The sequence below is a fragment of the Sturnira hondurensis genome, unplaced genomic scaffold, assembly GCF_014824575.4.
Source record: "Sturnira hondurensis isolate 20B ecotype Veracruz unplaced genomic scaffold, ASM1482457v3 Scaffold0017436, whole genome shotgun sequence".
NCBI lineage: Eukaryota > Metazoa > Chordata > Mammalia > Chiroptera > Phyllostomidae > Sturnira > Sturnira hondurensis.
In genome coordinates, this window is record NW_028090067.1 from 14,741,707 (window position 1) to 14,811,623 (window position 69,917).

At 49.6% G+C, this 69,917-nt stretch overlaps 2 protein-coding genes across 9 annotated transcripts in view; both read left to right on the top strand.

Moving 5' to 3' along the window:
• The first annotated feature begins 4,875 nt into the window (after positions 1-4,875).
• HMGXB4 (HMG-box containing 4) lies at positions 4,876-37,016 on the top strand. 5 transcript variants are annotated; one of them, XM_037068476.1, is made up of 11 exons: positions 4,876-4,968; positions 9,684-9,782; positions 10,417-10,565; positions 10,817-10,895; positions 11,963-12,918; positions 27,910-27,991; positions 29,098-29,162; positions 30,165-30,270; positions 30,952-31,121; positions 35,144-35,266; positions 35,750-37,016. In XM_037068476.1, the coding sequence occupies exons 2-11, from the start codon at positions 9,752-9,754 to the stop codon at positions 35,792-35,794; spliced, it is 1,806 nt and encodes a 601-aa protein (XP_036924371.1). In that variant the 5' UTR covers positions 4,876-4,968; positions 9,684-9,751; the 3' UTR covers positions 35,795-37,016. The 5 variants fall into 5 exon arrangements, with proteins under 5 accessions (XP_036924371.1, XP_036924374.1, XP_036924376.1 ...); XM_037068479.1 differs by having other exon boundaries at positions 27,919-27,991; XM_037068477.1 differs by lacking the exon at positions 4,876-4,968 and adding an exon at positions 5,335-6,374.
• Positions 37,017-41,131: 4,115 nt separating this feature from the next.
• The window catches only part of TOM1 (target of myb1 membrane trafficking protein), a 39,496-nt gene continuing 10,710 nt past the window's right edge, over positions 41,132-69,917 (top strand). For 2 of the 4 annotated variants that reach the window (XM_037068482.1, XM_037068483.1), the window contains exons 1-9: positions 41,132-41,280; positions 58,194-58,278; positions 60,830-60,908; positions 61,806-61,955; positions 62,220-62,354; positions 62,475-62,621; positions 65,216-65,332; positions 67,629-67,762; positions 69,525-69,558. In XM_037068482.1, the coding sequence (XP_036924377.1) occupies positions 41,229-41,280; positions 58,194-58,278; positions 60,830-60,908; positions 61,806-61,955; positions 62,220-62,354; positions 62,475-62,621; positions 65,216-65,332; positions 67,629-67,762; positions 69,525-69,558 (933 nt within the window). In that variant the 5' untranslated portion in view covers positions 41,132-41,228. Of the gene's footprint in view, positions 41,281-48,246; positions 48,322-58,193; positions 58,279-60,829; positions 60,909-61,805; positions 61,956-62,219; positions 62,355-62,474; positions 62,622-65,215; positions 65,333-67,628; positions 67,763-69,524; positions 69,559-69,917 lie in introns of those variants that run through there. The other 2 variants (XM_037068484.1, XM_037068485.1) reach the window with 2 other exon arrangements.

Genomic DNA, 69,917 nt, shown 5'->3' on the forward strand with positions numbered 1-69,917 from the left:
TGCCTCCTCCCATCTGGTTTCTCCCACCAGGAATGCCCTCCCCACTTGTCCCACTACACCCCACCCCCGGGCAAGGACCGGTGCAAAGGCTTCCTCTTTCCTGAAGCCTGGGGACCAGGGAGCCCCTCTGGGTTCCAAACAACAGAGGAGCAGCTGGCCAGATGCCCCAGAAGGGGAGGGGGAGATGCTTGGCTCAGGTGATGAATCACAAAAGGGGCAGAGGACGGCTTGGTCCAGGCACTGAGCATCTTCAGGACCCTCTCAGTTTAAAAACAGCCCCAACAGCTAGAGTTCTGTGCCCACTCCTGAGTCTGGACAGTGGTGTCTGCCCAGAAGACGTGAGGTGGGCTGAGCAAACCAAACCCACACACAATGCACCCATGCAGTTTTAGTCTCTGCCTCCTGAGGTGGGAGGAAAATGACCATCTCCTGTCTTCATTCAACAGCATCTAATCAAAAGGAGTCATTGGATACCTACCATGTGCCTAGAGGACAAAGGCAACTCAGCATCTGTCCTTGAAGAACAGGAACACGAGGTATGTACAAGAATTGTTGCAGTGCCACATGGGAAGTCAGTATTTGAAGCATATTATCAAGTGTATGGCAACCCCAGAGGACGACTGGGAGAGAGGGCATTTGAGCCACATCTTGAAGAATAAATAGGAGCTTTCTGGGTGCAGAGATAGCAGCAGCACTGGCAGGTGGGGGACCACTACTGACAAGGAAATGCGTGCACAGTGGCATGGATGCCGGACGGGGCACTACAAGCCTCAGGGATGGTGAGAAGGTCCCTGTAACAAGGGACGTGAGGGGTCAAGGCTGGAGAGGAATTTGAGGCAGAGTAAGAGAGTTCTTGGCTTTCCACAGGAAAAGGTTTGCTCCTTTATGGTATAGTCGACACGGAGCTGTTAAAACCTCGTTAGCTGGGACATGACCTCGTCTTAGCTGTGCTTTACTCTGATAGCTGTAGGGAGATGGCCTTGGAAGTAGAGCAGGGGCCTTGGAGAACAAGAATCAGCTAGAAAGCTATTGTACTAACCCAGTGAGAGATGAGGTCATCTATTGTGGAACACCTTTCTTTTCGATTCGCATCACGGTTTTTATGGACTTGTTTTGCATTTCCCACAACACATACACACAAGAGAGCAGGCTCCGAGAGCAGGCTCCTCGGAATCAGGAACAGCGTGTCCCTGCCTCACTATGGGAGACGTATGTTTGTCTTTCCAGAGCAGAGTCCTCCATTCTTTTGTGGAACTACTACTGCTGCCTCATTCCAACTTTACAGTTCTGCCACAAACAGTGCAAAACAATACAGGCTGATCACATGACCCCAAGCCAGCCAATCAAAGTTCTTCCCTGGGATTTTTTTCCCCCTGAGGCTGGTATAGGAAAGCTTTTCCCCTCTCCGGCCAGGACACTCTGAGGATACAAGCCTGGGCTTCCTGGTCCATGATTCCAGGCCCGTGGGGACAGCCAGTCTGAGAGAACAGAGCTAAGAGGAAGGAATTTGAATACTTGGACCCAGTTGTCTAGAGAGCCAGCTCCTCTCTGGCTGTTAGTGCTTTTTCACATGAGCCATAGATTTGTTCTTGTCTCTTAAGGTCATTTTAATTAGGTCCCATCATTCCCAGTCAAAAGGGACTATTGTATTAACGTCCATCACTGCAATATCACTCACCAGGCCTAGCAGAAAGAAGCTGTTCAAAATACAGCTGACAAGGGCAAAACACGAGAAAATGGTCTGAAGAAGAAAATGTCCAAATTAAGCACAACTGGATGGGCCATCCCCTGCTAGTGCCATGCACTGGGCAATGTCACTTGGGTCAGGCCGGCCAGAGAACAACCCCAGCCCAGGGAGCAGCCAGGCCCCACAGATCTCAGACGTCATCCTCACTCACCGTGGGACAAGGCATCCTACTCACAAAACCCACTGTGACCATGTCCTTCTGCGTCTCAGGCTGCCACGAGAATCCTCCTTTCCCTCCTTCCGAGTTTCAGAAACAAAACAACCATGATAGGATATTCAACAGAGACTATTTTTCCACTGAGGCTCAGAGGAAGACTTTGCATCCATCCCAGAAGCTCTGACCTCTGGCTCCCTCCACCCACTCACTTCTGGCTGAGCTAGCTCCCAGCATAGTTCTCATCAGAGAAGCCTCCCCTGATCTTAAAGGACAACCCCTCCCACCTCCTGGCATTTCTCCCCACCTCTGAGCATCACCGAACATGGTATCTATTTTTTGCCCCCCAACCCAACTAGAATATAATAAGCTCCAGTGGGTCGAAGACTCTTGGGTTTTGTTCATAGTCCTATTCTCACCACCTAGGACAGTGCCTAATGCGTGCCGTGTGTTCAATAAATATTTCTTAAGTGAATGGAGGAGGAATGCACATGCAGTGATACAAGACCAAGAGCAAGTTATTAGAAAGAGCAGGATGAAGCGTGATCGCCCACCCTGGCTGGTGTGGCTCAGTGGATTGAGTGCCAGCTGGCAAACTGAAAGGTGGCCGGTTCGATTCCCAGTCAGAGCACAAGCCTGGGTTGCAGGCGGGTCCTCAATTGGGAGCGTGCGAGAGGCAACAGATTGATGCATCCCTCACTCCCTCACACAATGATGTTTCCCTTTCTCCCTTTTTGTCTCCCTTCCCCGCTCTCTAGTAGTAAATAAATCAATTCTTTTTAAAAAAGCAGTGCTCTTCCTTCAGGTCTGCAGGAGTTGAAGATGAGCAATAACTGGACAGATCCACCGAGGAGGACTGGGACAAACGGGACTCAGGAGGCTTTCGAGTTCAAGCCAGTGACACAGTTGGATGGACAGCCATTGTTTTGTGCTTTCCTGGCACCCATTCGCCCTTCTGACAATAATCCCTGATTTTTCTAGAGTCCACCCTACTTTGGGGGCTGAGCACGTGGCCTGATCTGGCCAATCACATATCCCACACTTTTGCTCATATTGACTGCTTTCTGTTTGTACACAGGATGAAATTCGGCAAGAGGAGTAACAAACACCATGACATCCACCAAAACAAACAGGGAAAAGACATTTTCTCTCCAGGGACACTGCTAGTAGTGAAGCCTGAAGCTGTTAGAGTCACCACCTGGAACTTGAGAATAAAGCCAACTCAGAAAGATGCCCTGAAGCACCCTGGAAAGATGTCAAGGGAACTGAGTGCCTCCCTGGGATCCAGCCAGGCCTGAAAGTCCTGGACATTTCAGTACTGTCAACCCATACAACTCCTGTTCTGGAAAACCACTTTGAATTAGGTTTCTGTCACTTAAAACTGAAAACATCCTGAGCAATACTGAAGAACAAGAGGGAAATACATTCTTTTTTTAGAAATTGTTTTATACTCTTTTGTTTTTAGAGAGAGGGGAAGGAAGAGAGAAAGAGAGGGAGAGAAACCCCAGTTGGTTGCTTCCCACATGTGCTCCCACCAGGGACTGAACCCCAAGCCCTGACCCGAGAATCACACCGGTGACCCTTTGCTTCGTGGGTTGACGTCCAACCGAGTCTTCCCAGTCGGGGCAGGAAATACATTCTTACCACTCTTAAAAACCTCACAGGAAGCCTAACATCAGGCTAGGTGTCCCAGAAGTGCAACCCCATACCTTCTGTTGAAACTCACTGCCTACCTTTTTAGTGAGAAGGATGGGAGCTGAGAAAAGGAGGCAATGATGCTAGTTTTATTTATTATTTGTATTTATATTTTGGGAATAAGTTCGACAACCTTGTCTCAGGTGTTTTAACATCTTAGCATCTCACAGTTGTAAGAGCAGTGGTTAAACAGACCTGATATTCTACTCAGTGCAGAGGGAGAGAGACCATGATATATGGTGAAGGGATCATTGAACCAAGAGTCCAATAATTTGGCTTGTTTCTAACCCTTATCTGATCACTAATTAGCAGTGTGGTCTGAGACCAATCATCTTGCTTCTCTTGGTCTCAATTTCTAAGTATGTAACATGAGCCATATGACTACATTGCCTTCAGGCACCTGGCCAATTCTGGAATGGCAAGCTCACTCGGGCAAGGGTTCCTAATTTTTTATGGGACCGGAACCCCAGAAAAATACCCATGTGCATAAACACATGATTTTACATAGTTTCATGGAATTCACAACTCTAGAAGCCAATCGATACCTCTAATCTCTCTGCTCTATTGTAACTAGGACATTCCTAGCTTGGATTCCTCTGGTGACAGGGAACTCACTACCTCACAGAGTAGCCAGATATAATTGAACTGCCCTATAAAAATAAATTTATCTTCATATTGAACCAAGAGCTGCACACTGTAATTTCTACCCATTGGTCCAAATTCTCCAGAGGAAGTCAGAGAAACCTCTCTCCTGTGTTTGACATCTCTTCATTTCTCTAAAGACTGTTTCTAACTTTTAAATGCAGGTAACCTAAGAGAGAAATGCAAATGATTTGCCATGCAAATTATTTTCCAGTGCGCTGTTAAAAAGACATGTTCTTCCACCCCATCCCAAATATGCCAAACACCCAAATGTAGATGCCCAATTCCAAATGGGCACCATTGCTATTAATGTGCATGGACCTAGGCTTTGCAAAGAGGGAAATTACTGTATTAAAATATCTTGAAGGAAAGAGAATCGGAAGGCTTGGAGTAGTATCCTGCCTCGCACTCCAGCTACCTGTGTATCATTAGGCAAATCACTCAACTTCTCGGAGCCTGTTCCTCGTCTGCAAACTGTAACAAAACCTAATCAACAGGATGTGGTGAGGATCAGCGCGAATTCTCGATAAATACTCGTCCTCAAGTTTAGTAAGCTCCGCAGTTCATTCGATGCGCTCGGCGCTCTTTCACCTGCGGGATTCCCCTTCGCTAGCCGGAGTCTGCGCTCTGGGCTCGACTGAGGCTCCCTGGCCACTCGCGCTTTTCTCTCCTTCTCCAAGATGGCGGCGGTCGGCTGCGCGGAGGCGGGATCCGGGCCATCCGAATGAAGGTAGCGGCGAGCGGAGCCCCTACGATGCCGGGCTGGGCCCCCACTCCAAGGCGGCAGCGGCCCCGCCCTGCCACCACCTCCCACCTGGGGCCCGCGACACCGTCCGGGGGGCGCGCTAGGCCCGTCGCGGCCTAGCCCAGGGGCCGAGCCGGGGACTGGAGTAGCGGCCGCAGTCCGCCCCCGGGAAGGGGCTGGAGCCGGCCGAAGGAGGAGGACTGGCGGGAGCTGTTCAAACGGGGAAGGCGGGAAAGCTGCGGGGCCGGGAGGGGGCGTGCGGCCGCCCCGGGGGCCTGCGGGCTGGGGCCGCCCCTCCCCCTGCCCGGGCCGTCTCCGCCCTCCGGGGCGCCGGGAGGCCGCCTGGGACGCGGGAACCAGGGTCGGGGCTGCGGTGCGGCTGGGGACCCGGGATGTGGGGTCCCCGGGGCTGTCAAGGCGAAAGGGCCCTGGAACCGGGACGACGGGAGTTCTGGGTCCTCGGCTGGCAGGAGTGGATGCAAGGAGCTTTCTTTTCTTCTTCACGGAGCTTTGTTGAACTAGCTGTTGCTGCAAAACTGTCGGGAGTATCCCATTGGTTTGCCGTGGGGACCACAAAAGTGGTGGTCCTGGGGGCTGTTTGTGTAAATAACTGATGTTGTGTGTATTCTCTGCGTGTGACGTGGTAGGAAGATGCCTTCGTGGGGGATCTTCTCCATAAGGGCCCATGTCCCCCCCAAAGGTATTACTTGTAGATTCACGTTATTTGATATCACGCAGAAGAGAAGAAATATCTAACTCCTTTCTGATGGTTAAGCTGGTGGCTGGTTTTGTTTCCTCATAGCAGAATAAATTTTTTTAAAAAAAAACTGAATCCAGAGTAAAGCCTGTTGATTGAAGGAGGCTTGATAAAATTTGTATTGCTGATGTTTTGGGAATGTGTGTTAGCCGATCTGTGCGGTGGTCGTGGTTCCGTTTAATTGCACTGTGATGAGATGATCCAATCCTCACCCTGGGCCGGGCCGCGGGCATCTCTGCAGTTTCCAGAGCTGGCAGGGGCTGTGAGTGCTGCATTAGGTAGGTCTCGGAGAAGGGAATGGCAATTCGGAGTCGCTCTGTTCTGAGATTGGAGGAAGTCTCTACCGAAAAGAGAGAGAGAAAAGACATCAGTTGCCCATACCCTAGAGGTAACAACAACAAAAATTCAGAAACTGGCAACAGCTGAATGTGCATCTTCCTTTTCCTGCACTGACTGGCAATTGAAGTTCCTGAAAGGAGTTCTGGAAGAGAGAAGTCTTCAACAAGGCTCTCAGCCCGGACTGGACCTGGATTGCAGGATTTCGCTGACTGCCTGGTTTCAGGGGCTTACCCTGTTCCCTGCTGTCAAGACTCATTTAAATTCTGGGATGAAGAGGCCGGGCGTGATTTCCGAGGTGGCTCAGATTACCTCCAAAAAAAATCACCTTCTGAAACTTTTTCCCCCCAGTATTTATAATTCGAACTTTCAAAATAACCAAGTACTACTGAGGATTTCGGTTTTTCTCTGATTACTCTGCTAATCCAGAAAGCTGTACCGGAACATGATGGAAATACTTACCTACAAGAAAAGAGCGGCTCTGCCTCCCTTTTTTATATCCTGAAGAAAAGGCCCTAAAGAGCCATTGGATGATTTGCACATCTTATACGTTTTTAATGATGATGGGTTTCTTACTTCTACAAACAATATTAAATAACAAAATTTTACCTATGTTGTCATTTCCTAGCACACTGAGAGGAACAGAATTGTAAAATCATGCCTGCCTCTTCAAGTTGACAACATTTAATTCTATAAACTTCAAAATTGTGGAATTCAGGAGAATGGGTTTTAACACCTGTTTTACATTTGCCAACACTTAATGTCATTGTAGCCTCTATTTTCTAATGTGAAAATCAAACCTAATATTTTTCATTTTCATTAATTCTCACAATCTGCTACCTAACCCTGAACTCTGAATTTATTATCATGGATAATATTCAAGACCCAGAAGGAATATCATGATCTTATATATGTTGCCCTAACTCTGCCTTTCTTCCATACTGTTTCTTAAGACTTCTTTATCTGGTTTCATCTTTCTTCTGTGAGTCAGCAACCAAAACTAACCCCTAGGCTTCAATAATATCCTAGTTTTAAGGAACCTAGAAATTCAGGATCCATCAGTTCCCTGGCTGTGTGACATATGGTAGTCCATTGTGTTTAACTGTAGCTTTTTAAGCTGTCCTAATTTTTTGGTGAATTGGATTTGCCTTCAGACCTCCTTCATTTTCCTTTACAGGTTATTTAATCCTGTAATTTATAAAATGCTCATCAGTGTTTTTTATGACAATTTAAATAGTAGCTGGCCTAATTCTAATAGATAATGCTAACAACACCAGCACATGCTTTCTCTGTTGGCCTGTGCCTTGGAGGATCAGCTCCTGATTTTCTGTTCCCTTTCACAACTTCTTAAATCCACTTGTTTTCCAAAGTGGTCAGTTATGAGACCATGAGCTCTTTTCATAGTCCAGCAAGTGGCCATTGTTATCTCATACTGTCTTCAGAGGTACCTACTCCTGTTTTGATAGTTGCTCAACTCTGTTTTATGTTAGTTTTTGGTGTTACCAGAGGGAAGGCCTGGTGGTAAGTCTCAGGACCCACCTCTGCTTCATATAGAAGTGCTTTTGTTGTTGACAGCAGATGGTGGCCATATTGATGATGTAGTATATTTAAAAATATCTTGTTTATTTTTAGAGAGAAGGGAAGGGAGGGAGAGAGGGAGAGAAACATCACCTATCAGCTGCCTCTTGCACACCCCCCCCCCACAGGGGTCCTGGCCTGCAACCACGAATGTACCCTGACTGGGAATCGAACTGGCAACCTTGTGGTTTGCAGGCTGGTTCTCAATCCACTGAGCCACACCAGCCAGGGCATGATGTAGAATATGTAATGGTTTTTCCCCATCTCTCAAACATTCTTTGTCAAAATTCATTTGGCAGGACACATTGAACTTGAGATCTCAAGTTGCAGTATCTGTTGGCATTGTCAGCCTTTGAAAACTAATAGGATCTGTGTATTTTTCTAATAAGCTCAATATTTTAGTGCCAATAAGATGATACGCTATTTTCAAATGAATGTATATAATTTCCTAAGATATTCCCCCTCCACTTACCCCTTTTGGAGTTAGTGCCACTTGGGTGGAAAGGAGAAGACAGCATTTTCTATTTGAGAAAGCTTGGTGCTTGATGCTGAATATGAAAAACTGGCTACATTGTGTGTCTTGCCTCATTATGTTCGCACGAGAGACTCGACTTTATTTCCCCTTCATTTCCTAGGAAAAGGCCTTTGAGCAAGCAGTTTTTCAGCTTATCTTTAAAGTAACTTAGTTCATTTTGTTTCTTTTCTTCACTCCAGCTTCTCTGACCTTGACCAAGTCCATTCCTCATTCCAGTTCTTAGAGAAGTAAAGAAATACTTTTTTTACGTTCCTTAATCTTAACTTATCACTCATTCTGGGTAAAACTTGTTTTTCCTTTCTACTTCCAAATTAGGTATATCTGTGCATTGTATTTTACCTACTTTGTGCGATTCTCTCATTTATTTCAAATGTGACTCTTACGGAAGTTTTCCTTGTTCATTCATCCTTTGTAAAAGTTACACACTTTCAGTGTTATCCGTACCTGTTGATCGGATTGGCAGTGTCTCATCGAAGTGTCCTTCAGCGTTTCCCAATCCCATTATAGTAATGAAGGTAAAATAACATTTAATAAATGACTGATCAACTTTCAGGCATTTCTCTAACTGGATGAGAACATTCTGAATATATTTAGTATATAATTTTTTAATGTTCTGCAGGAATTGTGACATTGTCTGTCCTTGTGAAAAAAGTTGCCTTAGAGTGTAGATCATGGATTGTCATCTTCAAAGTCAAAATGGACATGTAGACTTAAATGCCAAAAGAAACTAACAAATTTAAGATAGTACATAAAACATGTATATTATAGTAATTCTTCAAATCAGTAAAAATCTTAATAATCGTAACTACTTCATCACTGGTGGACAGGTGGTAACTCTTCCTTATTCTCGCCCAGCCTTTACGAGGCTCGATGGTGTTGAAACCTGTCATGGGGCCACTGATGCCAGAAGCGCACCTACTCCTGCATTGCTGTGATTTGAGCCAACAGATCACATGGCCCAACAAAATGCAAACCAAAAAGTGATCAAAGATCTTTAATATCCACCTAATGTTATCATTTCTGTCTCAAAGGCACTACCATAGAGTTTAGGCTGTTATCAATCCAAATGATCAGATTTTGTGATCTCGAGTGCGTGATGCAATCTGTCTTCCTCTGCACCCTGCTTTATCTGCATTTTGTAACTGACTGAACTATCCCTCTGACTTTATGTCGGCTCTTACTCTGTCTCAGTGTTGTCAGTCCTGTTGGCATTTCAGAAATTCTCATTGATTTTGAAGTGATTTTTATGTGGGAGGTATTTTCTATACTTCCCCAAACAACAACTTTAATTCATGAATCAAATCAAATTAAGCCGAGTGCACTTCCTGCAGTTCCAACCCCAGTGTGTTTACAGAATGAGGAGGTGACAAGACACTCCTTTATTTCCTGCTGCCCTGCCAGTGCGCCCTCGGATCAGCACGCATTTCCATCGGGAAGGTGGCCTCTGCACAGTGATTGCACATTACAGGAAGGTTTTCCTTCTTTGTTCCTCAGGCCTGGTCCTGTAGACGGGAAGGAGCCTGGACACAGAGACACAGTCTCAAAGGCCCTGCAGGACCGCCATGGCTTATGATGACGCCGTGAAGAAAGAAGGTATGACCCCTTAATCTGAGAAGCATTTCGAAGGGGGTGTCCTCTTCAGTCCTTACAGCCCGTGGACATGGAGACCAGGACTGGCCATAACAGCCTGGACTCCCAAGTGATGATCCAGAGCACTATTAAGCCTCCACGTCATCCCCAGACTGGGTCCATGGAAACGAAAACCAAGACAGGGTTCCGATGAAAGAGTCTGAAGTGTAGTAGTCTATTGGGGTGATCCCGCAGCACTCGTGGTCCTTGCCAGCTCCAGTGTGCCGGAGTCTGGGGCAGGAATCACATACTGGATCCCACAGAGCAGCACAGCACGTGAATCCTTATTCTTTTCAGCCTTACCTCTGCAAGTCTGGTCCACCCGCCAAATCACAACTAGGAAACCGTGTCTGAGGATGCACACTGGGAATTTGCAGGGCATGGAAGCATTGCTTCTTCGGGTTTGATTCTTGTATTTACAGCCGAGTCATCAAGAAGTACTGTCCCCTTGGACCTAGCCTTGTGTCCATTGGACTCACTGAAACATTATTTCAGTTTGGAGCTGGAGGGACTTGTTGCATTACATACATGGTGGTTTCATTGTTTCTTACTTGCCTCTCATTTCCTTTCCTTTCCCAAACTAACCGACGCCTCTCAGATTGTTTCGATGGTGACCACGGCTTTGAGGACATAGGACTAGCAGCCGGCCGGAGCCAACGAGAAAAGAAACGGTCTTACAAAGATTTTTTAAGGGAAGAGGAAGAAATTGCTGCTCAGGTCAGGAATTCTTCCAAGAAGAAGTTAAAGGTGAGTTCTAAACATTTGAATTAGGCCAGTTTTAAACCATCACATAACGAATTTCCTAGTATTTGAAGAAAGAAGTTTCTTTTAAAAACTTTTAAAAAGAAAAATAAATAGCATCTGTGTCTACTTTTTATTACTTTCTGTTTTACTTTGTTTTCCAAAGTCAGACATCGTCAAAAAACAAGATTAGTTCCAAGCTGCTTTTGCCTCATCATCTTAGTCATTGGTCAATTCTTCTTCTTCGTTGATTCCAGGACAGCGAACTTTATTTCTTGGGGACGGACACGCACAAGAAGAAGAGGAAGCACTCCTCCGATGATTACTACTATGGAGGTAAGGATGGGGCGGGGCCACAGGGGGGATAAACACATCACTGGTTCTTGGAGTCGGGGTAGGGGCAAGGGCTCCAGATGTTGCTGACTCAGTGGCCTATTTAACAGGACAGTGGTTCTTGTTCTGAGTGCCGATAAACCAGAGTGAAGGAGGAGAGAGGTGGAGGGCTGGTATTTTGGAGGATTCAGCATAGAAGAACAGTCTTCATTTGTGATACACCAGGTACCAGGTTCCTTCTCTCCCCAATCATCCACTTATCTTGTGCCCATTGTTACTGAGCATCCCTTTTGCCATATGTAGCCCTGGGCCCTCTGGCCTGCACCTGTGGGTTAGTTCTCAATCCAGTGCACTTCCACTTACAGACCAGCTTTTCGTAGCTATATTATGCACATGGCTGACAAGACTAACTCTTTACTAGAATGGGTTTGTCCTGGACACAGAAACAAACAATACTCTGTCTACAGCGTGATCTGAGTTGTTGACCCTTGAGCCACGTAGGGATTTGGGGCACCAGCCCCTGCACAGTCCAAATTCCACATGTAACTTTAACTTCCCCAAAACTTGCCTAATAACCCGTTATTGACTGGAGGCCCTACCTCTAACATAACAGTCAGCACATATTTTATATGTTACATGTATGATATACTTTAGTCTTACAATAAAGGTAGAGAAAAAAAACATCGTTATTAAGAAAATCGTAAGCAAGCGAAAAAGTCTGTGTATAAATGGATCTGTGCAGTTCACACCGGTGTTGTCCAAGGGCCAGCTGCACTTGTAGTCCCACAGCCGCAGTCCGGTCTCGTGGGGGCACTCTCCTTGGTTGTGTGTGAAGACTCGCGGAAGAAAAGCAACCGTAGAGGCGGAACTGTCTGCAGGGTCCGAGGCGGAATCTACCAATCCAGGAAGCACGTGGGCATCGTCTGAACGCTAGGGATCAGTTGAAGGGCCTCCCTATAAATCATTCGTGTTAGCTTCTTCCTCGAGCCAGTTGAGTGTTTGGGGCGAGAGAGGAAACTTATTGGAAGTTTCTTTGTCACATGGACACTGCTTCTCTTGATTATTTCTAGATATTTCGTCTTTGGAATCGTCACAGAAGAAAAAGAAAAAGTCCAGCCCACAAGCTGCTGATACAGCTATGGACCTGTTGAAAGCTATCACTTCCCCACTGGCAACAGGGTCCAAACCCTCCAAAAAGACAGGGGAAAAATCCTCTAGTTCTTCGAGCCACTCAGAAAGTAGAAAGGACCACCACAGGAAGAAAGTAAGTGGGGGCAGCGGGGAGCTGTCCGTGGAGGGGGGCGGCTCCCACAAGTCCAAAAAAATGAAGCCGCTCTATGTGAACACTGAGACACTGACCCTCCGGGAGCCTGACGGGTTAAAGATGAAACTCATTCTCTCACCAAAGGAGAAGGGAAGCAGCGCGGTGGATGAGGAGTCTTTCCAGTGCCCCTCTCAGCAAGCCACTGCTAAAAAACCCTCTAAGAAATCTGCCCGAGATGAGCAAGGTGCTGTGCTCCTGGGACACGAGTTACAGAGCTTCCTGAAAACAGCCCGGAAGAAGCACAAGTCATCCTCGGACCCACGCTCATCTCCCGGCCCTGAAGGCTGTGGGTCTGATGCCTCCCAGTTCCCAGAATCCCACAGTGCTAACCTGGACCTTTCAGGGCTTGAACCTATCCTAGTGGAATCAGACTCATCCTCTGGAGGGGAGCTAGAGGCCGGTGAGTTAGTGATCGATGATTCTTACCGGGAAATCAAGAAGAAAAAGAAGTCAAAGAAGAGCAAAAAGAAGAAAGACAAGGAGAAGCATAAAGAGAAACGTCACTCCAAGTCCAAGAGAAGTTCAGGACTTTGTGCCGCAGCAGCGGGAGAAGTCACAATGGCACCTGGACCTCCTCCCAACATCCCCTACACTGGAGCAGCTGCCCCTCCCCCACCACTTCCCGGCCTCCACACAGACGGACATAGTGAGAAAAAAAAGAAAAGAGAAGAAAAGGATAGAGAGAGAGAAAGAGGAGAAAAGGTAAAACGTTTCTTGGAAGTGTGATGGGGTTAAGAAATGAAGCGGGTTTTTCCTGGGCCGTAGTAAGTGGGCGTAGACGAGCATGGGGGGGGGGGGGTGAAGGATTGGGAATGTAGCAAGGTCAACCAATTGGAATGACACAAAGTATCAAATATTACCGGAATGTAGCAAGGTCAACCAATTGGAATGACACAAAGTATCAAATATTACCAATGGCCGGGTCTGTCTGGAACAATGTTGGGTTTTCCAACAGTCCTCCCCGTTCCAGGCAGGGGTTAGGAATGCTGTGGCTTATTCTGACTGGTACCTAGAGCTCATGGGAGGAACCGACTCAGCCGCAGCACTGTCTACATGGGGCGGTCGGGAAATACGAAAAGGTGTTTAATGCGTTCATTTTGAAAAATACATTTTTAAAATTAGAACTGTGACCAAGCTAATGAAATAAGCTAATGGCCTTTCACTAACTGGCGGGGGCCTTTCCGGGTATTTTTGGTGTCCGGTGGGTGTTCTCCCTCCACTGGAGGGCTTATGGTTTGCAAGCCTGTGCCACTATAGGTGCTGAGGGGGCAGAGGGGAGCAGGGGCAGTTCCTGACCTCCGGGAGCTCCTTGAGGAGGTAGGGCTGAGAAATCAGTCACCCTGGTTTGGTTTTTTTCCTTCACAACTCAAGAAATTTTCTAGCACTTGTACTTCAGGGGCGGATAACTGTGTCATTAAGGTTTTGTTTTAAAAGTGAAGTTTTTCCCCTGAAGTAATATAATATTTTTGTAGAAATTTAGAAATTCAGAATAACAGTAAGGAAAAACCCATTATAGTTTTGCCACCCAAGGATAGCCGTTTTCTTTCTGTGTTTATAGTTCTGCAGAATGACTGATAAAATCTAAAAGAAAAATTACTAAAAAAGACAAAGTCCAATATATTGAGAATTTGGGAATGGCAGTTCATTTCAGTCTTTAATTGAGGTACAACTCTTTCTCCCCACTACAGAGAGTGCCTTTAAAAAAAATATGTATGTCTCAGAAAGAAAAACAAAACTATATGTTTGAAGCCAAGAATCAGTGTGAGCATAAGGAGCTAACATTGTCAGCCCTGGCCTGTGTGGCTCAGTTGGTTAGAGCGTCATCTTGTAACCAAAAGGTATGTACCCTGGCTGTGGGTTCGATTCCCGGCCAGGGCACATACCTAGGTTACAGATTCCTCAGCCCAGGTGCATTCAGGAAGTAGCCAATTGATGTTTCTCCCTCACATCAATGTTTCTCTCTCTTCCTTAATCTCTCTCTAAAAGCAATGAAAAAATGTCCTCTGTTGAGGATTAAATAAATAGATGGAACTGTATTGTCAAATAACCAGGTCAGGTTTTATTCATTTGTTTATTTGAAAATTGCTTCATGAAATAGTATGTATTCTGTGTAAGATTCTGTGTAACCTAAGAATTTCTATTCTAGTGATATATGGTGATGTCATAAACTAATTCCACAGTGCTGGGTGGAAGAGGGCAGGGCGGTCAGAGAAAGCCTGAAGAAGAAGCAGGGAGGGAACTGGTGCAGGCAGAGAGACGTTTAGGACGTGGCATTGCAAGGCAGCCGAACTCCAGGCCTGGGTTTCCAGCTGTCCGGTAGGTCTTTCTCCCGGGATGCTTTGGGCACCTCACTCTCCCAAACCTGCAGCTCCTCCTTCATCTCCCTCTGTACTCCCCATTTTCTACCAGTCAACCCAAGCTCAAAACTACTTCCTTGTCATTTTTCTCAACACTTCATTATGAAGTTTTTAAAAAAGAAATTTGAAGCAATTGTATGGTGAACACCGTGCCACCCACTGTAGTTCTATAATTAATATTGGGTTGACCAAAAAGTCTGTTACATTTTTTACGTAAAATAAAAGACACGTTTTTTATTTTCACCAATAGCTTTATTGGTTTAGATATTTTGAGTATGTCGGCTATCTTCTGCTATTGGCTTCTAGTGGGTAGAAGCCAGGGGTGCGGTTAAACATCTCCCAATGCATCAGACAGCCCCACAGCAAAGAATTATTTGACCAAAATGTCAATAGTACCAAGAAATTTCGCAGACCACTTTTGACACGTTCAGTCAGTCACAGCACCTTCTCCACACACTGCACAAATCTTTTCTTGCATTCCAGTTGCATCCTTCCCTTTCTTAACTCAAATAAAGCATCGTACGCCAGGAATGTTGCCTGTCTTCTTCCATCTTCAGTATTAAAATGGTGGCACAGAAGTTCACCAATTTTGATGTGTTGTTTGTTTTTTTATGCAACCCGGTAAGACAGCTGTCACAATACAATGTAATGAAGTTGTTTCAGATGAAGTTACAGACAAATAAATGCTACTAGAACCATCAGACAGAAAAAACATGACAGACTTTCTGGCCAACCCAGTATTTTGCTGCTTGCTCTAGCGTACATCCACCAATCCATCTTTTTAATGTATTTCAGAGTAAATTTTAGATGTGCATTTTACTCCTAAATACTTCTTCAGCTTGCATAAGCTCGATACCTGTTTTCAGAGCTTTTCTATGTACCACGATACAACCAGTGCACTAATGTTAAGTACGCCACGGTGAGTTCTGGTAAGGGCGCCCGCCTCTGTGACCAAGCCTCTGTCCAGATCCCGCCCCTTCCCATCTCCATCCCCAGAGACCACAGTGTCGGCTCAGCTTCACGGTTTACTTTCCTTACGGTTCATGATTACACTTCGGCCTTCCCTGCTCTCCTCTGACCGGTTGCACGCCAGTGTTAGGCCTGGTGGCCTTCCTCCTCTAATCACTGCCCGTCCTCGTGTCCTCCGTTACTGCTGCCACCGTCTCGGAGGAACGGGCCGCACTCCTCCCGGCACTTCATGGGATCGGTGGCCTCCTTTCCATTTCCTCCCCCGTACAATTCATCGTTCATGTTGACGGGAGACTGACCGTAGCCCACTTCGATGATGACAGCCCTCGTCCACTTCTCCAGTGGGTGCTCACTGCCTTCGAGTTAGACTGGAAGCGCCAGGAGGCCCCCGTCCTATCTGGCCGGCTCTCCACTCCATCCCTGGTACTTGCAGAATTCTTAAATATCGGCGTCCAAACCCTTGGCCAGACATTCCTAACCGCCTCTGGTTCAGCCCTAAACCTCCCCTTTCGGGTTTGCCTCTTCTTCGTCTGCTTTGTGTCCACCGTGTGGGCACTAAACTTGTTCTCAGACGTTCTTACCGCCGTCCCTTCGCCTGTTGTGTTTCCATGCCTTCTCCCCCCTCACACTGAAGTCTGCCTCCCCTTCAAGACCTAGTTACAGGCTCTCTCTTCTGGGACATCTGACCCTCCAGCCAGAAGTAACTGTTATTTTATTTTATTGTATTGATTTGAGAGGCAGTCAGACAGATGGACAGACACGTCAATGTGTTGTGTCACTTGTTGGTGCATTCATCAGTTGCTTCCCGTGTGTGCCCTGGCCGCAGCCTTGGCGTATGGGGTCAGCATTGACACCAACCAAGCTACCCTGCTGGGTCCAGAATTAGCGTCTGACCTTGTAACCACCTGCTGTCTCTCTCCTCCTGCACTTACTGTCTTCCTACGTGTTCCATTTCCCCTGTTAAAAACTGGGGGCTCCTTACAGGGGTTTTGACTCCTCAGGGAATGTCGTAGTCACCTCAGTGGTGCCTTGGTAAGCATTTTGTGATATTTGGCAAATGAGTGAGTATATGGATGAAAGCGTGTGTTGAAAAAGTAGATTGGGAGCAAACTGTAGAGATTTTTAAATTCTGAAATAAAGGATTAGGCAGTGGGCACTTAGGGCTTGTAAGCAGGGTTTAGATATACCCTAAACCATGATTTAAGATTAAAGTGATAGAGCTGTACCAGGTGGTTCAGACTGAGGGGAGGCTTCAGACAGACAGCCCAGTCCAAGTTTATTACAGTCCAAGGTCAGTGATAAAAGTCTGATAGAAATAAAGTTGAACGAGGCGGATTCGGGAGAGGCTCTGAAGGAAAAACTGACACGATCTGGCGACTGGGCTTGGATCTGGGAAGACAAGCATGAGTGTATACGGAGATATCCCTTAAAGTTTTGAACCTGAGTACTTTGGAAAATAAAATTATGATCTCCTCAAGGGTAGAGACTTATTTATAATCCTCCCATGTGGCTAGCAGTTGCTAGTGAAAAAGAATTATAGTTTTAAGGTAAAAGCCTGTTATGAATCAATATGAGGGAGGACCAAAAAGTAAAAATGGAATTGTCTTCTGGAGGGCAGGCCCCTTGTAGTACAGATGTCCTCCGCCAGGTGAGTGTTCTGGGTCCCGTGTGTAAGGCTGCGTTTGGCTTCTGTGAACTTACTTGGAAGACTTTCAACATGTTTGCCCATTTCCTGATGGGCGACACCTGCCCGCACTGCGCTGCGTGTTCAGCAGCTTCTGAGCCAAAAACAAAAGCAAAACCACAGCATAACCCTTGTGCCCCACCCTACCTATTCACCCAGTCTTGCCCAAGCAACTTTTTTGTTTGCTTGTTTCCCTGGATGAAAAAAGTTCTCAAAGGGAAACTTTTTGCGTATGTAGAAGAGGTGAAACAAAAAATGGCAGAAGCACTAAAAGGCATCAAAATTGAATTCAAAGACTGTTTTGAGCAGTGGAAAAAACAGCTCGATGGGTGTATTGCATCAACTGGGGAGTACTTTGAAGGTGACTGAAGTTTAAACATGTAAGAATAAATACAGAACTTTTATAAATAAATTCTGGGTTTTGGGGGGTCACCCTGTATTTGATTGTGACCATCCAAACCCGAAGTAATCGTGCTTTGAATGTAGTCATTTACCCAACAAATATTTATGGGACACATACTGTGCCGTTTAAACCAGGCGGGACCTGTGCAGAAGCCCAGAGGAGGAGGAGAGGAGTGTTTCAGGAGCCGTGTTTCCTGAGCCTGCAGAGCCTGGAGGGCCAGCTGGTGGCATGTGCACCCTTTCTACCTTCAGTCCTATGGCCAGGACTGTAGCAAAACCAGAGAAGCAAGGATGGCTGGTTTGGGAGAAGACAAGTTGGGTTTAGAGCATAAGATACAACCACCGAGAGATTCAGCATACCTGAGTGGTTAATTAAGATAGTGAGCTGGGGAGCCAGGCCACCTGGGTTCCGGTCCTGGCCCTGCCACTTACACACTGTGTGGCGTCATAGCAGGTGCTCTTCTCCGCCCTCTGTAAGCTGGGGGTGGCGACAGACCCACCTAATAGGGTTCGTAAGGATCGAATGAGGTAGTGCATGTGAACATGTTTAGTGTGACAAGACCCTCTGGGCGCCACGACAAACTAAAAGGGGCACCGTTAGCTACTTTAACAATATTAAATTCTCAAAAGAAACAGCAGTTCTTGACATCCGTCAGATATCTCATGAGCTACCAGCTTGAAGTAACTCACTGTTTCAGCATGCTGCCATGGACAGTCCTTTAGTAAAGCCGCATCTTTTCAAAGTTGGGTTTTCTGTGATGGCTCTGGTGAAAAGCAAGTAGCTTGTGAAGAACCAACAAATTTTGGGGACACTGGCTTTTCACAACGCTCTGAACAGAACATTCCGTCAATGTTAGTTGTCATAATCATCATCTCAGGAGAATTTCCGGAGACCAGTGGGAATGTGAGGACTAGAATTCAGTAGAACAGTTGAAACTAGGGTTAGAGGTTGTATGCTCTGTGCAGCGAATGAAATACGTGAGCAGGTGAGAGGGAATAGAGCCCAGAGCAGAACCTTGTAGAAACTCCCCTTGGGCCAGTAGCAAAGGGAGAGGGGGCTGCTGTGTTGGAAAACCAGGAAGGAGTCAGTGTCCTGGAAGTGAGGGGACAGACGGTCTCAAGAATAGGTGGTCTCATGCCAGAGAGGACAGATTGGTAAGTGAGGTGGGGAGAATTGGCCGGCTTCACGGAAGAGTGGGAATCGAAGGCAGCAGGGGTAGAGGTCCTACTGGAGAATTTTGACGGATACAAAGAAGGGAAATTGGACTGTCTCCCTGCTGAAAGGTAACATTTCCAGTGTCAGGTTTTGTTTGGGAGTGGTGTTGGTTGGTTGGTTGGTTGGTTAAACCCTGCTTTCTAAGGAGGAGCAGAGAATCACATACCGTAATGATTCCCCTTAAAAGATCGTCCCACTGAGGTGGAACTTTTTGTGATATGGAGTAGGATGTGCTAACATTTCAAAGATGCTTTCATTTTGGTTTTACTAAATCAACAAAAGCCTGTTCACTGCCACTCAAAGGAGTGTCTCTGATATAGCTGCTTCAGAGAAGTATGCCCTTTAATTGTCTGTGTGCTTCCGGAATGTTCTGTTTTCTCTAAGCAAACTAAAGCTGGCCAGGTAAGTAGCTTAGTGCCTGGCATACCTGGGCATTGTTGCCAGTCTACTAATAAGCTAAATTCTGAGCCATAACCAGACTTGGGATGGTGTTACTTACATTCTCTCTGGTGAGGCGGAAGTTGAAGAACAACAGCAGTAAGTGGTAAAAGCTGGTGACTACTGCCCTGGCCGGTGTGGCCCAGCTGGTTAGAGCATTGCAGGTTCGATTTCTGGTCAGGGCACACATCTAGGTTGCAGGTTTATTGCCTAGTCCTGGCAGGTACAGAGGCAACCAATCAATACCCCTCTCTCACATCCCTTCCTCTCTAAAAACAGCAATGAAAAAAAATGGCCTTGGGTAAGGATTTTTTCAAAAGGCTAGTGACTACCACCTGTTGAGTGCCCAGTGTGTGCCAGGGTCGCCTAGGCATTTCGCATGCACAGCGGTCTAACTGGTCGGTGTCATGAGCCCCATTTGGCAGAGGGGGAAGCTGAAAAGAAAAGACATGGAGCCAGAATTTTCGGTTTTTGGTTTTTTTTTAAGATTTTATTTATTTATCTTTAGAGGGGAAGGGAAGGAGAAAGGGAGAGAAATATCAATGTGTGATTGCCTCTCGTGCATCCCCCGCTGGGAACTGGCCTGCAACCCAGGCATGTGCCCTGACTGGGAATCAAACCGCGATGCTTTGGTTCACAGGCCTGCGCTCAATCCACTGAGCTACACCAGCCAGGGCTCATGGAGCCAGAATTTTAACGTGGGCTTCTTCAACCCACCATTGCCACATGCCTTTCTAAAACTAGGGGAGGGCTACCCAGTGTATAATACATCTTTGACAAAGCTAAAAGTAGGTTCCAGGCCAGGGGAGACCGATGCAGTTTTCTGCTGTCTGCCATTAGTCCTATTGAGACATAAGGTATAGATGTTTAAAAATTAAAGAAGCGGAATATAATGAAATATAATGATGGCTCAGACTCAAAGCCAGCAGGTTTAGATTCTTCTTCTAGTCTGAAGAATCACTTAGAAACGTCTTGTATGTGTACAGCTAGTTCATCCACTGTTTGTATATTTCCAACCACTAATTCTACTTACTCGCTTTGTTCTCTTGAGATTGCCTCCTCACTTCAGATGAGGTTATTTAGAGTAAATAAGGAGGTACATGTAACACACTGGGCACAAGGCATGGCTCAGCTGTTCCCATTACTGCTGCTTTCATCCTAAATTCTTCAAAAGCACAAAATGACAACATCTTCTGAAACTTTTTCACTCATTTCACATTAGATTAAACAAGGAAACCACCTTTTCATGGGTTTGTTTTTGTTTTGCTTTGCCTTTTAATGTAACACCCACATTTCAGGAAGCAGAGTCTGCATTTACCTCACCTGTTTGGAAACGGGGTCTCTAAGGAGCAAGAGCAGATGTTCCAAAGCCCCTGTCCCAGGGCTCCTGGGGGCGCTTTGTGGGGCACTGGGGGGAGGAACCAGGCGGAAGACGGGTCATGTGACCACTCCGCGCCTGTTCTCTGTGAGGTAACACATAGCACTCAGCTACTTCACCTCTAGGGTGTCGTCAGAATCGCGTGAGGTAATACAGAGGAGTGCACACTGGCCTTTTCATGCACACAGCCCTCAGTCTGTTACTCATTTCTTCTCTCTGACATTTCTTCTGCACTTACATTGTGCCAGGGACTTGCAGGTGCTGTGGATGAAGATGAGTAAGACAGTGTCAGCTTCGGGAGTAGTAAGAGGTTGGAAAGTATTCAGTGTGATGAGCCTCAGCAGAGGCAGGTGCTGAGGGAGCAGGAGAGGCCCCTGGAAGTGTGCGAGGAGGTTTCCTGGGGGAGCTGTCATCTGGACTGCATCTTGAGGCCGCATAGGGATTAAGGAAGAGTAGAGCCGTGGAAGAATTAGTAAGTTACGATAATAATAGCTATATCTGTAGAGGTTTTATTTTGCAGAGTGTTCTCAGCACTAAGTTTTGTATCCATGGTGCACCAGTAAATTTTCAAGGTGTAGCTATTGCTGCCATTTCACAGAAATGAGCCCAAAGAAGTGAGACTGCCCCCTGCAGGCCACCCAGAACAGGAATTTGAGCCCAGGTTTTTCTGATTATAGGATCTGTTCTCTTTCCACTCAGCAGAAAGTATTTAAATTATATTCAGTGGTGTATTACGAGAGAGGTCAGAAATATAGAGTGTATTTTGGAAAGATTTCTATTCAGGGTGGTTAAAATAAAAGCTTTGGTGTGAAAACCTTACCTTGACAGCCTCTCCTTTAGCCAGATCAGCCCTAGGGATCTCAGTCCGGTTCCTTCACAGGGGCACAGGTGTAATAGTTGCGAGCGAGGGCCAAGGCCGGACCGTCAGAGCTCAGATGCCGGCCCCGCCACCCCTAGGTAGATGCCTGGGGATCCCGTTTCCTCATCTTTAAAGTGGCAGTAATATGGCACTACCCAACAGTGTTCATACAAGGTTTAAATTAATTTCTACTGGTAAAGCTTCTATAACAGTGTCTCCTATGTAGTTTTAATATTAGGGAAGAGATTGCATCCTGTCACCAACAAAAAAAAAAAGCCCAGTTTTATTTTTAAGATTCCTAAATTATGTTTTGACATAACTCCCTCCCCATATTTTATCCTTTAAAACACATTCTTAAGCTACATTCATGGACGGCCTTGAAGAGGAATTTTCATCAGATTCCCAGAGTTCTAAAACTCCAAAAAGGCAATTAAGTAGGACTACTTTACAAAGAGCATTAAGAAGTTGCCCTTTGAAAGATCTTGATACTGTAACAAATTTCATCATACATTTAAAAGGATGTTCTGGCTGTAAAATTACAATATTGTGACTCACAGTAAGTGGACGTGTTGCAAGCTATTTGCTACATTTAATAATAATGTATCCTGGTTTTTAAAATATTAACATTTTATTCAATTGCATCCTGACTAGTGTGACTCCGTGGGCTGGGTGTGGTCCGCAGAGCTAAATGTCAGGGCAGGTGCCTGGGTTGCAGGCCAGGTCCTCGGCTGGGGACATGCAAGAGGCAAACAATCAGTGCTTCTCTCACACATCAGTGTTCCCTTCCCTCTCTTTTTCCCTCCTTCCCCTGCTCTCTAAAAATAAATAAATAAAATCTTTTCTTCTTAACTTAAATTGAAAGGGAGCCCATGTTATTCCAGATGTAACCACTGTGGCTCACTGGAATACTTCCACTTGCGGGAGAACATCTGGAGTAGAAATTTGGGCCTTGCTTTTAGAATCACTTGGAAACGTCTTGTACGTGTAGAGCTAGTTCATCCACTGTTTGTATATTTCCAACCACTAAATTAGAAAAATGTCTGTGCCCTAGAAGACTTTTAACCCTTTTGAATGTCGAACTTCAGGTGCACAAACTGAAGTTGGATCTTGCACAATGGTTAGGTTCTGAGGGCAGCCCTTAAGATGGAAACTGAAGAGTTTCCCCTGAAAATGCCCCGGGAGGGCTCCACAGTGAAGGCGGGCGGGTTCTCGGTCCAGCAGCGCCAGCCCAGTGCAGCTACATCTCTCTGGCCTCGGCACCAGATGACGTCATTGGCGTGTGTGCGGGAGCTGTCGTTCTATTACTGTTAATGTTCGTTACAAACAGTCACAGTTGATTAGTGGTGAGTAGCACACCCTTAAGAGAGACTTACAGGAACCATCTGAGGAAAGCAGATTTATCCTTTGTCACACTCACTCCAAGAAATAGGTTCTTAGAGCAGAATCGTGCAGGCTATCAGTGCACAAGTATTTTCGCCCCGTCCCTTCCTCCTCCCCCCCCCCGCCCCCACCCCACCCCACCCCAACTAAATACAGAACTCAGGTAAACCTGGTGCGTGTGTGTAGTGCCACTCCACTGTACCCTGGGCCCAGTGCAGGTGATTTGAAAGGACAGAGCCTTAGTTGGACACTTAAAGCCTTTGGGGGTGTGAAGCTGCTACTGAACTGATAAAGGAGCGCCCAGAACTCAACACCTCTAAGCAGGGTTGGCTTCACCAACAGAGCAGTAAAAACAGCGTCTTTGCTACTGAAATGCAGCATTGAAAGTAAAGGTCTGGTTGCTGTTTGTCTGATGCAGATCAGTTTCACTCTCTCCTCCTCAACTAGCATTTCTCTGTGTGAAAAAGCCAGTATTGGCTTTTTAGGTGCCACAAGTTCTGTGTTGAAAAAGACAGGGAATAAGAAAGAACTCATAGTAGTTTTCTATTATAGCATAACAAATGGTCACAAACTTAGGAGCTTCAAATGGCATTCATTTATTGTCTCACATTCCGTAGCTCAGATGTCCAGGTAGAGCTCAGCTGGGCTCTCTGCTCGGCTCTCATAGGACCGAGCCAGAGGCCCCCTCTGGGTCTCACCTGAGGCTGGAGGTTCTCTTCCGGGGCGTGGGCAGCTCATTCAGGTTGGTGGCAGCCTTCACTTTCCTGCAGTTGTGGAACCCCTGGCAGCTTGTCTTCTTCGAGCCCCAGGCCAGCAGGAGAGAGCCTACTGCTGCGTCTGGTTTCCCTTAAGGGCCGTCTCCCAAAGCCAGGCCCACATGGGACGATCTCCTTTATGATCGACTCAGATCCAACCCACTAGGGACCCTAATTCCATCCTGCAGAGTCCCTTTTGCCATGTAATGTAAAATAACCGTGTGAGGCAGTGTCCCATCGTATTCACCCGTCCTGCCCACACTCAAGGGGAGGGCATTAGACGGCCTGAAACCAGGGGGTGGAAATCTTGGCAGCCATTAGGGACTTCTGTCTGCCACATAAATAATACTGAGTACTACTGAAGTGCCTAGCACTGATTATTTCCAGCCTTTGAGTGAAGTGGTACATTATCCACAAGCTTTGCCTGTCAGGAAAGTAGAGCTCTGAGAAGTACGATTTGTAGAACTGGAAAGTAGAGAGTGTGATCAGGACACTGACCTAAATCTGCCAGCCTCCAAAGCCCCACCTCTCTCCAGTTTGCCACCCGTCTCTCACTGTCCTGCACTTCTGCCTCAGTGCCCATTTATTCGCTTTTTTCCACGCCGCTGTCATAACTGTAGGCCGTCCCCCTTCCCTGGCACACTACCGCAGCAACCCCATTGGGTCTCCCAGGCTCTGCTCTCGCTCTTCTCGCGCCTCCACAGTCCTGAGGTGCATTCCAGCCATGCCACTTGCTGCTCCACACACCCGAATGCAACACGTGAGCCGCTTCCTTGGGGTGGAGTGCATGCTCTAACACAGGTTACAGAGCATGGGTCTGCGGGCTGCTCGCAGCTCTGACAACTTCCTCTCTCACCCCTCTGATTGATGAGCAGTGCCACGTGGTGTTCCCTCCCCTTTAGAACACCCCTGACCAGGCTTCCTCTGGCTAATTCCACCCGGCTTTCTGGTCTGGGTTAAGTGTCCCTTCCTCCAAGGCTTTCTTTGACTCCCTGATTAGGTGAGGGGCTCCTGTTACATGTTCCTGTAGCATCCAGTCCTTTCCCTGTAACACACCGCATTTTATTATCGGGGCTTATTTATCTGTGTGTGTGATTCTCGGCTGCATTCTCAATGTCTGGCAGGTAGTGGATACTCCAGTAAATACTTATTAATAAGTGAATGGCAGAGAACTTTGGTAGGTTACTTTTTTGTGTTACCTTTCAAGTCGTGTTTAGTTTCTGCTGCTTCCCTTCTTTGCCATTGAAATACTTTTAATACCACACATCAGAAGAGCTTTCTACTTCCCGTGTTTTATTCAGGATCAAGTGAGGAGTATAAGGTAAAGCCGGAGAAAGATAGTGGGCCTTCAGACTCTAAATTTCCACTGTGCGTTTTCCACTATTTTGTGCTGCTTCACTGCCTTCGAATAAGATCTGGACTTTGAGCTCATCCTCCTCATTACCCACCAGGCCCAGTACAGGTGCTCAGTAAAGACTGGTTTACTTTCTGTAGAAAGTAAACTTAGTGCAGGTCCTTGTAACAGATGCTTTCTTCGGTCTGTGGGTTTGGATCTAATATACAGGGTCCAACGCAGATAACACCCCTCTTTTATCACAAAATTTTCTGTTACAAAATCATAAGCATGTATTTCTGTAACACAACAATATCATGCTCAAGCACACCACATGGCATTTTAGGTGAAATGTTCACATTAAAACTATAAATTATTGCACCCATATTATTACCGTACCAGCCACACTCAAGCAGGCCTTACTCCTGCCGGACCCTGTATTAGTCAGGAGTTTTGTAAAGTTTTAATTTTGTGTTATAGCTATAGAGAGCCTTGTGGAATGGGGAGCAATAAGTCTTTTACAGTATTATATTGCATTTGAGAAAACATTATTAAAACTTCTTGCAAGTTTAATAATATGACCAAATGTGGTATGAACTCTCTTAAGCACATATTCTTTCTATTGTTCTCAATATTTATAGTGAGATTGATTGTAAAACTGAGAAAGATTTGGCTATGTGTAGATTTCCACAGACTCTCATCATGCGCTCCAGGAGACGTCAGGCCTACGGGTAAGCCGGTTTAGAAGGTGGGTTTAAAATTGGCGAAGCTGGACGTGCAGCAAACATGCCACAACTGTCGTGTCCAGAGAAGCGCTGCTGTGGTCAGTGCACCTGCTTTGAAAGTTGGCAGGGACGTTTCCATTTCTCAAAAGGGCTTCGGATTTTCTTTTTCATTTTTAAACTGCAGTCGACATGCAGTATTATATTAGTTTCAGGTGTCCAGCATAGTGGTTAGACATTTATATAACTTACAGAGTGTCCCCCCAATAAGTCTGTGACCCCCCCCCCGGCACTGCACACACACAGAGCTGCTGTGTTCCTTACGCTGTGCCTCACAGGGTTTTTATAGCAAGCAGTTTGTACTTCCGAATCCCCTCCCCCTTTCACCTGTCCTCCAACCTCCTCGCCCTCCCGCCCCCCCCCATTGGTCATCCATCAAAAATCAGAATTCCTGTTGCCGGGGCCGGGGGGGAATGGAGACAACTGCACTTGGAGGCAACAACAACAGTAAAAAAAAAAAAAAAAAGTCTAGACAACAACCATTAAAAAAAAAGGTTAAATCAGAATTCCTTTTGGAATTAAACTCGATGCTCTCACACAAACTTTTTTATTATCATCCGTCTCTGCTAGTCTTTGGCCTTTGAGGGCAGTTCTTTTATGAAAACAACATTAAGAACTGAGGTGAACAAAGTGTGCACTCAGACTTGGTTGAAAACAATATGCCGCCCTGGCTGATGTGCCGCAGTGGATTGAGCACCGGCCTGTGAACCAGAGGGTCGACGGTTCAATTCCTGGTTGGGGCACATGCCTGGGTTGCAAACAGGGTCCCTGGTGGGGGTGGTGCATGAGAGGCACACATTGATCTTTCTCTCCCTCTCTTTCTACCTCCTTTCCCCTCTGTCTAAAAATAAATAAAATCTTTGCGGGGGGAACAGTATGCAACTCTGAAGTCAGGAGATGGGACTGTGGTGTTCGTTGGTCATAAAGTCTGTCACTAAGGCAAACCGAAGCTCCAGCAGCTTTTACAGCACCAGGCATTCGCATCATGACAACGGCAGGACCAGAAAGGACTGTCTTCGGGTTGATGGAGGACTGATCGTCACATCTGGGTGCTTACAGATGAGTTTTTAAAGGAAAGCCCTGTTTGCAGTTTGCAGTTTATTACATAAAGATTGCAAAGAGGTGATCTTTTTTTTTTAATCAGTGACTTCTTCTGTAAGGAAGCAATATATTTTCCTTCTTTGGCCTGTAATGCATAGCCCAGGCTACCCAGGTTGTAGTCATTCTGCTTTTATCACTTAGCTTAGTTGTAGGATCCAAGTAAGTCACTGTTTTCTGAGGTTCCTTTTTCTCGTCCTCGAATGAACAGTCAGGACAGATAGATGCTATCTAATGTGTGTTTTCAGGTAGGAAAACTTAACTTTTTCCCTCAGTCTATGGATAGTTGTAAAATGGGATGCATAATAATATATAATATCTTTCATTTTAAATATCTGTCATTGAACTGGCTGTTTCTCAAAAGTCAGTCTTTGCTCTTGGAATGTTCATAATACAGTGAAGAATAAAGATGCTTCAAGCAGTAGGAAACAGTTGGTTGAAGCAAAGGAAATTAATCTTATATTGACCACTGAAGAATTGCTGTCGGTCAATTTATTTTCCTCACCTTGGACTATAAGAATGTGAGCAATCAAATAATGACAAATTACAAGTGACAGTGAGGGCAGGATCAGGAAAATTATAAAATTAGAAATCAGATGCACAGGAACCAAAAGAACACAGATTTGGCTCCTGGCTTTCTAAGTTTAAAGAGAAATTGTGTGGTTGTTATTTCACAGATGAGAAAAGCAACATCCTAAGAGAGCGAAAGAGTTTGCTGGCCCTTGGTTCTGAGAGAACACACAACGTGGGGCTGTATGTAGGGCGGGTGGGGGCTTTGTACGTCGCCGTCCAGAGCGTCTGCAAATGAGTCAGCGTGTGTTCATTGCCTTCTAAAGTCAAACTGACAGTCACGCTGAGTGATAAGCAACTCGGAATAACTTAATGACCCCGACTGGGGAAGCTGGTGAGTAGTGTAGAATGTTCTCCTTGATGAAAAGGTGTGTCTCTTTCCTGTTTTATAACTGAAGGTAGACTCAGGGTTAGTCCATTTGTGTTCTGATCAAGGCTTGCCCTGTTCTGTTCTTTTCTTATATGGCACTAGCCAAAAAAGAAGAACATGTCGGCCTACCAGGTGTTCTGTAAAGAGTATCGAGTGACCATTGTGGCTGACCACCCAGGCATAGGTAAGCACATTTCTCATCTTCAGTGTTTTTGCTTCTTCTTGTGCCTCTGAAGCGGTGCAGTTAGATTTTGTCTTAGTTTATCTCAACTGTAAAAGAGATAAGCTTTTTATTTGTATCTCTTAAATTGAAAAAATGGGAAACTGAGTACAATTAAATGGTATAAAGCCCAGTACGTAACTATGCAGTTATTTCCAAGGTTCTGCAGTCAGCCTGGTCCCTAAAGTGCCCTGGCTGTGCAGTGACGAGACGACTTTACTGTTTGCGTGCGTCGCTGTCAGAAGTTAGTGTGGTGAGAGAGCACTGCGGCACAGACCTGGGATGGCGCGCGTGGCCTCTGTAAACCTCGTTTGCCGGAGATGTAAAATAGCTTCCTGAGATTCTCATCAAGGTCTTGTGACACACACATCAAGTACCGCAAAAGATAAAAACATTCTGTATAAGTCTGCGTGTCTCATGTAAAAAATTTTGTAGTTAACATCAATATTGAATAAATTTGTTATGTGAAATTTTAGTTTCCATTTTTACGGAAACGTGAATTCACGTTTACAAATGCTGAGATAGTTAAAGAACTTAAAATGAGGCTTACATCATATTAAGCACTGTCTTGCTACAGTTAATTGTATCTAGATTCTAGGGAAAATGAATGACGTTGAAGTTGGGGGTGAAAAACCAGAACACGCTGCATAAGGCCTGACCCTGTCTCTCATGTGGGAGGGCAGCACTCGCATCTGGGGACCGTCCTCGGTGCAGAGCTCTCAGAAATGCAGCAGAAATCTACTGTCCTTTATCAAATCTGCATCACATGTCTTCTCTAACCTAAGTTGATAAGCCCTGTATTGTGGCATCAAATTAAAGACACCAGAAAGATACTTAACGAACAAATCCCTGGACAGTAGCTTCCCTCACGACCACCAAACGACCCCTTCCCTGTGGAAGCGAACCCAGAAAACTGGTGGGGTTTGGTCTGGTTTTCTGAAAGAATCTTGTGCTGTTACAGTCTGATTTTCAAAACCTTTTCCCAGTGTTTGCTCTCATCAGTCTTCTGTTCGTTTGTTTTTTTATAGCTAAACCTTTATTTAATTGAGTGTTTTACTCTTTTATGCCAGATTTTGGGGAACTTAGTAAGAAACTGGCAGAGGTATGGAAGCAATTGCCAGAAAAGGACAAACTGGTAAGTACACTTTCTTACAAACACATTTTTTTTATTGCTTTATGCCTTCCGAAATGCATTTCTCCTGTAGCCCGCCCAGCCAGAGAATACTGAAACAGTGGGAAAAATGGCAAATGAATGGACAATGGTTTTGTAGAGGGCATTAACACTAGTTGGTGCCAGTGTACTCTAGCTAAGGATTGGCTGAAGGAAGGCTGTCTTTTCTAACCTCTTCTAATTTGTTTTGCAACAGCTTTACATTTGAGCCAAAAGATGATCTAATTCGGGTAGTGATTGAAATGATAAAAGTCCCTTTACTACAAACACCTACAAGTCAGCCGTGGTCTTAGAAGTGAGGGTAGCCATTCACTTAATAGGCACTGCAAATAATAAAAACACAGGACTGTGTTTGCAAGGTGACCAGGTTCTAGGCTATCGTCCTCATCTGCCACTACCGACTAATGTGCCCTGTGGTGAAGATGCTGACGAGACCACGGTCGATAGTGCGGTCTGAGCCATAGTTGCTTTCCAGTCAGTGGTACAGAGGGGCCGTAGGAGTTAGAATTACCATCTCGCTTTAAGTTATAGCGCATCAGGGTAAGCAACTGAAGTATTCTTCACCCAGGTAGTTTATCTTTAGTTTCTGTTTTTCATATCAATGTTATCCTGCTATTGGTATCGCCAGCCAGGAGGTTAGAAAAAATATTCAGACCACATGGACATTACTCTGAGCCAGACATTTATTCCAGGACTTTACATTTCAACCTTAGAGAGATCTAAAAATCGTGGCTGAGGTCTGCCATTAGCACTGAGGAATGTGTGTAGCCCCTGCTGAGATCTGGCTGCAGCCCCCGTCTAAAGCCTGCGCAGTGACTCTCAGCTCGAAAGTCAGCATTAACCCTCCGTCTGCCCCCAGTGCTGTTCCCTTTCTTTTCTTCATTCTACTCCTCCCTTTCATGACTGCTTTCCCTTTCACTTTTTTTCCTTTTTAATTTATTTTATTTTGCTCTGATCTGATTGCAGATTTGGAAGCAAAAAGCTCAATATCTGCAACACAAACAGAACAAAGCAGAAGCGACAACTGTGAAAAGAAAAGCATCCAGCTCGGAAGGTTCCACGAAAGTAAAAGGTAGTGGCCTTCTCCCACCCCTGCTTTTCCTTCCCCTGGAGCACCGTAGGTTTTGCTTCCTCGCTGCAAAGTTGGGAGCGCAGCCTATATTAGCAGCAGATCTTGATACCCAGGTATTACTACTGAACATTGTAGGTTGAAAAAGGCATTTAGAAAATGTAAATCAGAAGTCAGCAAACTTTTCTTTAGAGACCCTGGCTGGTGTGGCTCAGTTGGTTGGCAACGTCATTCCATAAACTGAAAGATTACTGGTTCAATCCCCAGTCAGGGCACATGTCTGGGTTGCAGGCCAGGTCCCCCATCAGGGCACCTGTGAGAGGCAGCTGATCAGTGTTTCTCTCCCTGTCTCTCTCCATCTCCTCCCCTCTCTCTAAAATCAGTAAACATGTCCTTGGGTGAAGTTTTTTTTTAAATTTTTTTCATTAAAGGTCCAGAGAGTAAATATTTGAGGCTTTGCAGACCCTTGTGCATATTCTGCTACATATTCTTTGTTTTTTCTGCAATGATTTCAAAAGGTAAAATTATTCTTACCTCACAGGTCGTACAAAAGCAGGTCATGGGCTAGATTTGTCCCATAGTCCGTAGTTTTGCTAATGCCTGGCATAACTCATAAACAGAAAAAATCAGGAAGGATATTTTTGTGGTGTTCAAGGCCATAGCAAGTTTGATCTCTGTTCTCAGCTTCTTCTGCAGGAGTACTGTCACCCCAAAAGAAGTCCCCACCCACCACCATGCTATCACCAGCCTCACCCGCCAAAGCCCCGGAGACAGAGCCCATCGATGTTGCTGCTCATCTACAGCTGCTGGGAGAGTCCCTCAGCCTCATCGGACACCGCCTGCAGGAAACAGAGGTGAGCACTGCTGTTGGCAGCCCGACTCCCATGTCTGGTAGAATGTGAATCCGTTCACTCTTTCCACACGTGTGCATTCAGCGACTCCTCTGTGCTAGGCAGTGCCGGGGGTTCTAGACGCGGTGATAAGCAAGATACGTAGTAATAGAAGCATCTACAGAGTCGAAATCAGATTTTACACTAATGCCATCCTATTGAAACAACAGCACAAACAGAAATTAGAATACCCTATAATACTTTCCCCAGCTTTCTTAGATACAATTGACATATAACCCTGTAAGCTTGTTTTTTTTTAATACAATGGAAAAACCGAGTACAAATCCCACGGACGTTTTGATCACTTGTATTTCTAAGACATTTTGGGTTTTTCTGCACATTTCCAGCAAGATTTTGAGCAGACAACTCAGAATGTATAAAGAATGAAGAGTTCCTCTACTTTTTTGCAAATTGGTGGCAAATAGGGAAATTGAGGTTCTTGAGCTCTTCATACTCTGCTCTGTACTTGGATTACACAGTGCAGTGTGCCCTGGGGTGATCTTTGTCCTTTTACACTTCAAAGTCAATTAACCTGCCAAGCTGTCATGTTCCATTTCTATTGCCATATTTCATTTGTGATTGTATTGCCCCCTTGGCTAACTCAGCAGCGTAGTATTTCAGTTTTCCACTGGGTTCTAGTAGGACATTTCAGCAAAGAAATCAGTCTAAACTACCAAAGCCATTTTAAGCTGAAAACCAGTGTAGGAATATAAAACCATTCATTTGCTTCTATGTAGAAGTCGAATTATTAGTCAACAAATGAAATGCCAGTGGCCACAAGAGATGAAGTTGTATGTAAGTTCTTTAGCTAGTTTCAAAAATTGAGCAGTTACAACAATAGTCTAGTCTCGAAACTTTAGAACAACTAGAGTACTGTCGTGTAGACAGATGTTTAAATGGATACAGATATTTCCAGAATTCTGAAATCCTTAGTCATTTTTCACATTTATACATTCTTACATTTCCTTAAAAGTTAGAATTTAAAGTGATTTGTTTTATGCACCACCCATATTCCAGATTTTTCATCATAGTTCCATTTAGTTTAGCAAGTATTTATTGATTACAAGGCATTACTCCAAAACCTCGAGGCAATAGGAAATCTGAATAGCTTCCTTGTTATTTGCTGTCATCAGAAAATGCAGTCTGCCCTGGCTGGTGTAGCTCAGTGGATTGAGCGCGGGCCTGCGAACCAGAGGATCGCGGTTCGATTCCCAGTCAGGGCACATGCCTGGGTTGTAGTCCAGTTCCCTGCAGGCCAACTCCCAGCAGGGGATGCACAAAAGGCAACCATACATTGATGTTTCTCTCCCTCTCTCCTTCCCCTCTAAAGATAAATAAATAAATAAAATCTTTAAAAAAAAAAGAAAGAAAGAAAATGCAGTCTGGTTACAGAGGGAGAATAGATACATAGTCAGCAAATTAAAAGAAGCCAGCTTCTTTGAGCATTTGCTATGAGTTCCATATACAAGGTAACCAAAAAAGGGAATTTTGCAGAATCTCTAGTCTTCTTTGTTTATACGGCTTATTAAGGTATAATTCACATACCATAAAATTCAGTTATTTTAAATGTAGGATTTGGTGGGTTTTAGTATATTCACCAAACTGTGGGCCCATTTCTAATTCCAGAACATCTTCATTTTCCCCAAAAGAAACCCCACACACATTAGCAGTTATTCCCCCTTTCCCTTCTGCCCCACTTTTTCCAAGATTTTAGCATTTGCGTGTATCCTCACAATTTTGCAATTTTTGTGTACCACTTAAAATAAACTATTACTTACTTTATATGTTTATGACAATAAATTCATCCATGCTTTCACAATGAAATCCTAAATATATGAGTGTGATATTGTTTTTTTCCTAATGTACATCAAAATGGATGTCTTTCTAAATAATTTATGTTCAAAGTATAAAGGACACATGGACAAAAACTAAGGCGTGGTGGGAAATGGGAGGGAGGTGGGGAGCACTGGGGGGTGGACTGGGTTGGGAGTATAAGACAGAAAACTGTACTTGAACAATAATTAAATAAATCTAAAAAAAAATCATGTTCACCTATACGCCATCTGCAATTACATACTGCACTTGTGGAACAGCAATTTTACAGTTTGCTCACTTAAAAATCGAATACCTGAGCCTAATGAAGTGTGACACAGTGACAGGTGACAGAGCCCAGCCTGCCTCACCACTGCCCTGTCCTCACTCGGGTGTTCTGCGCCAGCTGGGGCAGAGCAGTGATGGAGGACAGACGAGTTAGGGGGTCGGAGAGGCGACGTGCTGGGAGGCGCTCTTTGCCCCGGGCTGGAGTTTGTCCCGTGGAGGTGTTAGCGAGAGGCCTTGCAAACCTGGGGAGCCCTGTACAACTGCTGCTCAGCCTTGGGGTCTTCTGCAAAATGGGTCAGAGGTGGTCCAGGAAGGAGCCCACTTCCCCTATAACCAGATCTTCTAGCTCTTCTAGGTTTTGGGGTCCACAGAAGGTTTTATTTGAAAATGAGTTTTACTGCTAAATTGATGAAAAGCTGGGCCATCCAGTGCATAAGGTGCAGGAAGGCTGAATAGCAAGGCTATAGCCCAAACTACAGAAGGTCTCACCGGGCATGATGGGGTGTCTGCGTTTTACGGCTCAGAGACTGCAGGGGTGTCGATGGAGAGGGATGTGATCAGAGCTCTCGTTTCATTTTCTCTGAGAATAGCTTCTGTTCAGACTGAGTGAAAAGGGACCAGAATTGGGGAGAAGTTGTAACCATAGTCTTGTCTAGATACAACAGAGGTTTGAATTAATCCAGTAAGTGTTATTTGAGAGCTTACTGTATGCGAAACACCAGTAGTTACTGGGAGGCTATGAAAAGGAATGGGACGTGGTTCCTGCCCTCAGGTTCCTTATTGTCCATCAGGAGAGTCAGACATAAAATACTGGCTATGATTAACTGTAAGGCAAAAGTAACAGAGTAGTATTACTAATAGCTCATCTTCTTTGAGCTATTAGTAATAGCTTTGCTTCAGAGTACTTCATACGTACCATGTTCCAGGCACAAGTACCTCCTATCTATTGTCTCACTTCATCCACCTGGGCTACAGATGCCGTGAGTGGTCTGGTCTGCAGGCGCAGCAGAGTGAGCAGCTCGCCCCGGGCACAGAGTCAGTGATGGACTAGCACACTCCCGGCCTCAGCAGTCCTGACCCAGAGCTCATTCTCTGCAGGACTCTGCTCTGCATCCTCCCCGGGTGACCGAGACTCACAGCACTTCTCAGTGAAGCAGAGTATACAAGAGCTGGGTAGCGGCATTTGCACAACCAGTCTTTTTTCTTTCCTCTTTGAATCACAGACATATAGACAGTGTGAATTGTATAAGATGTTAAAATTTGAAAGGAATCACATTTTCTACTTTTTAAGAATGAACAGATTGCCCTGGCTGGTGTAGCTTAGTGGATTGAGCGCGGGCCTGCAAACCACACGGTCGCAGTTCGATTCCCAGTTAGGGCACATGCCTGGGTTGCAGGCCAGTTCCCAGCAGAGGACACAGGAGAGGCAACCATGATATATCTCTCCTTCTTTCCTTCCCTTCCTCTCTAAAGATAAATAAGTAAAATCTTAAAAGAAAAAAAAAAGAATGAACACATCAACCCAGAAAAGTGATGTCATCAGTACATGATATCACTCCTTGATCTCCACGAACCTTCCCTGCGGCTCTGCAGAGTAGGCAAGGCACTGTTACTGCTCCGAAGGAGAGGTGGTGTGCTATTGTTCTACGGTGCGACTAACCCAAGGTCGAGTAGAGGCTAAGATGGGTAAGAAATGTAGAAAAGAAACCTGGGACTGATGTAAAACTTTTCTTTTTAAACAACTTACAGAGTTACCTTCCATTTCTGATGCAAGTTTCCCAGAACTGCCTCAGACTCAGCATGTGAGGAAGTCAACCACGCACAGAGGGAGCATCGGGCATGTGTTTCCAGTTACAACCGACTCCTTCTAACACTCTCCCTTTCAGGGTATGGTGGCTGTGTCCGGCAGTTTGTCAGTGCTCCTGGATTCCATTATCTGTGCGCTTGGCCCCTTGGCGTGTCTGACCACACAACTACCTGAGCTGAATGGCTGTCCCAAACAGGTCTTGGTGAGTTTGCCTTGTTTCCCTTGGACTTGGGGGGCCAGAGACCTTGGGAGCCAGAGAGACCCTGTCTTACAGAGTTTGTCAGGCACAAGCTCATAAGGCTCCCCGGCATCTAGCCCACAGGCTCCGTTCATGGTTCGGCCCAGGACGAGATACTCGCCTGCTGAATGCGTGCCGTGCTTCCAGGGAAGCTAAACAACCAGTTGTAGAGAAGCGTTCTAGCCCCTGAAGTACTGCAAGGCCTATGTTTCCTGTTTGTTCTTCTACATGTAAAGAAAGTGCAGGAGCCTTCTGCCTCTTTTCAGCTGGGATCAGTGGGTGAAGTGAGCAGAAAAACTAACATGGCAGACAGCAGGATGCCATCTTCATTCTCCCCGTGTTCTCAGACTCTGGTTTTTCTTTCTCATCTCTCTCCTGAACAGAGAAGCATGTGCCAGGGACAAGGTTTAGGACCCTTCCACTGAACCTTCTCCCCTTGTTTTGCAGTCAAACACACTAGACAACATTGCTTACATCATGCCTGGACTGTGACCGCAGAGAATCCTGGGACGGGAACCTTGTCCTACCCCATTGCTGGTGTGTGTGTATGGGACTGTTCTGGATCTCTTCGCCGGCCACTGGGTGTAGGTTTTAAATTTTTATATACATATACATATATATATATATAATGTACAATATATACATAGAACTGTAACTATTTTGTTTTTAATAATCTTATGAAATGGCTAAGGTTTACCCAAGAGGAAGCCTTGGCATGAATATGGGCTTAGGATTCTTTTTTCTCCTGTGGTGGATAAATCTGCCTTAAAAATCAGTGTAACTTGGGGGCTGGGGGCTTGTTCTGGGTGCCAAGTGCATCTCTTTATGGACAGCTCAAATGTGATTTTCTTTCCGAGCTCAGTGGTACCTCCAGACCCATCACCGACCATTTGCCTTACCTGTCTCACAGTCTGAGATGTAGTGGTTAAGATTATGGGAAGGTGCCAGGTGACTGAAAGTGCAAAACTGAAAGTGCTTAGGTGGGAGGTGATAAAATCATTCCCATCTTAGAGTTATTGCAGTGGCTGAGGTGAACCTAGTGGGGGGTTCACTCCACTCCCCGCTGTACAGGCATCCGTGTCTCAAGACGTGTTGCCATCATTGGCAGCCTCGGCAGGGGCTGGGTAGCTTTGCAAGCCCTGACAGTGTAAACACCTCGAAGAGCAAAAAGCTGTCTATGCCGTCGGCTCGTATGTTGTGAGCTGGTCTTGAGTCCTTGGCCTGCAGAACAAAGAGCTGGTATCTTCCATTGGCAGTGTTCACTTAGCCACTGAGTCCTCACAGGGTCCGCTTAGTGGCTTGGTGGCTGTGGAAGATGAACTTTGCCCAGTGGGATTCTTGGGTTCATCTTATTGGCTCCCCTGGTGGGCAGATACACCATGTTCTGCATTCCACACATAAGTGAATTGCAAAAAAAAAGTAGTTGATTCTCATGTAGGTTTATTTATGTGCGCGTGCGAATGTGCGTTTTAATTATGTGTATTTAACTCTTTAAAATCTTAGATTTTAATTTATCCTGTAAATTTCTGTATATATAATTTAATAACAAAAGCCTCCACCAGCAGCAGCATGTGGAAGATACAGATGTGTTATTTTTTCCTCCCTTCCTTCCCCTGACCTCCTCTGACAACTCCAAATCATCTGCATTTTAAGGTATTGTGCCTCAGAAAGGAATCATTGTGTCAGGACACTATTTCTTTATAACTGAATAATGTCAAGAAAGTAAAATAAAAAGGAATGTTTCCATTCCCAGCTGCCCTTATTTCCAAAGAACCAGACTTTTGCTTCCTAGTTCCAAAGAAGAGAGTTGAGCCCTTCAGAAGGGCTGGTGTTGAACAGGCGAGATCCCCTGCCAGGCACCAGCGCGGAGGCCACTGTGCTGCTTCTCCAGCTGGATGGAGCTCCACAGCATCAGCGTGGGGGTTTGCGGGCAGGGCAGCGTCCCTGTAACTCCTTCTTCCTCCCCTCCGGTGCGGCCCCGGGGTTTGTTTCTTAAAGGTGTTCTGGCTGCTGACTGCCTTTGAGATTTAACTGGGAAACAGAAGGAAATGGGGATGTTTGGGAACCAAAATCAAGAACCAGAAGTCTTGTTTTCTTTCATTTCGTGTGTGAGAACCTGTGCCGTGTCTCATCCGTACCCATGGGAGTTCCCTGTTTGACACAGGGTCTCAGGAGGGGCCCGGAAGGCAGGGTCAGCACCGACAGAAGTCAGTCCTCCCCTTGTCATTCAGGAGATCCTGCCGAGGACCTGCTTTTTCTTTGTTTTCCTTTCAAGTCCAATCCTATTGTATTTGTATTTAAAATTTGTACACATTTGTATAATAATCCATACCTTGTGGTATTTGGTACTATTAGAGGAAAAACCTTTGGATTCAGACCTTCTTGCAGTTTTTATATCATTGTTTTATTTTTTTTAAATAAATCCTAGCGGTTTGATCCAAATTCCATTACAATTGTATAAAGAAATAAAGTTTTGTACTTATATTATTAAAAAATCACATTTTTAATATTTATAGTCCAGTCTCAGCTATCTTTTCCCTGCTGCCAACCAGAGTTGCTCTGAAAGTATAAAACCTGTTTTCCACACTATGCTACCGTAATTTTCTTTAACAGAAAAAAACCCCATCTGGAATAGAGGTCAGGTTTCTGATCTTAGCCATTTTCCTAACATACATCTTGCTCTGTTTCTATTAACTTTGACATTGTGGAGTCTCTCCTGCTCTCTCTCTCGCAAATTACAAACCGAGTGACTCTGATAAGGGTAGCTCTGTTCATTAGCAAATAAATTGTATGAACATTACTGTGTTCTCCTAACTCAAGAAAATACCTGTCTTGGGCAAGGTTCACACCTGACTCATGTGCTTGAACACAGTTTATTTTGTGCTGTTTCAGTACTGTCCTGATGTGGCGATGTTGGATGAGTCACTTAATCTTCATAGTATCCAAAGTCCCATCTGTAAAATAGTGTTAATGTCACTTCCCTGTCTCAAAACCAGCAGCCAGCCACACTGACATGAATATTTAATAATACTGTGAACATTTCATGTATGGGCATTTGACCTTTCAAGGTATAAAAATTTTAATGCAAACCTAAGTTGTTTAATAGTCATAAGTAGTGAAATATTATGATTGAAAAGCTCTAATTTCTTATGGAGAGGCAACAAGAAACTATCATATTGCTGAATGACTATTATAGAGAATAATTTGCATATTTTATCTCAGTTAATCCTCCCCAAAGCCTTATGAGTATTATTCCCCTTTACAAATGAGGAGGCAGATGCAGAAAATTACTTTTCCTGCCCTGGCTGGTGTGGCTCAGTGGACTGAGCTTGGGCCTGCAAACCCCAGAGGATTACAGTTTGAGTCCCAGTCAGGGCACATGCCTGGGTTGCAGGCCAGTTCCCAGGAGGGGACACATGAGAGGCAACCATACATTGGTATTTCTCTCCCTCTCTCCTTCCCTTCCCCTCTAAAGATAAATAAATTTTAAAAATCTATAACTTAAAAAAAAAAGAAAATTTACTTTCCTAAGGTTATACAGCTAGTAAATTGCAAAGCCAGAACAAGCACACTGGGACAGGCAACCCCAAAGCCACTTTCAGAGTTAAATTACGTAACTCATCAGAATCCTACAATATTATCTATAGTATTGGGCAAATGTGATTGTAGGAAAACTGTCTGAGAATTTTTCATTGTTCAGATGTCCTTTTCTAGCTGGATTTTATGATACAGGCTTCACTTGTCATGCTATTATCTTTAAACTTCAGAGGCAAAGTATCTTAATTTTTGCCTAACAGTACTTAAAGGATGTAATAGATTATATTACATTTATGCAGTATGTCAGTCTTAAGGGACCTAAACATTTTTACCTTCAGAAGCAATACCTACTACAAGCATTTGATATTAATATTGCTAAAACACTTAAAAATTAAAAGACTTTCAATATTTGCCATTTTTGTTCCTATCTATTGTGCTGACAAAATTCACACATTTCCATAGCTAACTGAAAAGCTCTGTAGCCCTGACTAGTGTGGCTCAGTAGGTTGGGCATCATCTAACAAGGCAAAAGGTCACTAGTTCGATTCCCGGTCAGGGCACAGGCATGGTTGCGGCCGGTCCCCAGTTGGGGCACATGCAAAAGGCAACCAATCGCTGTTTCTCTGCCCCCTCCCTCCCTCCTCCCCGGCTCTCTAAAAAATAAAATCATTGTTAAAAGAAAAGCTACATAGTGTTCTGTTTACATAGTTAGATATGATTCCACTCCCTGTTTGGGGGGTGGGGGGTTGAGTTCTTTCTGCTTTTTTCCTGTGAAAGGTAAACATGGCTGATTATTCTTGGCAGTGAAGCCAAGATATTCTGCCCATAATCACCTTAAACCAGAGTGATGCAGGAAGGCAAGAACTTGTGATAAATCACCCCACACCAACTAATGGAAGAATCCAAAGGAAGTTCATCCTAAATATACTCCATATGACCAAGCAATATTCTTAAATGAAGAAAAATATGGGTGGTATCTGACATGAAGCTCATTTTAAATATACATCCTCCCCTTATAGTCCAAATAGCATTACTGAAAATGATTTCAATGTTCATGTTGGTTACGGTGCTGGACAACAGTGGGGAGCAAACTAGACGTAGTTATCCCCAGCCCTCAAGGAACATCTAGACTAGTGGTGGGGCATTTATTAACAAGTCTCACGTGCATTATTAAGACACTTCCAAAGCACAGCAGTACATGACTTCCATAAAACTTTTATACTGGACTATAAAGATGTCAGCCCTTAAAACAGGTTGACGTCTGTGAAACAGGTTAACACACGGAAGTGATTAAGTTATAATTAGGCTATTTTCCATCATCATAAATTTGTGCAGCCTACTACAAGCCTTTGAAATTTAAGGATAACAAAGAACATGATCAATAAATACTAAAGCCCCAAACTACCAAAGCAGGCTTTAGTAGGGAAAAAAATATATAACCAACAGATCAGATATCTAATGTAGGCCCAGAGAGAAAGGTTGACGAAGATAGAATTACAAACCTGGGGAAGGCCTTTGAGAGCCTTAAGTCTGAACTTGGGGTCAACAGCTATACTTCAGGGCCCCCAGAAACTCCCTAAAATTATGCTGTATCTCTGCCTTTTCTTTTCAGAAAGGCTGTGGCTTCAAATTCTCCAAAGTGCCTGAGACCTAAAAGAAAAGTTGAGAGCCCTTGATCTAATTCCAGCATGCAGAGAAAATGGGAAGCTGTTTGAAATACACATAAATTACTGGCGCCACTCGCGACATCTGTGTGCTTTCTGCTACCCTGAGCTCTATCTAACCCGTCCCAAACTGCAACTCATCAAGCTGGCCTTCTGTCAAGGGAGCTCGAACTCCTGGCACCTGGCTCCTATTTGAGATAAGTGAATCTGGGCTGCAACCAGAACTCAGGTTGCAGCTGGGAGACCTCGACCTCCTATAGGAAGAGTCCTATCAGGGCAGGGCGACAACAGGCCAGAGAGGATGTCTACCCCGGAGTGGGTGTGTACTCACAGTGAGGTCCCAAGGGCTAAGACGTTTAAAAACGAGAGCCGTACTCTGAGCTGGCTGTGTAACCTTACCCAACTCATCTGGTCTGAAACCCGGTTTTCCAGGTGTGTTGCAAGACCGTCAGGGCAGGCCCCTGACCTTTAAAAAACTCGAGGGCGTGGCTTAAAGAGGCCCACGCCCCCAGGCTCCCTACTGCCCTAGGTAGTGCGTGACGTCCGCCGAGGGTGAGTTAGCAACCACGTCAGGGGCGGGGCCTGTGGTCAAGTTCCAGACTCCCTCAGCTCCGCCCCCACTGGCACCTCCTCGCGGACCTTCCGACATGTCACGTGACGGGTCGGCTCTGCTGGCGGTTGCTGTCAGCTGATACCGCGGATTGGTGGCACTGGCAGCCGCGGCGATGGACTTTCTCCTGGGGAACCCTTTCAGCTCTCCAGTGGGACAGCGCATAGGTGAGTTCCCGGAACCTCGCCCAGCCAGGCCGCGGGCTCCGCGTCCAGCTTTCAACCCATTCGGGCGCCGGAGGTCCCCAGTCGCGCATCTGAGGGAAGGAACGGAGGGGGAACGAAGCTGGCGCGTCTCTCCAGCGTCTAGCCCCGCCCAGTTCCCCGCCTCGCCTTGATTGACAAACCCAGTGATCCATTACGAAGCCTCTGCTTTTGATGGATGCGTACGGCAACCAATAGATAAAGAGAGAGGGTGGGTACACCCGTTTGTCAGCCACTGTGCGGCTGCTGGGGTCGTACATCCAGGGAGAAAGTTTAGAGGGTTAAAGGGACTACGTGGTTGTGCAGTCACCAGGTTGCTCGACTGTCTTCGTCGTCCCCTCCTCAACTCGGGTCGCACCGCCTGGGCTCTTGCCCTCTCTTTCCTGACTCGCTGGGCTGTCCAGACATGGTTACCTGAGAAGGGCTGGAAGTCTATTCTCCCAGGACCGAGACTAGGGCTTAGCGTCTAGGCGGCGACTTGATGGGTGGAGGGCAGTGCTTGGCAGCTCCGCCTCCCCGGGCCCGGGCGAGACCCTGGGAACCCGCTCGACGATGCGGCCAGTCTTGGCGACCAGGGTCTGAGGACGTACCTTCACTGGCAGCCCTCCCCCACCAGCATCGGCTCAACGCAGAGTCGCCGACAGTCTGAGCTGGACGTGCTCATAGATTAGAAAGCACCCAATCATGCCTCCCTCATTCCTCAGTAGATGGAACAGCTGAGCACTTGGCCCCAGACACAGGCTTACTCAGAGCCCAGGTCTGCTGACTCCCTTGCGCGCTGTTGACAGGAGGCTTACTAGTCCTGTGACGTTACCTCTCTGTGCCTGATTCCCTCACCTGTAATTAGGGGATAATAGTGGTCCCAGTCTCCATGGGGTTGTTGTGAAGAGTCAACTCGTTAATAAATGTAAAGTATTTACAACAGTGCCTGGCACGTTGCCAATGCCATATAAAAGAAAGAGGTAATAGTTATTGTTATTGTTACTGAGACGCCACGAGTAAGGCCCAGAAGTCCCTGGAAATGGCTGGGACTCACGGGTCCTTACTCCCGCGCGCGCACCGTGGGAGGGCCGTGGACCACAGGGCCCAAACGGCTACCACTGATCCAGGAATAGCCTGGCTCTGCCTCCTTGCATGAGGAAACCGCAGGCCGTTCAGTGAAATTCTCTCTTCACCTTTTTGATGGGTTTTAGCCTGAAGTCCAGACTGGGAAAATTCGGTCTTTTAGAGAAGACATTCTTTCCATGCTTACTGCCTTGAAAGCCAAACCTAACTTGATTCTGTCGAGCAGCTCTGTGTTGTAATCGCCACCGCCACCGTGGCTGTTAGTGGCTCTTCCGAAGTTTTGTAATCGAATCGCTCCAAAAGGGGTGTGGCGGTAGGATTTACACACCAGGAAGCTCCTGGACCAGGGAGGGGGGACCTGCCTTCTCAGGACCACCCCCACCCCACCCCACCTCTCCCCCCCCAAACACACACAGCACACACACCCCAATGAGTCATTATTTTGGAGCTGAAAAGAGAAGGCAGCTCTCCTTTCATCTTTGTTTCCCCAACTAGATACGACTGCTTTCATCACATGCCAAGTTTGAGACTTACTACTTAAAAAAAAAAAAATCTAGCCCTGGCCAGGTTTGCTCAGTTGGTTGGAGTGTCATCCCCTACACCAAAAGGTTGTGGGTTTGATTCCCAGTCAGGGCACATAGCTAGCCTGTGGGTTTGATCCCCAGTCAGGGAGCATGCAGAAGGCAACCGAATGATGTTTTCCTCTCCCTCTGCCCTCTCCCTCCTCTCCTCTCTCTAGAAAATAAATGAATCAGCCCTGGCTAGTATAGTTCAGTGGATTGAGCATGGGCCTGTGAGCCAAAGGATCAAAGTTCGATTCCCAGTCAGGGCACATGCCTGGGTTGCAGGCCAATTCCCAGCAGGGGATGCACAAGAGGCAACCATACATTGACATTTCTCTCCCTCTCTCCTTCCCTTCCCCCCTAAAGATAAATAAATAAAATTTTTTAAAGGTTTAAAATAAAATTTGTATTATAAAATAAAAATAAAAATAAAAATAAATGAACCTTTCCTGAGGTGAGGACCAATCTGCCCAAGCCAGCCGCCATATATTCCAGAGGCCTTCTAGATAAACTTCCCTGGCCTCTGGGCCTTAGATGATCCAAAAAAAGCTTCACTTCTTACCCTTCATGCCTGCCTTGGGCGAGAAATACTCTGTCCAGAGACAGTGCTACTAAGTCGTATCTTAGAGCGGGAACCAAGTGTTACTACTGCAATGGCTTTGCCCTGGGGCTCTTCTAACCCAGGGTTCTCATCTAAAGCCCTTGGAGGTCTTGTGAAGACCCGCAGGCAGGGCCGTACCCCCAGAGTTTCCTACTCCTCAGGTCTGAGGGGGAGCCCTAGGATTGGTGTTTCTAACTAGTTCCACAGGATTGGAAACCTCACAATTGAAAATCTCTGTTCCAGCCCATTACCTTCATTTTACGCAGGAGACTGAGGCCTAGAGAGGGGAAGCTAGAGAGTGTGACTCACCTAGGACCCCAGTGAAATGATAGGAAAGCTGAGATGAACTCCCCGGAGCCACTGAGATCTGAACCAAAGCAGAAGAGGCTCTAAAAGTAAAAGGAAATGAAGAATATCTACCTTTTGAGTTAATGCCCTCATTAACTCAATCAGGATTCTGTATTTTTTCTTTTAGATGAAGAAGCAGAGGTACCACTGATACCTTTGATTATTGATGACCTAGTATTAGCTACCTATGCTTCTGTAAGCTGCAGGAGTAAAATAATCTCTTCTCAAGCCTGCTGACCCACCCTGTTGACAGTAGAGCCCCACAGAATGTCATCCCTGAGCCAGCTCAGTGGGTTCTACATTCATCAGGGGTGCCATTCACAGAGTTCTGGTGCTGCAGCTCGGCCTGCTCCTGTGCGCATCCTTCAAAGCCGTGGGCATCGTCACCTCCTCCCCGGGTTCTTCTCTGGCCCCAACCCCTTTGGGTCCAACCATTGCTTTTGTGCTCTCTGATCCCCCCAGCTCCTTGAGCTCCCTCACTGCCTGCCTCTGGGCTCTGAGCTTCCACCTCCTTCTCAGAGAAATGGTGCTTCTAGCAGCATCTGCCCGTCATGGTGGCTGTGAGAATAAAGCGAGATACTTCCTGGAGAGTGCCTGTCTTATTGCCAGTGTGTGCAAAACAGTAGCTCTTCTGTCACCATCACACGAAGAGGGCACTGTCCCATTATGTTAGTCATGTGCAAGTGCGTCTCCCCAGCACGAATGGACTTCCTGAGAGCAAGGGCTGTACCATATTTACCCTTGGTATCTAGTATGAGGCCTGGCCCCTAGTAGGAGGGAAGGTAAGTAACAGTTTCTGAGCAAATATCACGTGCCAGGGGCCATACTAGTCTCCTAGGTATGACTCTTCCCAGTGACCCTACAAGATATGGCCATCTCTGAGGGAAGGTATCGCAGCTCATCAGGGTCAGAGTCCCAAGTTCACAGGCTTCTCCAGCTTCGAGCCCTGCTCCTCTCTTGCGCCCTCACCACGCCGCCTCGGGTAACCGATGCTTAGGTGAAATTTACAGCAGCCCCACCCTCCAAAAGCCACAGTTACTGTTCTATTCCAGGCTGTGGCGCACTTGTGGGTCTGGCACGTCCCTGGGTCACTCACCCTCCCCTGTGAGCAGGGGAGCTTCCCAGGGGCAGCAGCCCGTGGCTGAAAGCATCCCAGAGAATGAGTACCAGGCAGTTTTGACACTGCTGTCTTCTTCCAAGAATTTCAAAACCCTTTCACAGTATTATTTGATGAGGACATATCTTACTGGCCACATTTTACAGACAAATGTTAGAAACAACTCACCAATCCAGTTTCCATTTCTGCCATCAGCTCACCCCAGGCTCTTTGGGCCAGAGACCCAGCTGACTCAGGAAAGCAAGCTGCAAACCAGCAGACTGTAAATATGGGCAGCCCTGAGGACCAGCCGCCAGTAGCTGTGGTGGGGGTGGCTGGATGTGATCAGAGCCTAAGGATGAGCCCTGGGGTGGACGGGAGGTGGGGAAAACTCAGGGAAAGCTGCCCTTGGGTCCACCAAAGCCAAGCTACGGAGCCACAGGATGGAATCATAGACAAGAGACCACAGATGTCCACTGCCAGGAGAATACCTCAGGCCCTCTGGGGCACCATTTTGGGAGCGTTGAGCTGGAAACCAGACTGGACACTCAAGCCCTGACCAGTGTACCTGAGTAGGTTGAGTGTTGTCCTGCAAACCAAAAGCTTGCTAATTCCATTCCTGGTCAGGGCACATGCCTTGGTTGTGGGTTCGGTCCCCAGTCAGGGCATATACAAAAGATAACCCATTGGTGTTTCTCTCTGACATCGATATTTCTCTCCACCTCTTTCTCCCTCCCTTCCCTGCTCTCTAAAACTAAATAAATCAACTTCATTTAAAAAAAAAAATTGACACCCAAGCAGTGTTGTCAAGGGACCACCAGCCTGGGAGGCAGGAGGCCTGGGTCTGTTCCTGACTGTCACACTCCCTCTGCATCCCCATGCCCTTATCTGTAATGCAGCAGTGCACCGTTCTCCGTTTCCCAGAGGATCCAGGAGAGACAACTGAGGGGACAGGCGAGGACAGGGGAGGGTTGGTACTAGAGGAAAGAGAGAAACCGAGGGCCATTGTGGGGGAATGATAGAGCTGATGCCATGAGTCCTGGAGGGTGGAGTGTGATGTTATGACGGGAGCGTCAGCAGCACCGATAGCTGTCCCGCCCACCTTTCACAGGTGGGACTGGCTTCCTTGTTTGGCAGTGAGCTCCCCGCTGCTGGAGGTGTGAGAGCAGAGGCCCGAGGGGAGGGAAGCTGTAAAGAGGATTCCTGCATTGGCTGGTGGGGTGGGTGGACTAGACCGGTCTCTGCAGACTTTTTCTGCAAAGGGCCAAATGGTAAGTACTTCCAGTCTTACAGGCCATATGGCCTCTGTTGCAGCTACTCGACCCCGCTGTGACATCACAGGAGCAGCCACACATGTCAGTGAATGAACTTGACTGTGTTCCAATCAAACCTCACTTACGTGCACTGACATTTGAATTTCATGTAATCTTCACGTTATGAAACAGTATTCTTTGGATTTTTTCCCAACCATTTAAAGATATAAAGACTATCCTTAGCTTGGTGAACCCTACAAAAATGTGGCACTAAATGTGGCACACAGCTTCAGAGTCTGCTTGCCTCTTGTCCGGCCAGCTGGACAGAGGTAGAATGATGGAGGGCAGTCTCTTCAAAGTGGGGCCCCAGAGCACCCATGTCAGGGGTGCTTGAGGGTGCTCCATCCCTGGGCTCCCCTAGGTAGGAATGAATCTCTGCCACTTCCTACAGTTGCCCTGGAGCACCCTCACCTCATAAAGCTCCGGTTTCTTCGTCTGTAAGTGCTGGAGCCAGGTCAGAGCCCAAGTCTCTGTCTCGAGGATCACAGGGAACGGTGTCTAGAAAGGGCTTCATGGCAACTAGCCATGTGGTACACATAGGAGCTCTCGGTCCGACCATAGTGTGTGAGTGCTGGTGCAGCCCGCACCAGCTTTGTTACCTTGGGCAAGTCACTTAACCTCTCTGTTCTTCAGTCTCCTGTCTGTAATGTAAGGGTAGTGATAGAGCATATCAGTTGGGGTTGTGGTATTGGGTCGTGAAGCGTTTGCCTTGGTGCCTGCCAGCTAGTGAGTGTCCCTAAGCGCTAGCCATTGTGACTTTGTGCTGCCGTGATCCCCACTGCTGGGGCGTGGTCTAAGCGGCCAAACCAAGTGCCAGCTCAGGGCTCTGACTCCCGTGCAGCCTTTGTATCGTACTTGGCGTCACTGGGAACAGCAGTCACTGGCTGGGTGGCAGCCACGCTCACAGGTCAGGTTTCAGGTTGTGGGGTAGAGCTGACTCTCACTTGGGAATTGAGAGCCTTTGACTGACCCTATGGGCAGAACTGATGAATAGGTTTTGTTCCCTCACTGAGCTCAAAGAAATAAGAGAAAAGTCCCGGATTTCCGCTCTTTTGGCTTTAGAGGAAAAAAGAAAACAAAAACCTTCAGTGTCTTCTAATTAGCTTGGAGCCATCCCCACCCCCACCCCCACCAACCCCCACCACCCCGTGAGAAGCAGGGGGATTCAGGACAAGTTAACTCTTTACTGCTCACCCAGGAGGTGTCCATCTAGGCCAGCACATTCCTGCCTCTGTCCTCCGGGCACCGCCTTTGGGGCTTGTATCTGCCCCGTGCTTCCTCCATGCTTATTTTTCAAAGTGTTTTCCTTTTGTTGGCTCATCTTTTATATTTAACTCTAACAACGTCTTTAAATTTGCCCACGAGCCCCTCTAACATGATGGGCTCATTTTGGATGTAAGCAGCCTGAATAGGGTCCGAACTTGGATTTCCACCTCAGAAGGTCTGGGTTCAAATGTCAGCTCCGCCCCTTCCCAGCTGCGTCCCCCCAGGCAAGTGACAAAACCTCCACGGACACTTGGCAGTTGATGGCACACTGAAAAGTGTCATAAAGAGCCAAACTGCTGTTCGAGATCCGAGGAGCGGACAGAGGAGCCAGCCAGACTGCGGGAGGCCGAGCCCAGGAGGACGTGAGGCTGGGCAGAGGTGTCCCTGTTGCATTGGAACTTGTTTGTATTGGTCAGTGCACACCCCCGGGGCAGGCGACTTTGTGGGTCAGCTTGTCTGGGCCATGAGACCCAGACAAGCGGTCAGACATTTACTCTAAAACGTCCCGTTTTGTAGAAGACACTGACATTGACTACAGCCGATTGCCCTGTATGGCATGAGTGGGCTCCAGTCAGTCAGTCGAAAGCCTTAATAGAAGAAAGACCGGCCTCACCCACAGAGGGCATTGTGGGCACAGGCGCCCTTTGGACCCCTCCACATCTGCTCCCTGGTGTCCAGCCTGCTGGTCTGCTTGCAGATTTTGGACCTGCCACCCCTCCATGGTCACACGAGCCAGTCCCTAAAGAGAGAGAGGTCAGTAAGATCTTTCGCACTCACGAGCCGGGGGATGACGAAGGGTGCCGCGGGCACCTTGGCCGGCCACTCAAGCCTCTGCTTGCACAGCCTTGTGTCTTCTGCCCTGGGTAAGTTCTTAAAACCCTCCTCTGTCTAACTGAAACCCTTCAGTTAGGTTCCATGGTTAGTTACATCAGGTGCAAAACCAGGCGTCGTCTTCTGCAGTGTGTTTCAGAGTTCCTCTTGCAGACTGTGGTCACAGAATGGCAGGGGAGAGGCAGCCAGGGTTTTGAAGAAAGACTGCTCCGCAGCTTAGGACACAGATGGAAGTTTCCCAGCTAGGTTGGGAAGAGCCGTTCATTTGAAGTGTAGGCATCAGGACAGTTTGCTGGCTGGGTCGGGGCAGGGAGTCTGCCTTCTGTAGGCAATGCTGATTGGGGGCTCGCTTTGTGCTGGGCAGGGTCCACGCCATTGAAGTGTGTTCTTTCGTTCCATCTCACACAACCCTGCAAGCTGGGTGCTTTCATCATTCCCATCGCACAGAGGAGGAGGTGAGGCCCAGAGCGTTAACTCCTTGTCACACCCCTGTTGAGTGCTCAGGTAAGGACCTGAACTGGGACTTGGCTGTGGCCAGACCCCACACTCTGAACTTTTCTCCCTCATCACTTCCCCTTAGAACTGAAAGGAACCCCCTGGATTTCCTTTTGACTGAAAATGTCTGGATTCGTCTAGAATGAAATTATTCATGATGGTTCTTTCTATATTTCTTCCTCCGCACCCCCCGGCCCACCTTTTTAGCCCTTTGGTTTCATCCGGCTTGCCCTCGGTGGCAGGAAGCACCAGTTTAGGCACCAGCTACAATTGCCTCTCTTGTCAACAGAACAGAACCTTCCCCAGGAGCTGCCCAAGAGAATTCCACTTACGTCTCAGTGGCCAGACCTGGGTCACAGGGCTACTTCTAAGTGCAAGGGGAGCTAGAAAAGCTAAATGCTATGGGCCAGTGGAAAGTACCTTCACAAGAGACTCTTGGAGTCTGCTCCACGCGGTGGAGTTAATAAATAGCTAATGTAGTTCCAGGTGCATTACTACAAATGCCATTCCAACTCGGGCAGGCGAGCGAGTAGAGTTCCCACCGCGAATTTCCAGATGGATGGCCCAGCTGGCCTGGGTCCCAGCGCAGTCACGGAAGGGTGAAGGCTCTGGAGAACACGTGCGGAGTGGTGTGTTCACTGGAACTGGGGGCATTTGCATAGGAGACAGATTAAGGAGGGGCGTGGTACTTTTAAAAATACTTAGAGGACTGCCAATTGGAAGAAAGATTGGTGTTTCTTCACATCAGCTACTAAGGGATCAGTGGGGACCAACAGGTGGGCGTATTTTATTTAAATTAAAGTGTTAGCCCCGGCTAATGTGGCTCGGTGGGTTGAGTGCCAGCCTGTGGAATGAAAGGTCACTAGTTCGATTCCCGGTCAGGGTACATGCCTGGGTTTGCAGGCCAGGTCTCTAGTTGGGGGTGCGCAGGAGGCAACCGAGCCATTTCTTTCCCGTGTGTGTTTATTTCTCTCTCTTTAAAAAAAGTAAATAAGTAAAATCTTTAAAAAATATAAAGTGTCACAAAGTTTTGCTGTTCTGATGAGTATGGCCTCATCCTTCTTTCAGTCATTCAGCAAATGTTTACTGTGGCTTTGTCACCAGCCCAGTCCTGTCGAGTGTAGAGAATTAGCCTGTGGAAGAGACAGACAAGGAAATCAGCACTGTAGTTATTTTGAAAACTCCACTACGCAGAGTTCACAGCTGTGGTCTGTGCTAAATGCTCCTGGCCCAATGAGTGAGAAAGCAGGCCCTCTGGGGGCCCAGGGCCTGCTCCACAGAGAGACCTTACCTTGAGCTGGGCTTGGGATCTTGAGTTTAGGGGTGCAGGTGGGGAGGAGCACATTCCTGGAAGGTGCACAGGAGCCAGAAGGAACAGTGCTGACCCAGCAGGCCAGGGCTGGTGGAATGAGGAAGTGGGAAGGAGGGCTGGGTCGGGTCTCCACCCAGTGTCTTGCCCATCGGGTGCCTGTGAAGCCCAGGGTAGCTCTGCTTCTGTAGCTCAGCAGTCCCATGGGGACGCCAGGGCTGCGGAACACCGTAGGGCTATCATTTGCGGGTACCTCGGCTGCAAGTTGACAGGGACCCAGCCACCAAAGGCTGAGCCTGCCATCACATGCTTAGGTGCTTTGCTTGCCTAAGAAGAGGTCAAGGACAGTGGTTTCAGGGTTGGTGTGACAGCTCAGTGATGCCTTTAAACATCCATCCTCTTTCTCTGTGCTTAGCACGTTGAGTTTTTTGTTCTGAGCTGGTCACCTCCCAGGCTCAAGTCCCGGGCACCATGCTCCCATGCTAGCCTCCCAAAAGAGGAAGGAAGGAGAAGGGGGCAGGAAGCTTTCCCTTTCCTGGGCTGTGCTCCCGTGTCCCAGGTGGGGCCTCCCAGCACCGCTGCCTACGGATATCCCCTCCCTCCCCAGGGATCAGAAGCAGGTCACTTGCCCGATTCTGGTATCGTACAAGGGATGGGATGGCTGATGTGGGTGGGTAGGAAGGAAGGGACAGCTGTGGCTAGGCCAGGAAGGCGGCTGCCACAGTGGGGCGTGGTGTGGTTCCGTGCCCAGGGCCCTCTTTCCAGAGCGAGGTTGGTCCATCCCAAACCAGCAGCATACTTCCTTCTGCCTTAGCAGCTGCTCCTTTCTCCCCTGGCTGCCTCACTCCCTCCTGGATCCTTCAGTGTCCCTCAGGTCACTTCTCCCCAGTCCCTCAGACTGACCCTCAAGCCCTTCTCCTCCCCTCTTCCCATCATCGCTGGTGATTCATCACTGATTCCTTCATTCAGCCAGTGCCACTCCTCGATGGGAACGTTCCCCTCCACCCTCCCCAACCTGGTGACTCATGCTCCTTGCTCCGCTCAGGTGGCACCTCCCACTGAACCTTCCCCGTTCCCCCCACAGGTGTTCACCCCTTCTCGGAGCTCCCCCAGGGCACTGAACTGACTCCCATCACCTCACTTCTCCATCTCGCACCGAAAATGTTTGTCCTGCTATTACCCTGACCACGTGAGGGCCTCCTCAGGGCAGGGGTTCTGTTCTTGGTCTTTGCTCCTCCAGCACCTGGCCCAGAGCGGGACAAATGATAGCAGTTGGAGAGTCTCGTGGCAGGGGCGGAGAGGTGGACAGATGGGCAGGGGGAAGGCAGTCGGAAGCCGCAGGGCATGGGGTGAGGGGCTGGAGGGGTGGAGGCAGGTGGGGAGGGAGTCAGAGGGACGTTGCTTACAGCAGGTTCCAAACATCACATCATCTCAGTCATAAATATTTCAGTGTGTCTCTAAAAGGCGTGGAATAGCGTTATTAAAACAAATAAGCCATAAGCACCATACCATTATACACTTTTAAAAACTATACAGATGTAGTTTTCAAAGCCTGAAAACAGAAAGACTAGATGGGTGTCCTCACAAAGACTCACTGTGGTTTCCTTGAGTGGTAGAAGTAGGTTCCTTTGTGCTGGAAGGATGGCGTTCGGTAGCCACGGTCTGCAACGGAAAAGGCCGCGCCCACGCTGGCAGGGCACCTGGCCAACGAGGTGGCTCTCGGAAGGGGACCTGTGGGAACCACCGAGGCTGGCGGAGCATGTGACTCTTTTCTCTGTTATGGTCAGCTAGCTGCTCTTCTGTCCCCGTCCTCTGGGCCAGTGAAGCCTGCCCTAGACGTGGTGGTAGTCTAGGGCGGGACTAGGCCTACTCTTGGCATTGGCCTAGCAGGCACTCCCTTACTCTTTACAAACTGTATTCCATTGACTCTAAGACACCATGGAGTAGTTTTTTTTAAGCTCCCAATTGAGCTGTGATAGGGCGACATTTGTAAGAAACATCCCAGTGTCAGAGGGGTTCGGGAGTGGGAAAGGGGCGTTTAGGGTCAGGGAAGCGGTGAATGCTATCCAGGGTGGGTTGGGCAGGGCACGCACAGTGAGCTGGAGCAGCAGGACTGTCTGGAGGCTCGGCAAGCCCTTCCTCAGACATCGGGAACCTCTGCTCTCTGTCCCCACCAGAGAGCAGGGCCCGTGAGAGGGAGGTGTCCCCAGGAGCTGGGAGCCCACCTGGGAGAGCAGCGCCACCCTCAGGGGCTGAGCAGAGCGGAAGTGCACGAGTTTAGGGCCACACAGGCGTGGCTCTTTGCTTTTTTTAGCCTTGCCTGAGGAATTTTTTCATTGCTCTAGGAGAGATGGGGAGGGAGGGAGAAGAAGCATCAATGCAAGAGAGAAGCATTGGTTGCTTGCATCCTGTGTGCTCCTGGACCAGGGACCAGACCTGCAACCTTTAGGTTCCTGGAGGACGCTCCAACCAACTGAGCCACACCGGCCAGGGCCAGGCCTGCCTTTGTCCCCGCCTCCACTTCTGGGCATTGGGCCAGCTGCCCCCACATGTGGTGGGTGGGGACTCTGGGAGGTGACACAAAAGGTGCACCGAGCCTCCTTACAGGCTGACATGCAGTGAATGCTGGTCATCTTGTCACCGTTATTCATGACATTACTGTCATAGTGCAGGATGAGAAGTGACATGGTCTGCCCAGTTGAGGAGCCGATGCTAGGGCGGGGCCTTAAAAGATCAGCGGGGGTGGGGGCAAGCCGACACACTTCCTCTTCTCTGTGCTGCTCCAGATCTCACACCCCTGCGCTGTCTCAGCACCTGGTCTGTTCTGTCCTGTTCTGTCCCGGCCTTTTTGCCTTTCGCAGTGTCGGTGGTAGCCTCCCACTAGAACGTCACTCTCCTGGGGGCAGGACCTGGTCAGTTTTGCTCACTGAGGTCTTCCCCGGGCCTGGACACAAGTTCTGAGTGTGTTGGAGGGTCACATAACATAGTGGTTAAGAGTATGGATTTGGAAGCCAGATCTCTTTGGGTTCAAATCTCTGCTCTGCAGCTTACAAGCTGTGTGAGCGGAGACGAGTCACTGGTGTCTCTGTGCCCCTCAGAGCGTCCGCCCTCGGTCTGAGGGCTGTGGGGCAGGGGGGTGCCGGACTTGGTGCGCAGTGCCTGGTGCGCACACTGAGGTGCCTGGTGAGTGTGCTGCTGGTGGTGGATGTGGTACCCTTTGTTGTCATGGTCCTCTGTGAACCAGTGCCTGATGGAGTCAGAAAAAGACGTTCCGAATAGAGGCCTGAAGGAAGAAGACCCATGGAGTGGGGAGGACACCGATGGTTGTGGCCGAGGTCAGTCCCACAGTCCCTCTCAGCCCCTGAAGAGTCCAGGTTTGACCCTCAGGCAATGAGTGGGAGGGAAGCCCTGGACGATTTTTAGACTGGCTTGGATTTGTGTTGGAAGAGTGTGGAGGTGATGGCCCAGGCCTGCGGGGGAGGTGACAGGTCCTAACCCAGAGCTGTCACAGTAATGATGGGGTGAGGGGGCAACTCTGAAATATGTTGAGCAGCTGGAGTTCATAGAACTTGGGACTGTTTGAACGTGCAGGATAGGGAGGAGTTTCTAGGCTGGGCCCCTCCTGGCTGACTTGGGGAGTAGGAGGTCAGTGTGGCTTGCAGCTGTGACACAGACCACGTTCCCACAGAAATGACCCTCTCCAAAGTGGCAGAAGGAGCAGGGCTTCCCCTGTGGCTGGGAAGGCCACTGTCCTCCAGCCATTCGGGCCCCCAGGGATGAACAGGCCAGGACCAGGGGCCTGGGGCTGCCGAGTCTTTGGTGGCCACTCTTTCCTGCTCTCCTCCACGTCATGGCACTTAGCAATGGCTGGTCACTGCTCTTTGCCTGACATTGCACACGCATGGTCTGGCTGAAAGGTCTCAGTGTCCTGCCAAGCCGGCAGCCTTATCTTGGTTTGACAAACAAGAAAATGGACACTTAGAGGACTTGGGTCCTTGCCCATGGTCTCTGAGTGAAGAGGTGGGGCCAGACTTGTGCCTCTCCAAACCTGTGCCACTGCCCTCCCTGACGGTGCTCGCCACCGTGCCAGGCTGGCTCTCTGGAGCCCTCTACACAGGTGGTATCTGCACCAGGCCCAAGTTGGAGAGGACAGGCTCCCGAGCAGACAGGCACCCAGTGATCTGCACGCACAGGCCAGCCAGCTCTAGACAACCGCTTGGCCTAATGGCCAGTGGGGGGTTGTGGGCCTGGCCTCCTCCGGAGTTGGGGACAAGAGCAGAACTGCTGCTGGGGCCTTTGAAGGTCACTGCCAATAGCTCAGAGGTCAGGAAGTCAGCTGTCATTCTCTTGGAACTGGTAACCACTGTCAGTTTTCATTCTCCCTTCTTAAAATAGCAAGCTGAGCTACATTTGTGGTTAAATGCAGAAACAAAACCAATGTGCCCAGATTCCTGTGGGCTGAAGTGTCTGCCCTGAATGGAGCACACCTGCCCCACGGCAGTCTTGATTGAGGAAGTCTCCCCAACCCTGTCGTCAGTCCGAGACCCGGCGGCAGGAAGTCTGCAAGTGATGGATGGGCTGGGCCATCCTGACCTGGGCGCACCCTTCAGCTGTTGAGATTGTTCACAGAGGCCTTGTCTCTCTTCTGCCTCTTTTTCTCCCCCTTCCTATTTAGGAACTCCCCTTCTCCCACAGTCCCCCAAACCACTCCATCCTCCAAATGGCTCTGCCCAGTGCTGGCCCTGAGGACTGAAGGGTGTGCCGGCCGAGCTCAGGTTGGCATCTGACTCGTGCTCAGGTCCCTCTGCACCAACCTCCATTCCTTGGATGGCAGTGCTGCCTCACAGGTGTCCCAGCTGCCCCCTTACCTGCCTACCCACCTTTCCAAAGTGACCACAGTTCCTTCTAAAACCTGCGCTCGCACCCTCAGGGGAAGGGAGGTGTCCGTCATTTTCAGGGCTCGCTGGGTGGTCACGAGGGATCTGATGGAGGGACTGCCTCGAGCCTTGGCGCTGTAGCCGGGGGCAGGGGGCCTGGCTGGTCCAGAGACCGCTTCTGGGACAGCAGAGTTCCCTGGCCCCTGAAGAGAGATGGAGCCAGAGGCATCAGTGGCATCTCCTCCCCTACTGCTCTGTAACGTTTCTGCACATCAGCACCCTCATCAGTGAGGAGGGCAGCACCGTGCCCCTTGCATGTCTGGGAGGGTAATCGCACTCTGCAGAAACAGCTAACAGCACTGGGCATTATGCAGCATATAACTTGGGAAGTCCAAGCATCACTAATGGAGAAGGGCCTGGAGGCCTGGCTGAGGGCTGGGGGCCTTTGAAGGGTCTGGGGCACAGAGGGACACAATCACATTCAAGTCTCAGGAAGTTTCCTCTGGGCAGGAGGGGGAGTGGCAGGGGAGGGGCAGGGCAGGAGGAGCGGAGGCAGTGGCTTAGGGCAGGGTGAGCAGGGACTGGGGAGGATGGAGGGAGAGTCAGGGGCTGGAACGTGCCAGTCGGAGGCAGTCCAGGAGTCAGGGATGCCTCACCTTCCTGGCCCTTGTGACTGGGGTTCCCTGAGATGTGGCTTCTGAAAGGGAGCAGGTTCTGCCAGGGTGACTAGCCACTGGTCCATAAACCATCCAGAGTAGGGTCGACCCCCTGTGCTCAGAGGCACTTGTCCCACTCTCTGGTCTTCCTAGGTAGCTCAGTAAGTGTATGAGTCCCCAAGGGTGGAGAGTGTGACACAAAGAAGCCACACTCAGGACATAATTATAAGGTGAACAAGTCCATCTTTCAACCTTTTTAAAGGGAGCCCTTCCCCATCCCCTCCCCCAGCCATAATATAGGAAATAAAGCAACCCACCCTGCTGCCAGGTCCCTACCTGGATGGCTCAGCTGCCTGGCATGTGTCCTGGGCCATCCTGGCATCTGTCTGACCGCAGGGCCCAAGGTAGGACCCAGGGTGGAATGAAGTCAGGCCAATTTCAAAACCAAGGTCACAGGAGCCACAGTTATGGGGAGCTGACTGTGCTGGCCCTGCCCAGGGATTGTCCTATGGAATGGGCCTGCCTGCCTGGTGGGAAGAGGGCCCTTCCCATGGAGATGCCCTCCTCTGTCCTGGCAGGCCTGGGCTCAAAGCCTCAGCCTCTTTGGGCACCATGGGGTTGGGCCTGTGTCCGTCTGGTCCACTGCTGCACTCCTAGTGCTCGGAGCAGGCCTGACGCCTTGGTAGCTGTACCTCGAGTGAGGGGCCACTCAGCCTCCCTGAGCCTCAGCTGCCCTGTGAACAGAGTGATTAGCACCTCCCTCACAGGACATGGTGCCGTCACATCAGGTCCCACATGCCCAGGCCATCAGGCACTCTTGGTCGCTGGCAGACAGCTGACAGTGCTGTGCCGGCAGGTCCATCGGGCCACGGGTGTGTGAGTACTCCACACCCAGGGCCAGGGTCCAGAAGCCAAGGAGGTGGCCCTGATGGAGGGGGCCTTGCAGGGCGCCCTGTGTCAGGACACTGGGGTCTCACTGTCTGAACCTCGAAACCTGGACGAAGTCCTGTCTTGTCACACACCTGTGCATGGTAGGAATGCATGCATGCGCCTGGCACAGCAGCCAGGGGTTATGTGCATGATAGAGTGTTGCCTGGAAAAAGCAATGCACAAGATTGTTGGTGCACACTGCGGTGGATCTTACTTAAAGACTGCTCTGTGTGCGCATGGGACCAGAAGGGTGCAGCAGCAGTGAAGACAGCGGCAGGAGCAGAGGGATGGCACGTCGCTTTTTAAAGAACATGTGCGAATGGCCCTGCCTCATCAGTTCCCATGCTCCTCGTCCACCTGCTGCCTCTCACTGGACAGGAGAGGAAGGGTGGCCAGCCTGGGCCATGCGCCGGGCAGATCTTCAGCGAATAGCCGCTGAGCCTGGCCTTGACAGGCTTTGGAACCTTGCAGCTGACTCTTGGCCTGGAAACCTTACCCTAAGAACCGCACAGCCTGGACAGGATAGAGATGAAGGTCATGCAGCATTATGAATGTCCTAAATGCCACTAAGTTGTATGATTTATTATTTTAGCTTTTATTGAGCTGACTGAGTGACACTGGTTAATAAAATTATATAGGTTTCAAGGGTACAATTCTTTTTCTCTTTTTTACTGAATCTGTTGGGGTGACATTGATTAACCAGATTACACAGGCTTCAGTCAAGTGTACAGTTCTGTAATACATCATCTGTGTATTAGATTGTGTGCTCACCACCCAATGAATTGTGTGCTCTAAAATGTTAATTTTATATTTTGTTAATTCAATTTTTACCTTCAATTTTTTAAAAAACTGTCACCCCCATTTACTGAGCACCTATTTTGTTAGCACCATCACCACTCAGCAGTTCTGTAGGGTGGCTGGGTGTCCACCCAGTCTGCAGACAGAACCTGGCTCCAAGGGGAAGGCCAAGGCCAGGTCCCTGTTGGTAACGGAGTCTGGATTTCCCTTCACTGGTAAAGAGTGCCTCTGGGAGGCTGGAGAGGAAGTGGGCCTCGGTGGGGGCCTCTGGGAAGTGGGGGCAAGGGAGGCAGATCGGTTTACTCTGCACTGCTGGCCAGTTGGGAACTTTGGAGCCATGTGAATAGTTACTAAGTCAAAAGAAGTGTTTTGTTCACAAAAACCAGACAAAGTGCTCTCTCTGTGGCGTGTCAGAAACAAGCGCTCTGAAGCCAGCCCTGCTGGATTCCTCACCTGCTCCTGCATTTGGAACTGCAGCCACCGCCCCCTGGGCTGTCAGAGGAGGGTGGCCCGGCCCAGCCTGGTGTGGCTACCAATAAGAATTAAGTGATGTAGGCAACGTGGTTTACACAACTCCTGGCTCTTCTTCAGTGCCCAGAAAGCATCTATTGTCCCCCTCCCCTCCACCTCTTCCCGCCCTCCCTCCTCACCGCACATTCCCACCCCAGTGTTTGAGTCCATCCTCTGGGACCTGACATGCCTTTGTGATTGGCGGTTCCTTCTCCTCAGAGAAAGCCACAGATGGTTCCCTGCAGAGCGAGGACTGGGCCCTCAACATGGAGATCTGCGACATCATCAATGAGACGGAGGAAGGGTAAGTCGGGGCACCAGCAGGACAGCCAAGCGCCACGCAGCATGGACTCTGCCACACCCTGCCTCTTGCCAGAGAGCCCCCACAGCCCAGCCCCCCACCACTTCGGTATGCAGAGGCAGACCCTCTGTGACCCTCTGCTGCCAGAAGGGGCTGCAGAGGGCGTCTAAGCCCACCCCAGGCAGGAATATAGCCGGTTAGAACCAAGGTCCCATCAGCCCCTGGTCAGGTGGGTGAGAGGCCCAAAGATGCCAGATGGGCAGCTGACCAGCACGCCCCTGGACGCTACCAGCCCACATGGCCTCCCAGCCGCACCCCAGCCCACCAGCTCTCCCTAAAACCTCACCTGGGCAGCATCTTCCTAGGACAAGGCCTGCTGACAGCCCAGAATTAGGAAGTGGCCCCGAGTACCTCTGTATCCAGAGAGCTGGCACGTGGGTAAAGGACGTCCCACTTTCTCAGGGAACAAGGACGGACTCTCTTATCCTTAACATGGGAAACCAGCGGGCAGGGCCCGAGGGTCAGGCGGCACTGAGTCAGCCTCGGCCGAGCATTGTCAGTGTCCTGCTGCGTGCCCAGGAGCCCTGCCACGCACGTGGCGTGGGAGCGGCACCCCAGTTCTGGCTCCTGGTCTGGGACAGCCGTCACTGGCCAGCTCTGTGACCCTGGGCAAGTCATTTTACCTCTCTAGGTCTTTGTCCTCAAAGCAAAACTGTTTTCGTTCCTTCCAGCCATAAGCCCAAGATCCCAAGCGGGCAGAGCAGGGATTCCGTGCCCACTGTCCTTCTCGGGAAGAGTCCAGGGAGGGAGGGGGAGGATGTGATGACCACCTCCAGCAGGAAGTGTAGCCGGGCGAGGCCTCTGTTCTGGGAAATCAGGATCAACCCTTAGAGCAGGATCTTGTTTCCCCCTGCATTTTTCACTGGGACATCTACTTGTCCTGTGAGGGGTCCCCCTCAGCCAGGCTATTCCCTGTAGAGAGGCAGGCTGACAGCAGGCAGTGGGCAGGGACACCCAGCTTGGAGCCCAAGAGTCACTGTGGGCAATCGCATCACCCAGTGCAGGCCAATCGGGATTGCTGCTGGGCACGTTCCATTGTCCCCATCGGTGCTCCGAGGGCTTGCCGGGGAGCTAGGAGGGGACACTCTGACCTGCATCAGGACTCATGGCCGGGGCGGGGGGGTGGTGAGAGTGGTGGGCAGTTGGCAGGGGCTTCATGACCAGTCTGAGTCACTGCTAGGCCCCCAGAGAGGCAGGTCGCCATCTCCCTCTCAGACGCTGACACATCTGGGATTTGGACAGCTGTGTTGGTTTGAGCACCTCCTGTGTTCCAGGCACTTCACGGAGCATGAGGACCCAGCAGTGAGTCAAGCAGGCAGACCCTTGCCTCACTAAGCTTGTTGTCTAAATTTGAGTCTCTTGTCCACTCCTCCATTGGGTGCCTCTTTGTCATCTACTTTGGGCTCCTAGCAGAGTACTGGGCACACAGTAGGCCCACAGCAATGGCGCACACACCAGAACATCTAATGCCGTGCCTTTCCTCTGGACTCTCTGTAAGGAGTGGAGACAAGGCCCTTTGGAGCTAGAGTAGCCCAGCCAGGGGCAGAAACCATCTTCTCCCAGGAAGGGGCCTGCCCCAGGGCATTGGGTTGGAAACCTGCCTCACACTTCTAGGACGGGCCTCCCCATCAGGGTCCAGGGTCCCTCACACCAAGTGTCCTCTTTGTCACAGCCCTGACGGGCCTCCATGGCTCTGTCCCCTCCCGGAATCCGGCCCCAGGAGGCAGTCCTGCTGCCTCCTCTCATTCCGAGTGGCCCATGTCAGGGCTCCTAATTTGCCCCCCAGGCCTGGTCTGGGCTCCTGCCTCTGTCTTTTCTCCATCCCCACACCCACAGCTGGCCCATCGAGTCCTTGTCACCCCGCTGTCACCACCACCTCAGAGAAGCCTTCCCTGACTCCTCCCCACACCCGCTCGCTCTTACCACAGGACCCGCTCTTTCCCCAGCTGACACCCGGGTCCCGGACCGTGTGGTCTTGTTCAGCAGGGTGTTCCTGGCACCCGGCAGGGGGCCAGCACATGAGGGTTCTTGCTAGGACTTGAGGGAAAGGTAGGGAGCTGACCATGGTAGGGCACGAGGACTCTGTGCCCGAAGCTACTGGTTCTTGAACTTCAGTCTGCGTGAGAAGCCCCGGGGCATGGCAGTGAGCACGCGGACCCCCGCAGGGTTTGGTTCAAGGGGCCCAGAGTGGAGGCCCAGGGCTCTGCATTTTTAACAGACACTCTCCCCTACAGTGCTCTGGTACGGGGGCCCAGGGACCACCCACTGGAAATCCTTGCCACCTCCTCAAGGCCTACCAAGAGGGTTTTGGTGGGACGGGCAGAGTATGATGTGACTAAAACCTGGACACACAGAAAACAGGGACAGGACCCAGGGAGGATGGTTACGAAGGGCCACCCCCACTTCCCAGAGCCCCCTGAGCTTAGGCAGGCGGTGCCATGTCAGATATGGAGGTCACAGGCTTCAGCCCGTCCTTCCCTGTCCCTCTGCTCAGGCCCAAAGATGCCGTTCGAGCGATAAAGAAGAGAATCGCAGGGAATAAGAACTTCCACGAGGTGATGCTGGCTCTCACAGTGAGTATCCTGTCTGTCCATCTGTCCATGGCAGGGCCCCAGTCACCATGGGGCTCCTCTTCCAAGGGCTGGGCGGGAAAGGTCTGTGGGCAAAGCGCCATTTTAGCTACACTCTTGGCAGACACGGAGCAGCAAGAGAGGCCGTTTAGAAAAGTTTCTCTCCAACCTGCTGGCTTGGGAGCCCACATCCCTCCAGAGCCAGTGATGGAGAGCCCAGGCCAGAGAGCCCAGGCCAGAGGGCCCACGGGTGACAGAGAAGCCCAGTGAGCCCACACTTCTCAAGGGCGGAAAGCCTGGCAGGCCCAATTGGCGCGTGGACGCCCTGCCTGAAAAATGAGCGTAAAACAGATGCTGGCAGCTGAGGACCACCCTTGCCCGCAACAGGCCAGGCAGTGGGCACCCTGGCTGTCAGGGCGGGTCTGAGAGTGGGGGCCCAGGGTTCTGCATTGGGGTCACAGGTCTGCCCCATGGCAGCATTGTATCCAGAAGAATCTGGCCACGCTGGAAGGAAAGGCCACTCCTGCCAGGAAGAGGAACAAGGAGCCAGCCGCAGGGTCACCACCTGACTCAAAGTCCTCTTTGGGTTCCACCTGGAGAGCCACCTTCCCTCCAAACTGTTCAGCTGAGAAACAGCATCAGGACCGGGGGCTGTGGGCACTGAGGCCATGTAGCGAGGGGCCTCTGGCCAGCACACCGACCCCTGCCCACCCCAGCCCCACTCCCCAGTGACCCAGCCCGAGTCCCAGCATCGAATTGCTCCTCCGAGTGCCAGGCCTCCCCTCAAGGGAGCCCCTGTCTCTCTCAAGCCGCCCTCTGAGGCATGCACAGAGTGTGAGGGTGGGGTCCTGGGTGCTTCCTTCTTCTGACGGGTGCTTGTGGATACCTCCCGGCCTCCAGGTCTTGGAAACCTGTGTCAAGAACTGTGGGCACCGCTTCCACGTGCTGGTGGCCAGCCAGGACTTCGTGGAGGGTGTGCTGGTGAGGACCATCCTGCCCAAGAACAATCCACCCACCATCGTGCACGACAAGGTGCTCAACCTCATCCAGGTGAGTACGGGTGGGCGGAGTGGGGTGGGGAGAGCTTCCTGCCACCGACAGAACTCTGGGGCCACCTTGGCTGTCTGCTGATGGGATGTTCCGAGTGTGGGGAGGCTTGTCGGCCATGGGCCTTGTGGCGGAGGGGGCTGTCTGGGTGATGCACCCAAACGCCCAGCAGTCAGGGACGGAATTGCTCTTCTCTGGAGGCAGGGGTGGGCTTAAAAGGGCTTCAGCAGCAGCGGTTACCGGTGATGTCCCCTTGTCCCCTCTCAGTCCTGGGCTGATGCGTTCCGCAGCTCGCCCGATTTGACAGGTGTCGTCGCCGTCTATGAGGACCTGCGGAGGAAGGGTCTGGAGTTCCCGATGACAGACCTGGATATGCTGTCACCCATTCACACGCCCCAGAGGGTGAGGAGACCCACGGGGCAGCAGTGGGTGGGGGAGGCAGGAGGAGTCACCGCAAGGGGTTTCCACAGCTACTGCCTGAGGCCCTGACCAGCCCCGCTGACCCAGTCCTTCCCTCACTAGACCGTGTTCAGCTCAGAGGCACCACCAGGACAGAATTCTGTGGGCACCGATACGAGTCACCGGGGGAACCCCAGCCAGCACACGGCTCCTCCACCCACTCCCGTTGCACTCCCGAGTGACACGCCCATAGCGCCAACCCCTGAGCAGGTAATCAAGCCTGGGTCAGAGCCTTGAGGGTCGGGGTGGCGGGCCTGCCCCCCAACAACGTGTCAGGGAGGACTTTGAGTCAGAATGAAAATGGCTGTCCTGGCGCCTCTCCTGGGTCCCCACAGAGCCCCATAGTGTGTTATTCTTCCTACTTGGGAGACAGGGCTCAGAGAGAGACATTCACTTGCCCAGAGCCACACAGCTTCTCAGAGACAGAACTGGGATTCAAGGTCAAGTCTGTCTGGCTCCAGGCAGGCTCTGTCCTGTGCATTGACCTTTCTGCAAACTGTGTTCTCTGTGGAGCCCTGCGGGCAGCCCCAGGGAGAGGACGTGCCCAGCAGGCGGCGCCTTCCCCCACAGCAGCTTCGCTTTCTCAGTGTGGTTTGCCTATGCACTCACCTAAGGTTTCACTGGAGCAGAGGTTCTGGCTGAAAACTGTCCTAAAACATCCACTCAAAAAGTAACTTAAAAAATCTCTTGGATTGCATCCTTATGCTTCCCGTGAAACCCAAGATTTGAGGCAAGTGTAAGATTCCAGGGGGGCGGGCCTGGGCCAGGCTTTCCCAGGGCCCCTCCAGCGGCTCTGAAAAACTGCCCTGCTCAGACGAGGTGTCACACCGGGTTGGTGGGCCTCTGTCCCTCAGTTTTTCCCCCTAAAGCTGGAGGCGAGGGGATCTGCCCGTTGGCCAGCAGCAGTTCGTGGCGTGCTGACGCGCTCTCCCTACGAGGGACACCCACCCCCCGTGACCAGCCTTAGCCAGGTGCTCAGCCATGTGGCTGTCGGGGTGTGGGTCAAGGTCTTACACTGTCAGGGTGCCCACTTTGAGGTGTTTGGGAAACTTCAGACCCATCACGTCAGCTAAGTGTAAAAGCTGACCTGCCAAAAGAGCTGGTGAAAAGGACAGAGGTCTGACAGAAACGAGCGAAACTTGACTTTCCCAGGTGCGCCGCCGATCTCGGGTGCAGTCTCCAGCCCAGCCGCCCGCCCCACACCCTCACCTGTTTGAAGAGAAACTTCTGTACTTTGCTGCCTTATAAAATCACCTCCAGAATTACAGCTATTGCTAGAGCAGTTTTCTTAACTGGACAGATAATTAAAGGTCCGTAAAACTTACAACATCACTGTGGTCCAACAAAACTGTGGTCCAACATTTATCTTACCTGGTTATGATTTGAAACCGATTTGCCCCAAGTCTAGCGTCTGAGTAGGTTAAGAATCTGCTTCCATCTAGTGCAGGAAGGCTCTCCCTGAACAAAACTGTGTGGTCTCTGTTTAACTTCAGAGTCCCCTGCCGTCCCCCGGGACACGTTCAGACTCTGAAACACTCAGTGGCGTAACCCTCAAACTCACTGTAATTGGGTCCCACCTGACCAGAACGTGCTGGGTTTGTGATCAGTGGTTTTTCCACTCACTTACACCAAGAGTGTTCGTTAAATAGGCCAAATGTATCCAGTGTTTTCGGGTTCGGGAGGTGTCAGCACACCGTAGTGGGTGTGTCACCTGTGCCTGCCCGCCACGTCTTCCTCTATAAAGGCTAGGCTAGCGGTAGGGCCTGGCGAGATGGCTGTCAGGTATAAATAGCCATGCACGCTCAACACCGGGCACTCCATCGGTGGTCCGTAGAAGACGGCAGCTGTCACAGGCATTGTGAATTTCGATGGTGGCCCTCAGATTCTGAAATCAGCTGGCTCACCTGATTTAGAATGTGTGAGTGTTTCCCAGGATGTCAGCGCCGTGATGCCAGACCCATGAGGAGATCTGTGATCAAAGGGTCCTTCGACCAGATTAGTTTGGGAACTGCCATGCCGATCCCCCTGTAGCCATCCGCGGTGTCCACGGCGTTCCTGAGGGGACTCAGCCCACAGAGCCCCACGAATCCGACACCGGAGCTTCCTTGCCAACTCACCCCTGGGAGAGCCTGTGCAACTGGGCTCTCAGCGATTCCCCAAGCCAAGACCACGGACCCTTTGGTCACTGAAGGCCTGCTGACCCCCCTTTAACAAGTGCTAAATTAATCCCTCTAACAAGGGCTTGATCTGAGTTTCCTACTCACATTGGGGGTGGCCTGAGACTCATCCTCTGAAGAGCCTTGGACTCCAACCTAGAGCAGAAACAACAAACAGACCAGGAGCAAGCCAGAAATCCTGTCATTGCAGAGAAGAGGGGAAAATCCCGTCACCGGGGAGGGGAGCAGGCCTGCTGGCTCTGCCCTCTCCCTTGGGGGAGCTGCCCTTCAGGGCCTCGTTATCTGCCCGCGGACCCGGGAGATGCTGGAGCCTTCCAGCTGTGCTCTGGTGCATTCACCCTCCGCTTCTTTCCTGCTGGCTTCTCCTTGCACCAGGTTCCCCAATTTGGAAATGGTAACGGTCAGTAGAGCCTCGGCGAGGGGGGCCTGTGGGGCAGGAGCAAGCCCCACCCCCCACCCCCCAGACCCTTAGTGCAGGGCTGTGCCCTGGGAGCTGACAGGGTGCCTACCGGCAGGCCAGCCCCTCTAGGCACCACACCCGGAGCAGGTGGTGCCAGGGTCTGTTCACGTGAGCGGCATTGGCTTCAGACCCCTGGCCCCTCTCACCAGGCCAACGGTGTGTTTCAGATCGGGAAGCTGCGCAGCGAGCTGGAGATGGTGAGTGGGAATGTGAGGGTGATGTCAGAGATGCTGACGGAGCTGGTGCCCACCCAGGCAGAGCCTGCAGACCTGGAGCTGCTGCAGGTGAGCTCACACCTGCCCCCCAGGTGACTTCTTGCTGCTTTGACCACATACATTCCTTCCCACCCACGCTTACTCTGAACTCTCTGGTCACTGTGGGGGATGTTAATACCAGGGACTTTGGACTCCATCAGATTGGGATTCAGAGCAGCCTCAGTTTCCTCATCTGTGAGATTGCTGCAAGAATGGCCTTCGTGGGACAAGTCTGACATGAGAGTTTCATAAGCTTTTGTCTGCCCTGGGCCTGGTTCAGGGGAAGCTCCCAATAAATGGTATTGAGATAAGGCTGCTGGTGAGATTTCCAGCTTTCAGGCAGGTGGGAGCTGTGGGTTGTCACTCCTGCATGTCACACGGTGTTCCCACAGCCCCGTTCCCGGCTGGTGAGGGGGTAGGCTCTGGGGCAGAGGGAGCTGGGTGTAGGAAAAGGCCCTTTCCCCGTAGAGGTCAGTTCACAGAGGCACCGAGAAAGCTGGGGGACCAGTGGGGGGATGCAGTGCTTGGTGTGTTGTCTCACTTCGGGTCTGTCTCCCACTAGGCCCCACACTCCTTCAGGTCAGGGCTGCATCCGGCCCATCCCTGTGTCGCCGTGTCTGACCGAGCTGCCCTGCGTACTTGCTCTGGGGTCCTTCCCTTCGGGGGGCAGGGAGTAAAGTCGGAGTCTCGGAGTGGAAAGAACACATGCCTGTGAGGACCACGTGAGGGCTTATGGCAGAGGCTTGAGTGAGTTAGGGAGAGCAGGTTGCTCTCAGTTTTCTGTGTCCCAAGCCTGGGCCCGCAGGTTTGATTGCTGGAGGGGCTGGGCTGGCTGACACAGGGACAGCTCACAAGCACTGAGCTCTTCCCATGTGCTGGGCTCTGATGTGGACGCTCAGTGTACATTCACCTAATCGTTGTCCTCTTCCAGGAGGTAGGGACTCTTATCCCCACATCCCAGGGCAGCAGATGGAGACAGAGAGGTCATGTCATCTGCCCTGGGTCATGTGGCTGGTAAGCAGCAGAGCTGGGATTTGAACCCAGCAGCCTGGCTCCAGCTGCTGCTCTTGAGAAGGCAAGGAAGTGGGAACAAAGCCCTACGTGTAGTTGGTCGTGGGAGGAAGAGGAGAGACCCACCAGCTGTCATAAGTCATGCTAGAAGCAGATAAGGAAACCCCAGGAGGCGAAGGCCTGACCTAGGAGCAGGCGGGTAGCAAGGTCCAAAAGAACCAAAATCAGTATTGGGGCCACATGTGGTCCTGATGACCCCTCCAGGAGAAGAAGGCAAGGGTGTGTCCACAGACACCTGTCCGCCAGGTGGCAGGTACCTGAACAAAGAAACACTCAGTCCTGCAAATGAAATATTTATAATGCCGTGGCTTTCCATTTTCCTCTTTCCCCCAATCATGTTTGAACATAACACTGATTAAAAGTCAGGTAGCGCCATGGCGACTGGGTGAATGCAGCGCGGGACCCTGGCACAGAAAAGGGGCGTCAGTGGGAAAACTGGGAAAGCCCGAGTGGAGCCTGTGGTTGAGTTGATGGCACTGTACTAGTGGTAGCGTCTTCGTCTTCACCAACGCCGGACTGGAGGAGCTGGGTGAGGGGTTGCGGGACCCCTCTGTGTTGTCCTGGCAACTTTTCTGTGACTCTAACATCATTCCAAAACAAAAGTATTTTTAAAAGATAAGTCAGAATAATGAGATGAAAATTCAGAATCGGAGTTTGTGAATGGTAGTTGGAGTCATCTGGTTCGTTTTTTTGTTTTGGTTTAAAAACAAAAACCGCACACCCCAAGCAGCTGCTGTGTACTCAGCCAGCCACCCAGCAGCCCCAGTTTTCCAGCTGAGCGAAGCAGTGACAGGGATTGTCTTTTTTTTTTTTTTTTTTTTTTTTTTTTATCTTTAGAAGGGAAGGGAAGGATAGGAGAGAAATATCAATGTATGGTTGCTTTTGGTGCATCCCCTGCTGGGAACTAGCCTGCAACTCAGGCATGTGCCCTGACTGGGAATCGAACCGCGTTCATGTGGTTCACAGGCCTGTGCTCAATCCACTGAGCTACACCAGCCAGGGCGGGACTGTCTTCTGAAGTCACACAAAGACGGTTCTGCCAGCGATACCCTTTAGCATGTCAGTTAAGTGTTAGAACACTGAGAAGTGAAATTCGGAGGCTTGCTTTTGGAACCCCTGAAGCTAGTCTGTGGACCTTAACTGCAGTCTGGAAACCTCTTGGTCCTCCAAGGCACCCAGAGGCCAGAGTCCACCCACTGGAGACGGCCTCCCTCTGGGCCCAGTGACCACAGTTGTCTCCCTTGCTTCCTCTCAGGAGCTCAACCGGACGTGCCGAGCCATGCAGCAGCGGGTCCTGGAGCTCATCCCCCGGATCACCAACGAGCAACTGACGGAGGAGCTGCTCATCGTCAACGACAATCTCAACAACGTGTTCCTGCGCCACGAACGGTAGCCCACCCCGCTCTCTTCCTGTGCGCCCACGCTCCTGCGCTCCCCACACCCCCAACCCTCTGTTGTCTCCGTCTCAAACACCAGCTGGCCGCCCAGCACACGTGTCCTCAGCTGTCTTCTTCCAGCGTGACCGTGCGTGCCCAGCCTCCCACCCACCTCTCTTCTCCTTGCCAGAGTTAGCCCTGCACCTGTGTCCCTGCCCCCGGCCCAGAGATGGCAGCGGTGCTGGCTACTAGCACCAGCCCGCAGCCAGGGGGGCCTGGGCTGCCCTTGCTCCCTCCACTGCTGCCTGGCTCTGGGGCCTAGGCCCACTTGACTTAATTAGGGCTCTTTGACTACAAGCCACTTAAATCATTTCTGCCTGAGTTAAACAGAAAAAGAGTCAATTAGAAGAATAGCTTCTATTAAATGCATAGCTTTAGAATCCAAAGAAGAGTGAAATAGCGAGGCCTCCCAACACAACAGGACAGATCTGGGGTTGCCCAAGGCTCTCTGGGGCAGAAACTCCTGGACCTTGTCCACGGGTGTCACTGGCAATAAATGGGTGTTTGTACCTGTCTGTTCAGGGGTCAGTCCCCACGAGCTCTGGCTCAGCTTTGTCGCGCCCACTGGTCGGGGGACGAGAGGGCCCCTTGATGGCAGCCCCACCAGGACCCTGGGAAGTCGGGGAGAGCAGGTGCCCAGGAAAGCACTCAGGTGCTGTGACAGAAGAACCGAGAAGGGGTGCTGGGTCTGCAGAAACAGCGTCCCCCACACTCTTCCACCTCTAACATGGAGCTTGCAGTGGGACCTGCCCTGTGGGGAAACTGAGAGTCCACTCAGTGCTGCCCAGAAAGCTCTGATCAGTCAGTTGAGGTGTCTGGTCCAGGACACCGCTTACTCCAGCCTCCTCCACCCTCGTTCATTTCGTATCCTCATCCATCAGCAGACACACGCTGAGTGCTTCTAAATCAGCTCGAGAGTGGGGTGGGGCTGCCACAGGCCACATCTGTCAGCCTCTCCTGCTCGTTGTCCCCGTGGAATAAAAAGGCCCCTCCCTGCTATTTCACTGTGTGGGCTGTGAGGTGGCCTGAGGTGACTGGAACCCCTCTGACCCCCACTGGCATCAGGCCTGGCATTGCCTGATGGCACTTTCCCTCTCACAGCTGCTCATGTGCAATGTCTTCACTCAATCTTCCAATCTAGGAGGCAGGGGCCTCTGTCACCCCTTGTTAATAGACCAGGGGACTGAAGTGTAGAAGGGATGGAATCTACCCACGGGCACGCGGTTAGCAAGTGACAGAACCAGGACTCAGACCCCAGACCAAGGCCTTCTTAGCCCCTCCCGCCACCTGGCCTGTCGAGAGCGGGCTCCGTGGGTCAGTGCAGCGTGAGGACGCGTGTCATTCCTATACCACCATGGACAGCCACTGGTGCGCACACCCCCACAGTGGTGAACGGGCCCCACAGGCCAGCACTCACCTCTGCCAGGTGCCAGGCATGCCCATGTCCTTCTCTCCCTTGTCTTTCCTATTCGCTTGTCTAATGCTGGTCGTGACTGGTGGCCACATAATGGACAATCCAAACTGGGACACTTCTGCAAGTGAAAGAAGAGCCCGTTAATAATTCCCTGGGCGTCCCTGACATTGGGCGTCAGTGGGTCTGTGCAGGACAGGCAGGCTCTGCTGTCACCCTGATGACCTGCTGTGCAGTCGGGCCTTGCGAGCAGCCGAGGGCTCTCCTAGTCTGTCTCCTTGACTCGGCCCTTTCTGTCTCGTAGGTTTGAGCGGATCCGAACAGGCCAGCCCGCCAAGGTAAGCCGCTTCCTTCCTGTGGCCAGATCGTGGCCTTGTCAACAGGGAGAGGAAGGGCTGTGCTCACCTCCCCACACCCCCATGTCCTGGACAGGAGGTGCCTTCGTATCTAGGTGCCTAAAACAGTCCCCTTCTAATGTGTTATGTCCCTGTCCCTTTAAGGCTCTGCCACCAGCTGATGCCCAAGGGCCTTCCCACCCTCTCAGAGGGCGCAGCAGAGCTAGAGGCCAAGGGAAGAAAGAAAAACTCCTAAGTCATAGCTTCCCTGGCGGATGACAGCTCCTCGGGCAGGTGCCCATGCGTCAAGCAGAGGGGACTGAGGCTGCAGGCGGGGAGATGACAGTGGCCTCTCCCTTCCC

Excerpts from the sequence above, each read along its gene's own strand:
- HMGXB4 (XM_037068476.1), top strand. The coding sequence starts at position 9,752 with ATGGCTTATGATGACGCCGTGAAGAAAGAAG. Across the intron at positions 10,896-11,962 it reads CGATGATTACTACTATGGAG|ATATTTCGTCTTTGGAATCG; the intron begins GTAAGGATGGGG and ends GATTATTTCTAG. Across the intron at positions 30,271-30,951 it reads AGGTTCCACGAAAGTAAAAG|CTTCTTCTGCAGGAGTACTG; the intron begins GTAGTGGCCTTC and ends CTCTGTTCTCAG.